This window comes from Panthera uncia, chromosome F2 (genome assembly GCF_023721935.1).
Source record: "Panthera uncia isolate 11264 chromosome F2, Puncia_PCG_1.0, whole genome shotgun sequence".
Taxonomy (NCBI): Eukaryota; Metazoa; Chordata; class Mammalia; order Carnivora; family Felidae; genus Panthera; species Panthera uncia.
In genome coordinates this window covers 22,140,805-22,212,893 of record NC_064812.1, presented here as the reverse complement: position 1 = coordinate 22,212,893, position 72,089 = coordinate 22,140,805, and the positions used below count along the sequence as shown (strand labels likewise).

The 72,089-nt window shown below is 37.3% G+C and overlaps 1 protein-coding gene across 3 annotated transcripts; it reads right to left on the bottom strand.

Moving 5' to 3' along the window:
* Window positions 1–22,840: 22,840 nt before the first annotated feature.
* On the bottom strand, window positions 22,841–52,717 carry RAD21 (RAD21 cohesin complex component). 3 transcript variants are annotated; one of them, XM_049632990.1, is made up of 15 exons: window positions 52,542–52,556; window positions 46,005–46,131; window positions 44,699–44,873; window positions 39,799–39,928; window positions 38,532–38,631; window positions 36,072–36,178; window positions 35,187–35,393; window positions 34,583–34,708; window positions 34,124–34,246; window positions 31,924–32,147; window positions 30,399–30,558; window positions 29,813–29,961; window positions 26,953–27,102; window positions 25,590–25,673; window positions 22,841–24,568 (listed from the first exon to the last, which is right to left on the bottom strand). In XM_049632990.1, the coding sequence occupies exons 3-15, from the start codon at window positions 44,840–44,842 to the stop codon at window positions 24,377–24,379; spliced, it is 1,896 nt and encodes a 631-aa protein (XP_049488947.1). In that variant the 5' UTR covers window positions 44,843–44,873; window positions 46,005–46,131; window positions 52,542–52,556; the 3' UTR covers window positions 22,841–24,376. The 3 variants fall into 3 exon arrangements, with proteins under 3 accessions (XP_049488947.1, XP_049488946.1, XP_049488945.1); XM_049632989.1 differs by lacking the exon at window positions 46,005–46,131 and having other exon boundaries at window positions 52,542–52,717; XM_049632988.1 differs by lacking the exon at window positions 52,542–52,556 and having other exon boundaries at window positions 46,005–47,976.
* Between the last annotated feature and the right edge of the window lie 19,372 nt (window positions 52,718–72,089).

Below are 72,089 nucleotides of genomic sequence, written 5' to 3'. Positions count from 1 at the left end.
AAATTTTTTCTTGAGATGAGAACTTTTAAGATCTAATATCTCTTAGCAACTTTCAAATATTTAATATAGTTTTCTTAACTCAAGTCATCATGTTTTACATTACTTTCCATGATATATTTATTATATAACTGGAAGCTTGTACATTTTGATCCCTTCATCTATTTTGCCTACCCCTCAACCCCCACCTCCAGCAACCACCAATTTGTTCTCTGATTCCACTTACAAGTGAGCTCATGCAATATTTGTCTTTCTGGGGCCTGACCTTTTCATTTAGCATACTACCCTCAAGGTCCATTCATGTTGCCATAAGTGGCAATATTTCATTTTTTACGGCTGCATAATATTCCATTATATACACACACCACATTTTCTTTATCCATATATCATCCATGGATGGGCACATAGGTTGTTTCCTTATCTTAGCTATTGTAAATAAGGGTGCAATGAACATATATCTTTTCAAGTTAGTATTTTTATTTCCTTTGGATATATACCCAGAAGTGGATTTGCTGGATCACATGGTAGTTCTATTTTTAATTTTTTGAGGAATCTCCATGCTGTTTTTGATAGTGGCTGCACCAATTTATATATTTCACCAATATATATTTCACCAATTTATATGTGCAACAGTGCACAGTGTTCCCTTTTTCCACATCTTCACCAACACCTGTTATTTCTTATGTATTTTTTTAATTTTTATTTTGTAATAGCCAACCTAACAGGTGTGAAGTAATATTTCATGGTGGTTTTGATTTTTACTTCCTTGATTAGAGATGTTGAGCACGTTTTCATATACTTGTTAGCTATTTGTAGTTCTTTGGAAAAGTTTATTCAGTCCCTCTGTCCATTTATGAATCAGACTGGTTTAATGCTATTGACTTTTGTGAGTTATTTTATATTAACTCACAAACATGATTTGTCAAACATATGATTTACAAATATTTTCTCCCTTTTGATAGGTTGCCTTTTCATTTTGTTGATGGTTTCCTTTTCTGTTTAAAAGCTTTTTAGTTTTTATTTTTGCTTTAGTTGCCTTTGCTTTTGGTGTTAGATCCCCCAAATCAGTACCTTGGCACCTGGGTGCCTCAGTCAGTTAAGCACCGACTTTGGCTCAGGTCGTGATCTCACGGTTTGTGGGTTTGCCCCGCCCCCCCCCCACCCCCGTCGGGCTCATTGCTGACAGCTCGGAGCCTGGAACCTGCTTGGTTTTGTGTCTCCCTTTCTCTCTGTCCCTCCCCTGCTCATGAGCTGTCTCTCTCTTTCTCTCAAAAATAAACATTAAAAAAAAATCAGTATAAATACTGATGTCAGGAATTCACCACCTATGTTTTCTTCCAGGAGTTTTATGGTTTCATGCCATACATTCATCTTTAATCTACTTTGTGTTAATTTTTGTGTGGTATAAAATAGTGGTCTAGTTTTATTCTTTTGCATGTAGATTTCTAGTTTTCCCAACACTATCTATTAGAGTGACTGCCCTTTCTACACAGTATTTTTTGCTCCTTTGTCATAGATTAATTGATCATAAAAACGTGGGTTTATTTCTAGGCTCTCTGTTCTGTTCCATTGATCTACACATCTGTTTTTATATTGTTTTGTTTACTATAGCTTTGTAGTATAGCTTGAAATCAGGTAGCATGATACTTCCAGTTTTGTTCTTTGCCCAGGTTCCTTTGGCTTTTTAGGGTCTTTGTGGTTCCATACAAATTCAGGATTATTCCTTCTATTTTCATGAAAAATACTATTAGGATTTTGATAAGAATTGCACTGAATGTGTCAATTGCTTTGGGTAACATGGACATTTTAACAATATTGACTCTTTTAACCCATGAGCATGGAATATATTTCCATTTATTTTTGTCTTCAATTTCTTTAATCTATGTAGTATAGTTTTCATTGCACAGGTCTTTTAATTCCTTGGTTAAATTCATTCTTCAGGTATTCTTTTTGATGTGATTATAAATAAAATTGTTTTCTTAATTTCTCTGGTAATTTGCTATTAGTGTATAGAAATGTCACATATTTTGTACATTGATTTTTTATCCATAATACTTATTTACTTATTAGTTCAAGTAGTGTTTTGGTAAAGTTTTTAGGGTATTCTATATATAATAGCATATCATCTGCAAATAGTGACAGTCTTATTTCTGCCTTTCCAATTGGCTACCTTTTATTTCTTGCCTACTTGCACTGGATAAGTCTTCTGATACTAGATTGAACAAAAGTGGCAAGAGTGGGCTTTCTTGTTCCTGATCTTAGAGGAAAAGCTTTTATTTTTTTACCATTGAGTAGGATGTTAGCTGTGGGTTTGTCATATATGATCTATATTATGTTGAGGTACATTTGCTCTGTACTCACTTTGTTGAGAGTTTTTTGTCATGAACAGATTTTGAATTTTGTCAAATACTTTTTCTACATCTATTTAGATAATCATATGATTTTTATCCCTCATTTTGTTAATAAAGGGTATCACACTAATCGATTTGTGGATATTTAACTGTCCTTGAATCCCTGGAATAAATCCCACTTGATTATGGTGAATGATTCTTTTCATGTATCGTTGAATTTGGCTTGCTAATATTTTGTTGAGGATTTTTGCACCTCTGTTCATCAGGGATATTGGCCTGTAACTTCTTGTGGCATCCTTGTCTGGTTTTCATATCATGATGATGCTGGCCTGGTAAATGAATTTCCAAGTGTTCCCTCCTCTTCTCTTTTTTGGAAGAGTTTGAGAATTAATGGTATTAATTCTTTTTAAATGTTTGGTAGAATTCACCAAGGAAGCTGTCTGTTCCTGGACTTTTGTCTGTTGGGATGCTTTTGATTACCTATTCAATGTCTTCACTAGTAATTGGCCTGTTTAGATTTTCTATTCATGGTTCAGTTTTGGTAAGTTGTATCTTTCTAGGAATTTATCCACTTCTTCCAGGTTGTCAAATTGTTGATATATAATTGTTCATAGTATTTTCTTGTGATCCTTTGTATATCTGGTATCAGTTCTAACATCTCCTCTTACATTTCTAATTATATTTATTTGAACCCTCTCTCTTTTTTTCTTGGTGAGTGTAACTGAAGGTTTGTCAATTTTGTTTATCTGTTCAAACAATCAGATATTAATGACATCAATCTTTTCCAATCTGTTATTTCCTCCCTTCTAGTAACTTTGGGCTTTATTTGTTCTTCTCTTTGTTTTTGCTTCTATTTGTTCCTTAAGAATGGTTATTTGTTTGATATTTTTTCTGTTTCTTGATACAGGTATTTGTTGCTGTGAACTCTCTTAAAATGGCTTTTGCTGCATCCTATAATTTTTGTATGTTTTATTTCAATGTTCATTTGTCTCAAGATATTTTTTATTTCCTTTTTGATATCTTCTTTGACCCACTGGTTGTTTGGTAGCATGTTGTTTAATCTCCACCTATCCGTGAATTTTCCAGTTTTATTCTTATAATCAGCTTTAGTTCCATACCATTGTATACTTGATACAATTTCAGTCTTCTTAAAAGTATTGAGACTTGTTTTGTGACCTAGCATATGACGTATCCCAGAGAATGTTTCATGGGCACATTAGAAAAATGTGTAGTACTGCTTTTTGATAGAATGTTCAGTACATACCTAAATCCAAGTGGTCTAACATTCCCTTTAAAGCAGATGTTTCCTTGTTGATTTTCTTTCTTTCTTTCTTTCTTTCTTTCTTTCTTTCTTTCTTTCTTTTTCTTTCTTTCAGTTCACTTATTTATTTTGAGAGAGAGAGAAGGCGAGGGGCAGAGGCAGAGAGAGAGAATCCCACACTGTCAGTGCAGAGCCTGATGCAGGGCTCAATCTCACAAACCGTGAGATCATGACCTGAGCCAAAATCAAGAGTTGGATGCTTAATGGACTGAGCCACCCAGGTGCCCCTCCTTGTTGATTTTCTGTCTGAATAATTTATTCATTGATGAAAGTAGGGCATTAAAGTCCCCTGGATTTACTTTTTTTGCTATTTAGTCCACCCTTTAGGTCTATTAATATTTGCTGTATATACTTAGGGCTTTCTGTCTTGGGTACATAAATATTTACAAATATTATATCCACTTGTTGGATTGACCTGTTTATCAGTATTTAATGCCCTTCTTTGTCTCTAATTATAATGTCTGTTACCCCAGCTTTCTTTTAATTTCCATTTACATGGAATAGCTTTTTCCATTCCTTCACTTTTAGTCTGTGTGTGTCCTCATGTTGGTGTTTTAAAAAACTTATTTCTAGGGGTGCCTAAGTGGCTCAGTTGGTTGGGCATCCAACTTCAGCTCAGGTCATGATCTCACGGTTCATGAGTTCGAGCCCCGCCTCGGGCTCTGTGCTGACAGCTCAGAGCCTGGAGCCTACTTCGGATTCTGTGTCTCCCTCTCTCTGTGCCCCTCCCCCTCCCTCTCTCTCTCTCCCCCCCCCCCTCTCTCAAAAATAAAGATTAAAAAAATTTTTTTAAACTTATTTCTAAATTCATATCATTGTGTTCAGTTTTGATGCTTGCTATGATTCCAATCTTATTAATTTATTGAGATTTATTTTGTGGCCTAAGATGTGATCTGTTCTGGAGAATGTTCCATGTGTGCTTGAAAAAAAATGTGTATTCTGCTATTTTTGTATGTAATGTTTTATATTTATCTATTAAATCCATCTGGTCTAATGTGTTGTTCAAAGTTGCTGTTTCCTTATTTTCTGTCTGGATGACCTATCCATTGATGGAAGTAAGTAAAGTACCATTATTGTAATACTGACGTTTCCCTTTATGTCTGTTAATATATACTTTTTATATATTATCTAAATATATTTAGATATTTGGTACACAGATAATTATGATTGTTAGATCCTCTTGTTGGACTGACTCCTTTATCATTATTTAATGCCTTTCTTTGTCTCTTGTTGCAGTCTTTGTTTTGAAGTCTATTTTGTCTTATTTTTCTTCTATTTGTATGAAATATCTTTCTATCCCATCATTTTCAGTCAGTATGTGTCTTTAGGTCTGAAGTGAGCCTTTTGTAGATAGCATATAGATGGGTCTTGTTTTTCATTTTTCATTGTTAAAACTTTTTAAAAAGTTTATTTATTTTGAGAAATAGAGAGTGAGTGCAAGTGGGGTAGGGGCAGAGAGAAAGCAGAAAGAGAATCCCATGCAGGCTCCATGCTGACACTGCACAGAGCCTGATGTGGGGCACAAACTCACAAACTGTGAGATCATGACCTGAGCTGAAGTCGAGAGTCAGATGCTCAACTGACTGAGCCACCCAGTCACCCAGGTCTTATTTTTTTTAACCATTCCATCCCCCTATGTTTTTGATGGAAGGATTTAGGCCATTTACATTGAAAATTAATTATTAGTATGTACTTTTTGCCATTTTGTTAATTGTTTTCTGATTGGTTAGGCAGTTCTCTGTTCCTTTCTTCTGGCTCTCTTGCCTTGTGATTGATGACTTCCTTTAGTGTTATTCTTGGATTTCTTTCTCTTTATTTTTTGTGTATCTATTACAGCTTTTTGGTTTGTGGTTACCATAAGGTTCATATATAACATCCTAAGTATATAGCAGTCTATAATAAGTCAATGGCCTATTAAATTAAAACACATTCTAGGGGTGCCTGTGTGGGTCAGGTGGTCGAGCTTCTGACTCTTGATTTTGGCTCAGGTCAAGCCAAAATCCCAGGGTCGGGTGATCAAGTCCCATGCCTGGGATCCTCTCTCTCTCTCTCTCTCTCCTCATCCCCTTCTCCCCCTCTCACACCTTCTCTCTCTCTCTAAAATAAAACAAAAAAATGACCACATTCTAAAAGCGCAGTACAGTTTTACTCTCCTTTCCATGTTTTATTATGTATATGATGTCATATTTTACATCTTTTTTGTTTTGTTGATCCCTTAACTAAAATTTTAGATGTAATTGAATTGACTACTTTTGCCTTTTAACCTTATAGAAGTGATTGATCTACTACCTTACTATATGTTTACTTACTTATTTTTAAAGTTTTATTTATGTTTTTTACACCCAATGTAGGGCTCAAACCCATGGCCTCAAGATTAAGAGTCACATGCTCTTCCAACTGAGCCAACCGGGCATTCCTACTATATGTTTATTTTCATTTGTGAAAATTTTTCCTTTCATAATTTTATTCTGTTACAGCCTTTTCTTTTCCTCTTAAAAAGGTCATCTCTTTAACTTTTCTTGTAAGGCTAGTTGAGTGGTAATGAACTCCTTTAACTTTTGTTTGTCTAGGAAATTTTTATCTTTCCTTTAATTCGGAAAGGTAACTTTGCCAGGTAGAATATTCTTGGTTGTAGGTTTGTTTTTGTTTTTTGTTTTTTTTTTCTTTCAGCTCTTTGAATATATAGTGTCATTCCCTTCTGGCCTACACAGTTCCTGCTGAAAAATCAACTGATAGCCTTATGAAGTTTCTTTTCCATGTATATGTTTTTTCCTTTTGTTGGTCAGCTTGTGTGATTTCCATTATTCTGTCTTCCCAATCAGTGATCCATTCTTCTGTATCTAATTAGTTGTTGATACACTCTCTTATATTCTTTATTTCAGTTATTGTATTCTTCAGCTCTGATTTTTTTAAAATATATTTTCTGTCTCTGTTGAAGTTCCCACTGTATTCATCCATTTTTCTCCCAAGTGTGCTGAGCATATTTACAACATTATTTTGAACTCTTTGTCACATAAATTGCTTATTTCCATTTCACTTAGCTCTTTTTGTGAGGTTTTATCCTGTTCTTTCATTTTGAACATATTTGTCTGTCTCCTCATTTGCCTGACTCTCTGTGTTTGTTTTACTGTATTAGGTAGATCAGCCATGTCTCCTGGTCTTGAAGTTGTGGCCTTATGTAGAAGGTATCTTTTGGGGCTCAGAAGCACAATCCCTCCTAATCACCAGAGCCAGATACTCCAGGGGTGTTTTCTGTGGGGGCTACATGTGCCCTATTGTGGCTGGGCCATGATTGCTGCATGACTGACTGCAAGTCCTGGCTCTATTATGGAGATGCTAGTGATTATGTGGCTTGCCCTGCTGCCCACCCCCCAACAGGTGAGACCCGCTTTGGGAGAATGTGGGGGTGCCTGACCTAACTGAGGCTGCTCACTAGGTATGGCAGCCATGGTGCTCCTTTGTGGGGGCACCAGAACCAGCCAGTTCTGCTCACTGACTGTGGCAATACGAGAACCATTTTGGGGAGGTACTGGACCTACTGATGTGTATACAAGCCCTTTTCAAGAAGACACTGGCTTACAGGGGTGCCTGGGTGGCTCAGTCAATTAAGCATCTTAATCTTGGTTTTGGCTCAGGTTATGATCTCATGGTGTGTGAGTTTGAGCCCTGCATAGGGCTCTGCACTGACAGTGAGGGGCCTCCTTGGGATTATCTTTTTCTGCCTCTCTCTCTCAAAGTAAATAAATAAACATTTAAAAAAATGATACTGACTTACAGTGAGCTAGAGGGAGAAGGTAAAGAGAGGTATTTGCTGATTTCCCTGGCTTCTGGGCAGGATCACAGTAACCCCCATATGTGTGCTAAATTAAAAGCCTGACCCTTAGCAGTGGCTTTTAAAAGTATGAAAGTAGACACCTTTCAGAGAAAGACTGGGGAGATGGGTGATTTTTCCTGCTTTCTTTGTGCTGAACCCTGGGGGATAACTGTGGTTGAGTACTCATGCAGTTGTTAAGATTTTCTTCTTTGTTTGACATAGTCTTGTTGGTATCATGGATGTGAGCTCCATTAACTTTCAGAGTTAGGCACTTTGGGGCCTGTTTCTCAGGTGAGAGTCTTAAAAATTTTGGCGGTAGGTGTGGAGTCCAAGCCCTTTTCTCTTCAGAAAGAAGCTAGGAGTTGAGTTCCTTCATGATTGTATGTAGCCATGCTGGGAGTGGGGCTTGTGGAGAGGCTTGACTCCGACTTTCCTGCCCATTTTGATGTGGGTTTTTTGGTTTTTGTTCACCCAATGTGTAGGAGTTGCTTGGCTGGTTCTGGATTTCTTTTAAAGGAAATTTCTCCATGTGTAGCTGTATTTTTTGTGTATCTTTAGGATGAAGGGAACTCAGGAAACTCCTGTATCACCATCTTTGCAGGATTTTGAGGATTGCTCTTCATCAAGTGCACTGCAGGCAGAGAAAATGATGTGCTGATAAAGAGGGATGGTCAGAGGGCAACCGTCCTTCAGATTCCTCTGGCATCTAACTCAGATCCCCTAGTGTTGACAGTGATGTTTAGTCTCTTCATTCTCCTATTTTACATTCCACTCTGTCACATTTGTATTCTGAAAACTCCATTTTCTAATATGAATACTTTGCTTGAAACATTTTTACAGTAGCCACTACTTATTGAGTGCCCACTGTTTTAGGCACGTTTTATTTCACATAATCCTCACAAGACGTTTCAAGTTCTGCACCAATGGCCCAAATTTGTAGTTGAATAAGTGGAGTCTCATGGCAACCCTTGTCCATTTAACTTCAAATACCAGTTTACTTCTCATTTAACCCATTGTTCTCAAATTTGGGTACTAGTGGCAGAATGTCAGGGCTACTCTAATCCATGCAGTAAATAAGATTTACCTTACAGAAGCATCAATGTTACTCAAAGAGTATGTGGGAGATCCATTACATTATAAATCCATTCCATCCATGCATCCATTTAACTATTTTGTGTTCAGTGGGAAATAAGAACCTGGAGACACATTTATGTGGGGACTAAGACCCAGGCATCAGTACTTTTTAAAGTTCCCTGTTTGATTGCCAAGGGCAGCAAGATGGAGAACCTCGGCTGTACATGCTCTGGTCCCTCTTATGTCTCCCACCTTATTTACTATTACTTTCCTCCACTCACTTTGTTCCAATCACTGTCTGGTCTTGCTTCATCTTAAACACGTCAGGCATACTTACACGTCAGAGTCTTTGCTGTAGCTGTTGGCTCTTTCTGAAACATTTTTTGGTACATCCCCTCATCTCTCTTCCCTCCTTCAACTTTCTCTTTGCTCAGAACTTCACATTTTAAATGAGGTCTCCTCTGACCACTCTATCTTTACAACCTGTATCTGTCCTAACATATTAGATTTTAAGTTTAAGTTTATTCATTATTTGTCTATATGCCAGAATGTAAGCTCTATGAAGGCAGAGAAATTTGTTTTGTGCATTCTTGAACTGTAAACATCCTGAATAAATTTAGGGATATTATCTTAAGACTTTGTAAACTTTTAATGTCATGTTGAACCATGCTAATATGGTAGCTGTTAGTCACATATGGCTATTGAACATTTGAACTGTGGCTAGTATGAATTCATAAATGTAGAACGCATGTTAGATTTTTAAGATTTAGTAAAAAAAAAAGTGGAATATAAATCTTAAGGACTAATTACATTCTGAAGTATTGGAGATATATTGGATTCAATGGGTTATTAATTTCATCAATGTGACTACTAGAAAAATTAAAATTACATAAAGGGGCTTACATTCGACAGCACTGATTCATAACTGATTAGGGCTCAGATATATCACAAGTGTTTATTGCTTTAACTTGACAATATTAGCTAGCTTTGTATTCAAATCAGTTATTTCATAAAAATCTCATTTTAAAAATTCTTATTTTAGTTACTATCCTATTTACCTTATTAATGGGTTAACTAGAGCTTTCACATGTGCTATTCATATGAGCATTTTAACATTTTGAGAATTGTTCATAGTATTCATTGCATATCTTGTGAATGAATGAGGCTGTCATAGACTTAAGTAGTGGTAACAAGGGAATGTACTGAAATTATAGAATCACCGGGTATTGGAAATGCCCAAGGTGAACTGACATGAATGAAGAGATCAATTGATGGAAGAGATCAAGTGAAGATGTTCATCTCACAAGGTGACCCCGGAAAGAAAAAAATAAGAGTTTTGCTCAAGCACGGACACCTGAGTTGCCTGAATCAAAGGGTTATCTCCTTCATAATAAAGATTAGGGGTTTTTCTAATGCTTTTAACTAGTTCACAGGATTTTCACAACTCTTAGAGACAGTGAGACTTGATTTTCATTTTATCTTAGAAGTAGAGAATAAAGCTTCTTGAGTTTTAGGCTCCATAATCAAATGAATTTTAGAAGTTGGTTTTCCAGACCCTTGAGCCATTGGTCTTTCTGCTGCACCCTTTTGGTAGCTCTAAGCTTGAGGACAGAAGCCAAGACAGGATTCTACTCTCAAAGTTTCCATCGAGGCATTTTAGTTCCATGTATTTAGTCCTATACTCATGGTTCTGCTACACCTAAAACAAACCATTTCACTTACTTACTATGCTGAGCCATCTTTTAAGTGTTTATTATTATTTAAAAATTTTTATTTCCCATTGGACTGGAGTTGACACATTAGTTTCAGGTGTACCACATAACGATTTGACAAGTTTATTGTTATGCTATGGTCACCATAAGTGTAGCTACCATATGTCACCATGCAATGCAACTACAATACCATTGACCATATTTATGCTGTATATTTTATCCCCATGACTTATTTATTGTATAACTGGAAGCTTGTATCCCCTACTCTCTTTCACCCATTTTGCTCACGTCCCTACATACTCCCCTCTGGCAACCACCAGTTCTCTGTATTTACGGAGCTGTTTCTGCTTTTAGGTTGGTTGTTTATTCATTTGTTTTTTAGATTCTACATATAAGTAAAATCATATGGTATTTGTCTTTCTCCGACTTACTTCACTTTGCATAATACTAATTCCACCCACGTTGTCACAAATAGCAAGGCCTCATTCTTTTTTATGGCTAATACTGTGTGTGTGTCTGTGTGTGTGTGTATACACACCACACCTTCCTTATTCCTCTACCATTTAACACTTGGGTTGCTTCCATATCTTGGCTATTACAAAGCTGCAACAAACATAGGGGTGCATATATCTTTTTGAATTGTGTTTCCATTTTTTGGGCAAAAACCCAGTAATGGAGTTACTGTTTCATATGGTAGCTCTATTTTTTAATTTTTTGAGGAAATTCCAAATGTTTTTTTCACAGTGGCTACACATATTTACATTCCAACCAATAGTGAAGGAGAGTTCTCCTTTCTGTACATCCTTGCCAACACTTGTTATTTCTTTTTTTTTTTTAATTTTTTTTAATGTTTATTTATTTTTGAGACAGAGACAGAGCATGAAGGGGGGAGGATCAGAGAGAGGGAGACACAGAATCCGAAATAGGCTCCAGGCTCTGAGCTGTCAGCACAGAGCCCAAAGCGGGGCTTGAACTCACGGACCACGAGATCATGACCTGAGCCGAAGTCGGCCGCTCAACCGACTGAGCCACCCAGGCGCCCCGCTTGTCTTTTTGATTCAAGCCATTCTGACAGGTGTGAGGTAATATCTCTTTGTGGTTTTGATGTTGAGCATCTGAGTGATTTGTCTGTTGGCCATCTGTATGTTTTGGAAAATGTATATTCAGGTCCTCTACACATTAAAAAAAATGTTTGAGAGAGAGAGAACAGGGGAAGGGCAGAAAGAGAGGCAGAGAGAGAATCGTAAGTAGGCTCCACCCTGTCAGCACAGAGCCTGATGTGGGGCTCCATACCAGGAACTGTGAGATCATGACCTAGCTGAAATCAAGAGTTGGATGCTTAACTGACAGAACCACCTAGGTACCCCTCATGCCCATTTTTTAATTGGATTGTTTTTTTTTGGTGTTGAGTTGTGTAAGTTCTTTATATATTTTATTTATTTTATTTTAAAATTTTAATTAACTTTTAAATTTCTATCCAAGTTAGCACATAGCACAAAAGTGATTTCAGGAGTAGATTCCTTAAAGCCCCTTACCCATTTAGCCAATTCCCCCTCACACAACCCCTCCAGCAACCCCCTGTTTGTTCTCTATATTTAAGAGTTTCTTATATTTTGTCCCCCTCCATGTTTTTATATTATTTTTTTGTTCATCTGTTTTGTATCTTAAATTCCTCATATGAGTGAAGTCATGTGATATTTGTCTTTCTCTGACTGACTAGTTTCGCTTAGCACAATACCCTCCATTTCCATCCACATAGTTGCAAATGGCAAGATTTCATTCTTTTTGATTGACAAATAATACTCCATTGTGTGTGTGTGTGTGTGTGTGTATACACACACACACACCACATCTTTATATCTTTATCCATTCATCCATTGATGGACATTTGGGCTCTTTCCATACTTTGGCTATTGTTGATAGTGCTGCTATAAACATTGGGGTGCATGTGCCCCTTCAAAACAGCATATCTGTATCACTTGGATAAATACCTAGGAGTGCAATTGCTGGGTCATAGGGTAGATGTATTTTTAATTTTTTGAGGAACCTCCATACTGTTTTTTCAGAGTGGCTGCACCAGTTTGCATTCCCACGAGCAATGCAAAAGAGTTCCTCTTTCTCCGCATCCTTGCCAACATCTGTTGTTGCCTGAGTTGTTAATGTTAGCCATTCTGACAGGTGTGAGGTGGTATCTCATTGTGGTTTTGATCTGTATTTCCCTGATGATGAGTGATGTTGAGCATTTTGCATGTGTCAGCCATCTGGATGTCTTCCTTGGAGAAGTGTCTATTCATGTCTTTTGTCCATTCACTGGATTATTTGTTTTCTGGGTGTTGAGTTTGCTAAGCTCTTTATAGATTTTGTACACTAACCTTTTATCTGATATGTCAATTGCAAATATCTTCTCCCATTCTGTCAGTTGCCTTTTAGTTTTGCTGATTGTTTCCTTCGCTGTGCAGAAGCTTTTTATTCTGATGAGGTCCCAATAGTTCATTTTTGCTTTTGTTTCCCTTGCCTCTGGAGACGTGTTGAGTAAGAAGTTGTTGTGGCAAAGATCAAAGAGGTTTCTGCCTGCTTTCTCCTTGAGGATTTTGATGGCTTCCTGTCTTACATTGAGGTCTTTCATCCATTTTGAGTTCATTTTTGTGTATAGTGTAAGAAAGTGGTCCAAGTTCATTTTTCTGCATGTTGCTGTCCAGTTTTCCCAGCACCACTTGCTGAAGAGACTGTCTTTATTCCATTGGGTATTCTTTCCTGCTTTGTGAAAGATTAGTTGGCCATACGTTTGTGGGTCCATTTCAAGGTTCTGTATTCTCTTCCATTGATCTATGTGTCTGTTTTTGTGCCAGTACCATACTGTCTTGATGATTACAGCTTTGTAATACATCTTTTTTTTTTTTTAATTTTTTTTTTAATGTTTATTTTTTTTATTTTTGAGACAGAGAGAGACAGAGCATGAATGGGGGAGGGTCAGAGAGAGGGAGACACAGAATTGAAACAGGCTCCGGGCTCTGAGCTGTCAGCACAGGGGCCCGATGTGGGGCTCGAACTCACGGACCGGGAGATCGTGACCTGAGCGAAGTCGGCGCTCAACCGACTGAGCCACCCAGGCGCCCCATCTTTGTAATACATCTTGAAGTCCGGGATTGTGATGCCTCCATCTTTGGTTTTCTTTTTCAAGATTGCTTTGGCTATTTAGGGTCTTTTGTGGTTCCATACAAATTTTAGGATTGTTTGTTCTAGCTCTGTGAAGAATCCTGGTATTATTTTGACGGGGATTGCATTGAATATGTAGATTGCTTTGGGTAGTATCGGACATTTTAACAATGTTCTTCCAATCCAGGAGCATGGAATCTTTTTCCATTTTTTTGTGTCTTCTTCAATTTCCTTCATAAGCTTTCTATAGTTTTCAGTGTCCAGATTTTTCACCTCTTTGGTTAGGTTTATTCCTAGGTATTTCATTTTTGGTGCAATTGTAAATGGGATCAATTCCTGGATTTCTTTTTCTGTTGCTTCATTATTGGTGTATAGGAATGAAACGGATTTCTGTGCATTGATTTTATATCCTGCAACTTTGCTGAATTCATGGATCAGTTCTAGCAGTTTTTTGGTGGGATCTTTTGGGTTTTCCATGTAGAGTATCATGTCTTCTGCAAAGAGTGAAAGTCTGACTTCCTCCTAGCTGTTTTTGATGCTTTTATTCTTTTGTGTTTTCTGATTGGTGAGGCTAAGACTTCCAATACTATGTTGAACAACAGTGGTGAGAGTGGACATCCCTGTCGTGTTTCTGACCTTACAGAGAAAGTTCTCAGTTTTTCCCCATTGAGGATATTATTGGTGGGTCTTTCATATATGGATGCTGTATTTTGTCGAATGCTTTCTCTGAATTTATTGAGAGGATCATGTGGTTCTTGTCCTTTCTTTTATACATTGATTGCTTTCTGAATATTGAACCAGCCATCCATCCCAGGTATAAATCCCAATTGGTTGTGGTGAATAATTCCTTTAATATATTGTTGGATCCAGTTGGCTAGTATCTTCCTGAGGATTTTTGCATCCATGTTCATCAGGGAAATTGGTCTGTAGTTCTCCTTTTTAGTGGGGTCTTTGGTTTCGGAATCAAGGTAATGCTGGCTTCAGAGAATGCATTTGGAAGTTGTCCTTCCATTTCTGTTTTTTGGAACAGCTTCAAAAGAATAGGTGTTAATTTTTCTTTAAATGCTTGGTAGAATTCCCCTGGAAAGCCATCTGGCCCTGGACTCTTGTTTCTGGGAGATTTTTGATTACTAATTTGATTTCTTTGCTGGTTATGGGTCTGTTCAAATTTTCTATTTCTTCCTGTTTCAGTTTTGGTAGTTTATATGTTTCTAGGAATTTGACCATTTCTTCCAGATTGCCCATTTTATTGGCATATAATTTCTCATAATATTCTCTTATTATTGTTTGTATTTCTGCTATGTTGGTTGTGATCTCTCTTCTTTCCTTCTTGATTTTATTTGTTTGGGTCCTTTCCTTTTTCTTTTTGATCAGACTGGCTAAGAGTTTATCAATTTTGTTAATTCTTTCAAAGAACCAGCTCCTGGTTTCATTGATGTGTTCTACTGTTTTTTGTTTGTTTGTTTGTTTTCTTTTGATAGCATTGATTCCTGCTCTAATCTTTATTATTTCCTGTTTTCTGCTGGTTTTCAGTTTTATGTGCTGTTCTTTTTCCAGGTCTGTAAGGTATAAGGTTAGGTTGTATACCTGAGACCTTTCTTCCTTCTTTAGGAAGGTCTAGATTGTTATATACTTCCCTCTTATGACTACCTTTGCTGTGTCCCAGAGGTTGGACTGTGGTGTTATTATTTTCATTGGCTTCCATGTACTTTTAAAATTCCTTTTTAACTTCTTGGTTAGCCCATTCATTCTTTAGTAGGATGTTCTTTAGTCTCCAAGTATTTGTTATCTTTCCAAATTTTTTCTTGTGGTTGATTTCAGCTTTCATAGTGTTGTGGTCTGAAAATATGCACAGTATGATCTCAATCTTTTTGTACTTGTTGAAGGCTGACTTGTGTCCCAGTATGTGATCTATTCTGGAGAATCTTCCATATGCACTTGAGAAAAATGTGTATTCTGCTGATTTAGGATGAACTGTTCTGAATATATCTGTTAAGTCCATCTGGTCCAGTGTATCATTCAAAGTCATTGTTTCCTTGTTGATCTTCTGTTTAGATGATCTGTCCATTGTTGTAAGTGGGATGCTGAAGCTCCCTATTATTATGGTATTATTATCAATGAGTTTCTTTATGTGTGTAATTAATTGATTTATATATTTGGGTGTACCACGTTTGGAGCATAAATGCTTATAATTGTTAGATTTTTTTTAAGGGGGTAGATCCCTTAATTATGATATAATGCCCTTCATCATCTCTTGTTACAGTCTTTATTTTAAAATCTTGATTGTCTCATATCACTCTGGCTACTCTGGCTTTCTTTTGGTGACCATTAGCATGATAGATGGTTCTTCATCCCCTTACTTTCAATCTGAAGGTGTCTTTAGGTCTAAAATGGATCTCTTGAAAAAACAACATATAGATGGATCTTGTTTTCTTATTCATTCTGTTACTCTATGTATTTTTCTTGGAGCACTTAGTCCATTGATGGTTACAGTGAGTACTGAGAGATTTGAATTTACTGCCATTATGTTGCTTGTAGAGTGGAGTTTCTGGTGGTGTTCTCTGGTCCTTTCTAGTCTTTGTTGCTTTTGGTCTTTTTTTTTTTTTCCCCCCCGTCTTTTCTCCCCTCAGAGAATCTCCCTTAAAATTTCTTGCAGGGCTGGTTTATTAGTCACCAACTCCTTTAATTTTTGTCTCAGAAACCTTTTATCTCTCTTATTTTGAATGACAGCCTTGCTGGCCTGCCAAGTTTCTGTGGATAGGTCTGCTGTGAACCTGATCTGTCTTCCCTTGTAGGTTCAGTCCCTTGTAGACTTTTTTTCCCTTGCTGCTTTCATGATTCTTTCCTGGCCTGAGTATTTTGTGAATTTGACTATGATATGCCTTGTTGATGGTCAGTTTTTGTTGAATCTAATGGGAGTTCTCTGTGCTTCCTGGGTTTTGATGTCTGTGTCTTACCCCAGGTTATGGAAGTTTTCTGCCATGATTTGCTCACATAAGCCTTCTACCCCTTTTTCTCTCTTCATCTTCTGGGACTCCTATGATTCTGATGTTATTCCTTTTCAATAAGTCACTGAGTTCGCTAATTCTTATGTTGTGCTCTTTTGCCTTAGTCTCCCTCTTTTTTTCTGTTTCATTATTCTCCATAAGTTTGCTCTCTATTTGGCTGATTCGCTGTTCTGCTTCATCCATCCTTACTGCTGTGGCATACATTTGAAATTGCAACTCAGTTATAGCATTTTTTATTTCATCCTGACTAGTTTTTACTTCCTTTATCTCTGCAGAAAGGGATTCTAATCTATTTTCAACCCCAGCTAGTAGTAGTATTATCGTGATTCTAAATTCTGGTTCAGACATCTGGCTTGTATCTGTGTTAAGTCCCTGGCTGTCATTTCTTCCTGTTCTTTTTTCTGGGGTGAATTCCTTCACTTAGTCATTTTGAAGGAAGTAATAAAGTAAAAGATAAAAATAAAAATAAAATTAAAAAGTGAAAAAAAACATAAAAAAAATCAAATAAAGGATGCTAGATCCTAGGTGTATTTGGTTCCTTATCTGGGGAAAGATCAAGAAAAAAAAGGGAAAAAAATTCATTTGAAAAAATGAATACAATAAATAGAATAAAATGAAATGATGAAAGTAAATTAGAATTTAAAAAATTTACAAAAAAGTAAAAAATATAGAAAAAAATTAAGGAAAAATCTTTTTAATAAAAATGGGAAGTAAAAATATTTTTTCTTTCTGTATTCAAGAATAGAAAAAGAAAAAAATTGAATAGATGGATCAGCAAACAGAATGAAATACGATTGAACTTACATCCAGTTTCCCCTAGAAGTCAAAATATGAAGCACTTTATAGTCTGTAAACTAAGCAGAGGGAGAGACTTGTGGGGTTCCTCAAGAGTGAGGTTGGCCTAGCTGGGCACAGCTTAGTGTAACGGCTCTATTCTCCACTAGAGGGTGCTGCTCAGCTTACTGGGGTGGATTGTTGTGGCATGTGTAGGCATGTATGCACATGTGCAAGAGGGGTGAAAATGGCACCACCCAGCTACCCAGTCTCTAGTTCAGAACTCTGTTCTCTCCCTAACTGGCAATCAAGCACCCCTCCTTTTTCTCCAGCTTCCGTCCACTCACCACTACTTCTACATTGTCTGTGACCAAGCCATCAGCCTGCCAGGCGGCACCTCCCTCCCTCTGGGGGAGGGTCTTGCTGAGCAATGACCAGGTGCTCGCCTGCCCCCAGCAACATTCCCCAGACCATGCTGCTGGCAATCCATGCCCAGAGACTGCGGCTGGATGCCAGCCACTCCAGAAAAAGTTTGCATGATCATGTAGCAGCAGCATTTCAGGGATTATGGTAAATCTCAACACACATCTGGCACCAGCCTTCCCCCTTAACATCCTTGTTCCAATACCAGCAAATGTGGTTGTCTCTGGGGTCCACTGGGACCTTTGTTTGAGGAGAGGCCACACACAGCGTCTACCAAATGTCTTCCCAGAAGGGGAACTGCCACTCTCATTGTGGCCCTAGGACTCCTTGGACCTCCCTCTCCATACCTGGAGTTTTGCCCTTCCCACCAGGGCACTGCCAGGTGTCCAGCTGTGGAGTTTCAGACTCTGCACTTCCCCGGTTTATAGAATCTTAATGGAATTTAAACCCTCTCCTTTCTCCTTTCTCCCTTCTCCCATTTTAGTTCAATCCCTGTGACTGTTGCCACTCTTCCACTTTTCTCCAGCTGCTTTCGGGGTGGAGGGTGCTTTTCCCATACTCTCCCCCAGTGTCTGTCCTCTCTCCACAAGCAAAAACAGCTCCCTGTCCTCTATGGTTTCTCTCTCCCCCATTCATCTCTCTGCACCACATACCTGATGAGTTCTGTGGTTCAGGTTGTACAGATTGTTGTGTTAATCCTCAAATCAGTTTTCTCAGTGTGCAAGATGGTTTAGTGTTGATATGGCTGGATTTCAGGGACTAGAGATGCAAAAAAAACCTTCCATGCTGTTCTACCATCTTGGCCCCTCCTCTCATTCTTTATGTATTTTAGATGTTAACACTTTTTTGGATATGTCATTTGGAAATATCTTCTCCCATTCAGCAGGTTGCCTTTTTGTTTTGTTGATGGTTTCCTTTGCTATGCAAAGTCTTTTTAGTGTGGTGGAGTCCAATAGTTTATTTTTAATTTTGTTTTCCCTTGCCTAAGGAGACATATCTAGAAAAATGTTGCTAAAGCTGATGTCAAAGAGATTACCACCTATGTTTTCTTCTAGTTTTATAGTTTCAGATTTTACATTTAGGACTTTATCCATTTTGAGTTTATTTTTGTGTATGATGTTAAAAAATCGGTCCAGTTTGAATTTATTTCATATAGCTGTCCAGTTTTCCCATCACCATTTATTGAAGAGACTATCTTTTTCCCATTGTATATTCTTGCCTCTTTTGCCATAGACAAATTGATCATAAAATGGTGGGTTTATTTCTGGGCTTGCTATTCTGTTCTGTAGATATATGTGTCTATATATTTGTGCCAGTACCATACTATCTTGATTACTATAGCTTTGTTATATATCTCAGAATCTGGAATTATGATATCTCTAGTTTTGGTCTTCTTTCTCAAGATTGCTTTGGCTATTTAGGTGTTTCATGCTTCCATATAACTTTGAAGATTGTTTTAGTTCTGTGAAAAATACTGTTGGTATTTTGATAGGGATTGCATTGAATCTGTAGATTGCTTGGGTAATATAGACATTGTAATGATATTATTTTTCTAATCCATTGTAACAGTATTCTTCCAATCCATTATCACAGAGTATCTTCCCATTTGTGTCATTCTCAATTTCTCTCATCAGTGTTCTACAGTTTTCAGAATATAGGTCTTTCTCCTCCATAGTTGAATCTATTCCTGTGTGTTTCATTTTTCTTGATGCAACTGTAAATGGGATTGTTTTCTTAATTTCTCTTTCTGTTACATCAATATTAGTGTATAGAAATGCAACAGATTTCTCTATATTGTTTCCTGCAGCTTTACTGAAGTCATTTGTCCATCCTAATAATTTCTGGTGGATACTGTGGGATTTAGTAAGTCCTATCTCCGAAATAGATCAAGAACATTATGCCCTGAGTGTGTACTTAAGGGTGTGGTAAAGCAAAAGAAAGGAATCAGGGTGGGAGGAGCTGTACTTGAGAATATTTTTGGTCAAAAGGTCCTCATGGTAGATTTGTCCAACATGGCATTAGTCTGGATCACATATAAATTTGTTGAGACTTGTTTTGTGGCTTAACATGATCTATCCAGGAGAATGTTCCATACGCAACAGAAAAAAATGTATATTCTGTTTTGGGATGGAATATTCTATATATATGTTAGGTCCGTCTGGTCTAATGTGTCACTCAAAGACAGTTTCCTTATTTTCTGACTGAAAAATCTGTCCATGGACATGTGGAGTATCAAAATCCCCTACTCGTGTTATTACTGGTAATTTCTCTGTATGTCTGTTAACATTTGCTTTATGTATTTAGGTGTTCCAATGTTGGGTGGATATTTTTTGTTATATCCTCTTATTGGATTGGCTCCTTTATCATTATGTAATGGCTTTAGTCTCTTGTTACAATCTTTGTCTTAATGTGTATTTTGCCTGATATAAGTATTGCTGACCTGCTACCCCCCCCTTTTTTTTTTTTTTTTTTGCTTTCACCTGTATGAAATATCTTTTCATACCTTCACATTCAGTCTGTATGTCTTTGGGTCTGAAGTGGGTCTTTCTGTAGGTAGCACATAGATGGGTCCTGTGTTTTTAAGCCATTCCACTCTGTGTCTTTAGAATGGAGCACTTAGACCACTTACATTTAAAGTAATCACTATTAGGTATGTACTTATTGGCATTTTGTTAAATGTTTTCAGGTTGTTTTTGTAGTTGTCTCTTCTCTTGCCTTTTTAAAAAAATGACTTTCTGTAGCATTATGTTTGGCTTTATTTTTTTGTGCATCTGTTATTGGTTTTGGGTTTGTGGTTACCATGAGTTTCATAAATAACATCTTAAGTACGTAGCAATCTCTATTAAGTTATTGTCATTTTGCTTCAAACATATTCTAAAATAATTTTTTGCTCACTTCTCCACATTTTTATGTGTATGTCATGTTTTTATATCTTTTTTATTCATATTTTGATTATGTCTAATTGTGGATTTTCCTCTTAGAGAAGTCCCTTTAACATTTGTTATAAGGCCAATTTAGTGGTGATGTGCTTTTAACTTTTATTTACCTGGGAAAGTCTTTGTCTTTCAATTCTGAATCTTGCTAGGTCAAACATTCTTGGTTGTAGGTTTTTTCCTCCCAGCACTTTGAATATATCATTCCACTCCCTTTCGGCATGAAAATTTTCTGCTGAAAATTTAGCTGTTTTATGGGGTTTCTCTTGCATATAATCTTTTGCTTCTCTCTTACTGTTTAAAGAATTCTCTTTATCTTTAACCATTGACATTTTAATTATTACATGTTGTGGTGTGGATCTCCTTGGGTTCATCTTGTTTGGAACTCTCTGCTTCCTGAACCAGATATCTGTTTCCTAGGTTAGTGAAATTTTCAGCTGTATATTTTAGTTTTCCTCCTTTTTCTCTCTCTTCTCCTTCTGGGATTTCTATAATGTGAATGTTCTGTTGATGTTGTCCAAGAAATCACTTAACATATCTTTATTTTTAAAAACTCTTTATGCTGTTCAGCTTGGGTGCTGACTTCCATTACCCCGTTTTCTAGATTGCTAATCTGTTCTTCTGCATCTGCTAATCTGTTGATTCCCTCTAGTGTACTTTTAACTGTTATTGTATTCAAATCTAGTTGGCTCTTTTTTCATATTTTCTACCTCTTTGTTGCAACTCTGAGTTCTTCCACTCTTTTCTCCAGTCCAGAAAGCATTTTTATGATTACTTAACTCTTTATCAGGCATATTGCTTATCTGTTTCATTTAGTTCTTGGGACTACTCTAGGTTAGGGGCCTGGGGCTCATCGAAGTGGTAAGCTGGCTGGGGCACCCAGGCCTTCCCTTCTGACCAAAGTGTAGGGGGGAACGTAAACCATGGTGCTTTGAGAACCTCTCTGACTTGGGAGAGTTCCAGCAGCTTCCTTGCTGTTCAGTGGAGTTCTGGGGCTGCATCTTTTATTTTCTGGTGTTTCAAACTTTATTTTTTCTGTGCCCCAGGATATCCAGGAGAGGTGTGCGGGCATTTCCTTATAAGAAATGTCCCAGGGTCCATTGAGGGAACTGGCTGGCTATGGTGCAGGGGCTGTGCCCCTAATCAAGGTAGAGTGGGAATGTAAACCCCTCATACCTAGAGAGAGTTCCAGCAGTTCTCCCACCATTTGGCAGGGTTCTAGGGCTGGATCTTTTATATACTGGTTGCTCTTTTCCACCATGGCTCCTTTTCTGTGCCCCAGGGCAGATGAATCTGCAGTCAGTCCCTCAGTACTATCCCTCCCATCACCATTCATAGCATCTGATTCCCTTGTTGTCCTGTCTGCCTCTTGCTTCTGTATGTGGTCTCTCTTGTGAAGGTGTCGTCCAACCCTCTTCTTCAGAAACAATGGTCCTATAAATAGGCATAGATTTGGTGTGTTCCTGGAGGAGGTGAGTTGATCTTTCTACGATGCCATCTTGGACCCTAAATCTAAGTTATTTTCCATCTTTTAAATGTTGGCCAAAAGATTTTTATTTTCTGGGACGTTTTCTGGACCATCCCCAGATATTTTGGCATGCTGTATTCTAGACTCCATCACTTTCACATTAGGTTATAATTTTCCCCTAGTCTGTTTTACCATAGGTGGTGAGCCTCAAATTGAAGAATGTTTGGGTTTGAGTACAATAGGTGCTTAGTAAACACTGGTTTTCCTATTACAAACAGCAGTAAACTATTTAATGCTTAAGATTTAGCAAGGCTTAAACCATCTTAGTTTCTTAAAGCTCACAGTTGGGAACAGGGTAAGGCTGAATGTGCACAGGTAGGGACATGTCAAATTACTGAATGCCCAGGCTCTCAGTAGCCTTCTCAGATGGGCTCAGGAAACCTCCAGTTCATCGGCTAACTTTGTTTAGGGCTGCAAGGGCATATACCAATAGGCATGTCATAATTTGCAGGTACTTAGCAGTTACAGGGATATATCTGTGCCCCAAAGATTCCTCAGTACTAGCCATTGGTTACTTTCATTTTAATTTCATTACATGCTAATATATATCATCACTGTATATCTACCCAAGTTTCAGATCATATGGCCCTTCTGTTGACAAAGACACTATTCTTTCATTTTTTTTAACCCAAGACTTCTTGAAAAATTCACTATCTGTATGAGCAATTATTCTAGAGAAGGCAAACAAAAGATGAGGCATAATTAACATTTTTCCTGGGGAATACCATCAACAAAACAATACTCCAAAATTTACAGCTTATAACACAACTTTTATTAGAAAAGTTATACATAACATAGCATCAACTATTTTCAAGAACAATATTAAACCCGATAAGCAACAAAACCAGACTAACAAAATGTGTTAACAAGAAACTAATGACCTTTCTATAATCAAACATTCAATTATCTACAATGACTTTTTACAAAGGGAGAAAAATCCATGGTTTACAGGCACATATTGAAAATAAAGCTGCAATAGCAATTTTATACAATTACCATTCTCAAGAAACTGAATCATCAAAACAGTAATTACGAGTTCACTAATTTAAAACATTTCACATAATTTAAAATTATTGGGTATACACTGAAGTCTGAGTTTGAAAAGTGATTTTTTTCCACAAAAGTGCCAACATTTAAGCTAGAACTTTCAGTGTAATTTTGCCCTAAAAAGTTAAGACATATTTTGAGAATCATAATAGTCACATAATTTCTGGTGCTATCTGGTCTGTTAATAATAAAGCCTTTATTTGGATGTTTTTCTTAAATTACAGGAAACCGGATATAGGATTTCTGTTGCAAAGCCATTAAAAATAAAGTTCCAAACATAGGAGTGTGCAGCATTGGGAAAAGATCAGTACTAAAACTTGTAATAAATATCAGAGAAGCCATTAGTTATTAACAGCATTGTCTGCTTAAGGGCTAAGTCAACCAGGTGTACAATTTCCCATCAGTCTGTCCTTTCAGTTGGCATAGCAATTTCTATTTTCATGATCTGAATACTCAAATATATCCAAACATCTTTTTAAAACTTTGATTTATAGCTTCTGGAAAGTTATAAAATGTTTTTATATTTATTCTACTCTAAAAAGTCTACTTTGGCTCATTTTAGAGCCTCACTAAAACAACAGATTTCAGGATAGTCAGGTTCATTAAAAAGTTTCAAATGGAATGACTTACAAAATAGAACACTTTAAACCAAGTTCTATCATTTTGTAGCTGAAAGGTTTTACTTATATATAGCACAATTTCACACGCCCTCTTGGTCATTATGGAATTACACTTTAAAATGTATCTCAAGAGGACAATTTGTTTTGGGCACCATCCCTAAAAATAGGTGTTAAGATTGCCAGTGTTACTAGTGGGAAAAGACAACTTCTTTCTGTCAAAGACTCACACCATAGTTCTTAATTAACTGTCCAGCGTTTTTTTCCTGACATGTTTTCCTTTCCACTGCAATAATGGAGAACTAAGATAAAAATCCCGACTTTCAACTGCTACTCATCATCACATGCGCCAATATTGCACACAACTGTTCTGAACTGTTAAAATGATCTTCTGGGTCCTCGGGTGTGCTTGTTTCTCCATCAGAACACAAACACATCCATATGAGCAGTTTCCCTTAAAGATGAAACTGATAAATTTAAAATACTGGAAAATGAAGAAAAAGGCAGAGACTTTGTACAGACAAAAATCTAAATTTTCTCAAAGGGTTTTGTGTGCCCTACACATGGGGGCAATTTGTATACACTAGTGAAATGAACACTAGCTATAATGCTTCTAGCTGCTCAAATAATGTGGAACCTTGGTCCAGGTGTTGCAATGATGTCACTGTATGGTTCTTCCTGTGTCAGCTCGATAGCTTGTTGCTTTTTAAGAACCAAAAAACTGTAGAATTTTGCTGCAGCTTGCTTTCTGTTTGTGTTTCGACATAACTCAAGCAAACTGATAGATTCAGCTCCAGTTTTAGCAAGAGCTCGCTGAAATAAAACAAAGGAAGAATTAAAGTAATCTCACAGGAAAGTGCTATTTTTTTTTTTTTTTTTTTTTAATGTTTGAGAGCCAGAGCATGAGCATGGGAGGGGCAGAGAGAGACAGGGAGACACAGAATTGGAAGCAGGCTCCAGGCCCTGAGCTGTCAGCACAGCCTGATGTGGGGCTCGGAACTTATGAGCTGTGAGATCATGACTTGAGCTGAAGTTGGACACTGAACCGACAGCCCCAGTAAAGTGCTAATATGAAAAAGATGCTAATTTTGGATACTAGGAAGAGTATACTATGTATTCTGGTGGGAGTGGACTTTTTTCAATAGTGAGTGAAGGTAAAGGGGAAAAGCAAATGTGATACGATAGTAAAACTGAGCACTAACTCTTCCTAAGATTTCAACTTATTTTTTTAATGTCTTTGAGAGAGAGAATGAGTGGGGGAGGGGCAGAGGGAGACACAGAATCTGAAGCAGGCTCTGAGCCAAAGACAGGTGTTTGACTGAGCCACCCAGGCGCCCCTCAGCTTATTTTTAAAAATCTCTCGATCCTTTGACTCTATTTTGGGAAACCTTAAGCAACATGCCTGGTATTTCATAGATGCTCAAATAATGATCCAACAAATACATTCAATGATCCCTAAAAAGTAGCAGACACACAGAGGAATTCCATAAGCCACCACCACAGTTTACCTTCGCAGCATAACCACTGCAAATTGTTCACCTGGATGCTTTCCAGGCTTACTCTTTCTTTTTTAAGGCCTTATTTGTTTGGAGGGGGAGAGGCAGCGTGGAGCATGACACAGGCAAACTGTGTGATTATGACCTGAGCAGATATCAAGAGCTGGACACTTAATGGACTGAGGCAGCCCAGGCTTACTCTTGGCATATGTATTGGAATACGTAGTGCTGGAAAAAGTGTCACAAATGTAGACTTTCTGGTTATAGCATGTTGCTTTTTGAGGGAGCAATGTCAAGTTTTCACTCAAGTCTTTCTAAGTCTGGATTGGCACACGTACCTGAAGACCATGAAGCATCTGCTGAGTCCTTTTATTCCATCTTCTTTCTTCTTGATCCTGATCACCTCCAGAAGCATCTTCATCCTGAATGAAAATGACCCCACCCGACACATAAAAAAGCTGACAAAAGTGTTCTGCAAAATGTTATCCTTAAAGGTCTAATTTAAATTGTGTATTGAGTAACAAAGTATCTGTGTCTAGTATGAACTTGCCTAACTTACAGAAGAAAGTCTTCTGTAAGCAAACACTTAACTGAATATATAGCTCATCTCCTTGCGGACTAGTACCAAAGAGCATACAGATTAGCAGATGAGGAAGTACTACTGGTCTGGATAGTGTTTTAAAAGAAATGGGCTAATACTTGATTTTACTTGAGCTGCCTGGCTCCCAGTCACCTGCAGACCTGTCTTCTGTGAAGCTGGCATGGGGCGACTGCTGAGACCTGCTATGCCGGAACTACATACCCCATTTCCAAGAACCGGGAGTTTACAGCTTCATACATAATAAAATGCACAAGAATTTTAAATACTGACTCAACACTGAGTCCGAGATAATGTGGCATACATTAGTGCATAGAAGAGTAGCAGCTCTGGGGCTAAATCCTGACTGTAAAAAAAGGTGGTACTCAAGCACTAAATGGTTATAAAATCTATGGTTGGCATGATGATGATAAATTATAAATACAGATACTCATGAAAATATATACCCAATCCATAACCTTTAGTCTTTAGAAGAAATTTAAACTTCCTGGAAGATATTTTATTAACATTTTTATTGTAAATTTAAAATAGCTGACAGCATCAAAATAATAAATCCTAAGTTAACTAGAACAGCCTCAAAGGTCCAGAAAGACCCCAAACAGCCAAGAAAAGCCATTCTCAAAGCACCTCTTCTTTTAAAAAAATAAAGCCATTCAAATCTTTCTTTTAGCCAAGTCACATCTCACTCCAATCTAATGAAAACAAAACTCATGGAAAATGGTTATGTGCTTTCCAGGCCACAGAGAGCGAGGTCATACCAGAGGCAGACACTAATAGTAAGAATTGGCCACAAGATAATAAAAGCAGGTACAAACCACCTAGACTTTAAGAAATCCGTGAGAGGGCAGTCGTGTGTCCTTCAAAAGCCCACAAGGGAGCCAATGAGGTATAGCAGAGCATAAAACTTGATGTTCTTAATGATGATCCAGATCATTAAGAATTTGGTTAAATTTTGTTTATGTGTGAACATTTTTCATCACTGTGATGCTCAACATCAATTACCTTAGCTCTAATATGAGAAGTAAAAGAGAGCTGTTTTAAGATTTTTGCTAAATCTGGGATGGGAATTTATTCATCAGATCTCTTTTCCAGTATTTCCTTACCTCCTCCTCCTCATCATCTTCCTTCTCCTTCTCTTTCTCCTTCTCTTTCTCTGGTAGAAGTTCTAACTCTGGAATTAACTGACAGATATTTGGAGGCTCTTCTGGGGGCAGCTCTACAGGGGGGATTTCCACCTGCTCTACCTGCTGGGGCTGAAACAGTAGAAAGAAATACTGGGTCATATTGCCATACTTCCTTAAAACCAAAACTTGATCTGTTCTTCTTAAAGAGCTTTAACATTAGGGTACAGAAAAAATTAACCCATTATAACAAAAGTGTTGTGTTCTTATACTTACTTTTTAGGCATCAAATACCTATAAAGTCCATGTGAGAAAGTTGTAAATCACAAGAAAAACTAGGGAACAGAAAACCCCCCGAACTTTGTCTAGTAGCATTTTAGGAAAAACCATACAAAACAGACCCACCCACTAACTCTAAGGCAACGCAAAAAGGCTTTCACGTTAAATAGCCTGTACTATCAACCATTACTACATACAACTGTCTTAAGATTATTACAACTAATAATGGGCTTGCCTTGGAGCTCTTACTGGCAGCAAATTACAGGAATGAGGAGACTATCTTTCTGAGTCCATCTCTTGAATATCCTTCCTCTCACAGGCTTAATGTAAACAGTGAAGAACATTACAAAACAAGTTCCTCCAGGATAGTAGTACTAGAGTAACTCTCTTGATACCTGTTTCCACCCTCATTCCTGAGCTCATACAGGAAGATGCTCTCCTTGACAACTCTACCATCAGAGGGCACAGGAAACTAGTTCTTAAAATTGGCATTAAAATTGGCAGAGGAATCTTCTGCCAAAACCTCCTGATGGAGGCTGAACCAAGAGCCTAAGGTTATAAAAAATCATCCTTTTGCCCAGATTCATTTATTCTATAAACTTAGGATTAGGGAGCCTCACGCTACACCTTACTCCCTTTATACTTTAGTTTTCCTATCCTACATGAACTTGAGGGTAGCCAGATGTTACTTCATGACCAGTATATTCTGATTATTTAATAAGATAGCCTAAAATGGTCTCATACTACAGGAACCTGGAACAGAATAGAGAGCCCAAGAATCAACCTGTGTATATATAGCCTACAATGCAGAAATCTTATTTCAATAATGGTTCTGGAAAAATTGGACCCCTATCTTATACCACACACACAAATCAACTCAAAATGTATTAAAGACTTGAATGTAAGATCTGAAACCACAAAACTACTAGGAGAAAACACAGGATGGGTAAGCTCCTCAAAATAGGTCTTGGCAAAGCATAAGAGACTGTTAAAAACTGAGAACAAACTGAGGGTTGATGGAGGGTGGGGGATGGGTATTGAGGAGGGCACCTTTTGGGATGAGCACTGGGTGTTGTATGGAAACCAATTTGACAATAAATTTCATATACTGAAGAAAAAAAAATAGGTCTTGGCAATAAAGAACAAATAGACCTACATCAAACTAAAAAGCTCTGCAAAGGATGCTATGGATAAAAGGAAAAGGCAGTCTATAGAATGGAAAAAAATCTTTGCAGATCATTTATCTGCTAAGGGGTTAATATCCCTAATAAAGAATTCACACAATTCAAGAGCAAAAATAAAACCAGTTTGATTCAAAAATGGACACAGGAGGTGAATAAACATTTTCCAAAGACCCTAGAGATGGTCAAAAGGTCCATGAAATGGTGCTCAACATCTTTGAAGCAAGGAAATGCAAATCAAAACCACAATGAAGGATCCCCTCACACTGTTAGAATGACTAGCATCAAAAGAGAAACCCTTGTGCACTGTTGGTGCAGCCACTATGGAAAACTGTATGAAGGTTCCTTAAAAGATTAGAACAGCACTTCCACTTCTGGGTATTTATCCAACAGAAATGAAATCACCACCTTCAACAGTTATCTGCACCCTCATGTTCACTGCAGCATTATTTATAACAGCCAAGATATGAAAACAACGTGTCCATTAATGGATAAAGAAGATATGATACATATACTATGGAATATTTACCACGAGAAAGAAAATCCTGCCTTTTGTAACAACATGGATGAACTATAAAGGCATTATGCTACTTGAAGTAAGTCAGAGAAAGATACTGTATGCTCTCACAGGTAGAATAAAAAAAGGTTAATTCATAAAAGAGTACAACAGTAGTTACTAGAGGTTAAGAAGATGGTCCAACAGTATAAACTTACAGTTGTAAGTTCTGGAGATCTAATACACAGTATGGTGATCTTACAAGTTCTCAGGACAAGAAAAAAAAATCACGTAAGACAATATATATATGTATGTGTGTTGGGAAAGGATTCCATAGTATCAAATCATTATGTTGTATACTGTAAAGTAATACGTATGTCATTTGTATCTGTCAAACTGGAAAAAACTGTTCAATCTTGCTTACAAGGAGAAGAAAACCTATTAAAAAACTGGTCAGACACCTGGAACTAGGTGTTAATTACAAAAGTGACAACCTGTGTTCACTTTACTCATGACATATTTGATACTTAAAGAATTTAACAGGTTCTATATAATGATTTTCATCTTTAATCTAGAATTGTCAGATTCACCTGGACTATTGTCTGAGAAAGAAAAATAATAAACTGGACCCAAGTTCAGAATCAAGGATTTCACATTAACCAAGGATGGTCATGTTAGGCCCCTCTGAAACAAAACTATCCAAGAAGAGTCAGAAAGGCTCAAACTCCCAGATATCTTCTCCCACTTAGGACACACTGTGTTCACATCTTCGGTTGCCATTCTTTCTCTCTAGACCCATTCCCTGCCATTAATACTTCATAAGAGCTCCTTAGATAACCTTATTACTAGGGATCTAAAATTCTTAATGACTGATATGCTTACTTACAGGGATCACAGGCTCTGGGTCAATTTGTCCTGCTTTTCGCTTCACTCCCTGGGGAGGTGGTGGGGGCATGGCTGAGTCATCCAAGTTTGTCCTGCTGGTCTCCATCACGGACTCCTGGAGGCGGCTTGGTTCTTCCAAAATGGGCTCATCTGCAATTGGTCATATGAAGAGGAGATGTGGATCATACACTCATTAATAATATTTTAGAGAATTTACTTTTTAATATTAATATATTAAGAGTACTTTTTCTCTAATGAAGAAGGCCAAATAAATTTTTACCACCCCCCCCCCCCCCCAATATTACTCAAGTTGTCAATACATTTAAAGGTGGAAAAGGGCCTCAAAAGGACAAGTTTCACCACCTCCAACCCAATGCAGGATAATCCTTTTAGCAGAAGATTACTCAGCCAGTCCTACTTTAAACCTTTCCAAAACCAGAAAGCTTATATTTAACAAAGAAATCGAACGCTATAGTAAGGAATGGATTTCCAGGTCCAAAAATTTGAGTATACCCCTTTGTTCCTGATTTCTTCTACTCTGCCAATATACAGGTAAGTCATCAAGGAACTATTCTAACAGAACATACCGATAACATCACGCTGCTGGTGCTGCTGCTGCTGGTCCTCTCTGGGAACCTCTGGATTTTCAAATTCTTTGAGGAATTCATCCAAATTATCAGCCTCTCCTCCTTTCCTCCTTTTTCTAAGATCTTCTGGTACTAGTGGTGTAAGACAGCGTGTAAAGAGCTAGGAAAAAAAAAAAATCTCAATTATAAAATAAAAATCATATTAAAATCCACCACTGACATTTCTATTTTCCATTAAGTACATTTTAATATAGTTGTATGATTTCTACTTCATGTTAAATCCACACTTCATTCCGTCTTAATTTTTAAATACAGGTTAACAAATTATAAGTACAGCAATTTCAGAAAAATCAATAAAGAAAAATTATCCACTATCCTGTAACCTGGAGAGAACACTAAAATTTTAAATTTGTTTGCCTGCAGTTTATTTTCATATTCATACACTTACTCTAACTGGAAACATACCAAGTGGTTTTACATACTGTTTTTTTTTCACTTAGTTAATAAGATTTCCATATAATACTATCATTTTTAATTTTAATAACTATTTAATATTCCACAGAGTGGAGATATATATGTACATGTGTACATACCACATTTGAACCATTTTTTTGCTATTTTGTTGTTGCTCTATTGCAAACACTGTAATGGACCATACTCACAGAAACGGCTTTTTTTCCATATTTTGAATTACTTCCTTAGGAATTTTCCTAATAATGAGATCACTAAGTCAAAGAGTAGAAATACCTTAAAGACTTTCTTCCAAATAATTCCATCACTCAGATTCCAGTAAATAAATTTTACAATAGCATTGCTGCTCTGAAATACTTTCTAGTAACATCTATCGTAAAATCAATTCTATCATATTTCAACTTTAGAATAACAGTCTAATAGTACTGTTTCACTCAGCATTCTCCACTTTTGGACCTTGTTTTGGAATAGTATGGAACCTAAAATGAGGAGAAAAGAGCCTAGAGATGTAAGTAATTTTTATTAAATAAATTTAAAGCCAGAGAGATTTGTTTTGTTTTTTTTGAGAGTGAGCAAGTGCACAAGCAGGGGAAGGGCAAAGAGAGAGAATCCCAAGCAGGCCTCAAACCCACAAACCATGAAATTGTGACCAGAGTGGAAACCAAGTGTTGGACGCTCAGTGGACTGAGCCACCCAGGTGCCCCATCAGAGAATTCTTTATTCCAGGAAAAGGAGAACCACGCCATGGTTTGGCTTGAAAGCGGTATCTAAGGATTGTAGGCTTGAAGCACAGTGTATGCTAAGGTAATAGAATTAGTAATTTATCAGAGGTTGAGGAGAGAGAATTATTAAAAACCACAGCAGCTTTTTCATACAGAAAAAATTCCTTCTGCATCTTTTAGAAATACAGGTGTCAACACAATCTTTCAGATAGGTTATGTTCAGTATATTGTGATTTAAGTAAAAAAAAGTGCCATATAGTTGAAAATACTTGATCAAAAATGATTCAAAAGTTTTAAAAATTAACTTAAAAAAATTCTGCAAACTCTATTACCTTCAGTAGTCTGTTATTCCATAAAGGCTGAGCAGGTAAGGAGAAGAGTTTTTCCACTCCCCCTGTTTCTTTCCACATCATCAATTTCTTGGTGGGTGGTGCCAGATCCAAAGTAGTGACAATATCAGAATAATCACTGAGCTGGGCTCTAATGGTCTTACTATCCAACTCTTTGACACTATCAACAATCAGCTTCCTCTTCCTCTTGGCTTTTGTTTCTTTGACTGGAATGATAGAAGAAAATAAGGTCATTTTCCTGTGAGGCCATCATGAAATAAAGAGCCACCAGAGTTGGTCTCATTGTATCCCTACTTTTCTATACACCTGGTAGAAAAACATCAAGAGGGCAGAATCCGTTTTAACTGATGTTTCTGGAGTACCATGTAGAATAGAGACTGGCATACACAATAGGTGCTTGATAAAAATTTGCTGAATTATTTATAGACTTTAGGCACAAAATGAGTAAAATAATTCAAGTGCCAATATATTTTTCCCATGTAGGTTTACAGTGTAAAAAGGAACCTATCATACTTGATTCAGATCTGGGCTCAAGAACTGGGTTTTGTAATTTATTATTACCCAAGTGACCACTTAGAAAAGTTAACTTCACCTTGCTTATCCCTTTATTTTCTCACTTGAAATAATGCCAACCACTTATAGGAGTTGTAAAATACTTAGTCTTCTGTAAATGGTTGCAATTATTATGATTTTTAGTGGAGAAGTTACAATTCACATATGGCACTTGTACAAGCAGACTGATGAAGTAAAACAAAAGCCCACACCCAGATGGACCTGGAGCTCTACTCTCCATCCTGCCTGTACTCGTAATCCTTACCAAAAACTCAGCAAAGTAGGCAGCATTCTCTCAATTTCTTAAGCTACAAATTCCTCAACATCACATCCTGTCAGAAATGTTATACCTCCACTGATTTTTATGTATAAAACATTCAGGGAGTTCAAAATTCAAGATTCAAAGAGATGTTATACAGTGACAGCCCCTGTACAACACTTATTCTCCAGCTACTGAGTTCCCGTCTCTGAAAGTTGAAGTTCTTAAAACAGACTGCAAATCCTGATTATTTTTTTTTTTTTTACTATTTTTTTAGAGAGTGCAAGTCAGGGGGGAGGGGCAGAGTGAGGGGGACAGAGGATCCCAAGTGGGTTCTGTGCTGACAGGCTGACGGTAACGAGCCCGATGTGGGCTCAAACTCACCAACTGCGAGATTACGACCTGAGCCGAAGTTGGACGCTCAACCGAACCACTCAAGCGCCCTCTGATTATCCTATTTTAACCAGTGCGGTGTACCTATTTTGCCTTATTTATAGCTCTCTACAAAATCGGTCACTAATACAGTACATATTGTACTTACTCATGCTCCCCTAACTAGTACTTAAGTTCCATGGGATAAAGACTTGTTTTTTGTTCTATTTTCAGTTTCTAAATAGATGTCTACCAAGCACTCTTTATATACCAGAAGCCCAAGGCAATTTTTGGTGATCAAATTCTAGTTTTAGGTAGAAAAAAAGTTTACCTTGTTCTATTTAATTCAGGATACAGCTATCACTTTTATAGTGTAACTAATTTCAAGTATTCACCCCAAAGTACCCATAAACCATCTAGAAATTTTAGTTTCACATCTAATTTACCTATCTTAAATTGCCCTTTTTATTGAGAAACAGCACCCCAGTATGTTTGGCTTTGTTTCTTAATAAGCACTAAAAGTGCTTATTTTAGAATCACATTTCCAGTTAAAAAAATAAAAATAAAAAAATAAAAAATATTTATAAAATATAAAAATAAAAAATATAAAAATAAAAAATATAAAAATAAAAAAAAAAAAGAACATGCTTAGCTTTTCCCAGATGGTAGCCCAACTCTACAGAACCTAGAAGAACTTTGGAAGGTAATCAATCTTGTAAAATGCCTTGTAATGTTTTCTAATTGTTACCTGTGATCTTTTTTGGGAACCCCCAAAGACTAAGATACACGTTAGCAAAAAACGTGTTCTCTATATTTCAGAGCGACCTGTACAGATATTCCGTAAGATATCTGGATTATAACTGAAGATTCTATAATAGATACCTGACAAAAAGAAAGAAGCTTAGTTATCTAAAACAAGAATAGCAGATTAGAGAAGAGCAGCCAGAACTAGGACCTTATATTCTAAATTTTATATGTCGAAAAAGTCTATTTGCTCACCAGTGATATCAATAGGTTCCAAAGCAAAGGCTTCTTCCTCATTTGGAACAAGTGTTGTCTGATCAGTCATAGTTGGCATTGGTTCAACAGGATCCACCGAATCAGGACTATCAGGCCCACCCACTATAAAAACAGAAATTTGGTTACAAAAGCCTTGGGTATGTAATACAACTCCTACAAATGGCAGGACAAAATCCCCTTGAGAAACTGAAAGAAACCCACTGGTAACAATAACCAACACTTTTCTAGTTATGAAGGAGTTGCTCCAGACGTGAACCCTACTGGCCACAAAAGGGGAGGGACAGAGTTAAACATGAAAGAGAATAAGAACTAAGCACTGTTTTTAAGAAGATTTACAATTCATTAAAAGCTGGAACTTTTAGTTTACGGTCGTCTACATTAAATGCCTTTCTAACTACCATATAATCATGTCCAGGTCACTGAACAGGAAATGCTTACTTGATACGTTATCATCCTCATCCATATCATCATGTGCAGGCTGTTCTGGCAACATCACACCTGCCTCAGACAGGGCAGGGGGATCGTCAAAGATACCACCATCATTATTACTTATAAGTTTGTCATCTGAAATAGGGAATGTAATTTAGTTATAACTTGAAAAAGAAATGCTAAAAGAATAGCTAATCACTAGGAAATACAATTACATGAAAATCAACCAAATTAAAAAACTTCAACTTCCATCTGTTTCTCTTCAAGGTAGCATACAAAAGTATAAAACCATATACAAAAAAATTTCTCATTCTTAATTTAGATTTTCTGGTTCATATCTCTATTTAAAACATATTTACTTAATATAGATATCAAACACAAATAGAGAAGTTTTAAGAACTAGTAAACCTTAACACTCTGAGACAAGCACCTTTAAGAAACTCAGGTACATCATATTTTTAGGCTAGTTTCAGAGAACTTCAATGAAATCAAATGGTCACAATACACACATCTGTACCAAAAGAGCTACTTAAGGCATAAAATTAGTGACTGCTCTAAAACACCACAACTGAACAAAGAAATGTTATAAAATAACCACCTTGTTGTGACCTACCTAATATACCACCATCATTTCCTTCTCCAAAATTGTCATCCTTATATTGGTCTTCATATTCTAAATGGTTAATTTTCTCATTCAGATTGCTGGTGCTCTGTTCAGGCTCTAACAGGAGGTTAGAGGCGCTAGTGCTCACTAACATGTCGTCATCCTCAAAAGCGCTGCCTTCTCTCATTATCTCACGATCATCCATTCCAAAGTCGCCTGAACAAATTTTAGTGATAAGGTAAACAAAGTTACAAACATCACTGTTATAAAAGAAAGCACCTAACGATTTATGATAATTGTGATGCCACATCTACTTATGGAAGTCTTACTTGAGTATTAAAACATCTAGTTTAAACTTTAAACCTTTAGCATTTATATTTCATAAACTGATTCTGGGGCATGACTAGCAAATTCAAAAGTAGGATCCATATTTACATCATCTTAAATATATCAGGTAAATTTAAGTATGTATGTAGGTTAGGTCTCATAAATACTCAGATTTTGTTACAATGTGTTTTCATCAAGAAAATACTTCCGCTAACTTGTTTTAAACACTATTCAAAAAGAATAGTAGGTACATAATGAAATTGTTCCAAAGTGATTAAATGTATTACTTCAATATTCAAACTTTTCACACAGATCCATACATAGGTTCTATCACTGTGTATGGGGGACAGGAGTAGACAAAATCAAGTTTGGTGCATAAATGGAAATGACGGTTCATACACTGGTAGGAAGGCAAATTCTTTTTTTGATGAAAATACAGGAGATAAAATTTTGTTTTTCTGTCATCATAAATGTAACATATGTCTGGGTTTTCTTTTTCAAATTGCTAGTAGTGCAACAACATAATTCTAACATTAGCTAGTGTCTAGTGATCTGTTTCTCTATTACCAAAATCATTTTCTTGTAGAATACTGATGTTCCCAACTTCTTCTCTCATGGTTATTTCTTCCACTCTACTCTGGTTCAGGCTGAACTGCTGGGCCACATCTATGTCACTTTAAAAGAATTTCAAATACGTTTTAGTCTCAAGACTTACTGTAACACGTATACATACATATATATATATATATAAAATCCTAATTCTCTCTATAAGGAAAAAACATGCACACAAGTTATCATGGTTTATAAGTCTTAATATAGAATACTAAATACAATTAAAGAATCTTTTTCAGTTTTTTTTTTTTTTAACGTTTATTCATTTTTGAGAGATGGAGAGAGACAGAGCATGAGTGGGGGAGGGGCAGAGAGAGAGGGAGACACGGAATCCGAAGCAGGCTCCAGGCTCTGAGCTGTCAGCACAAAGCCCGATGCGGGGCTCGAATCCATGAACTGTGAAATCGTGAATGACCTGAGCTAAAGTTGGGATGCTTAACTGACTGAGCCACCCAGGCACCCCTACAATTTAAGAATTTTAACAGTGATTTGGAATTTATTTTGTATGCTTATTTAAAAACCGTAAGTGACCGGCAGGCAAAATAGAATATGCTGAAATCACTACATAAGGTAATAGAGTATACAGAGGAAAAACTTAGAAGTGCATGGTCTAGACAGGCATGAGTTTTCATCAGGGTTGTGAAACTTACAGGTGTTATGAACACTGAAGCTACCCAGCTTTTCTGAGACTTTCTTCTTCTAACAAATAATCTCTATTATTTAAAAAATATTAAATAAAAAACATGTAACATTAAACAATATAGAATATCAGGAAAATTCAGAATGTAAATGCTTCAAAACAAAACATCCGTTTTTTTTTTTTTTTTTTTTAGCAAATGCCAATAAAAACACGAGAGACTTCCGAAACATACCAACCAAATGCAGTTTACAGAATGTGTACAGACCCTAACTTAAACTGAGGGGAAAAAGGCCTATGTGTCAACGAGAGACATTTGAATGCTGACTGGATATCACATTAAAGAAATATTGTATTTTTAAGATGGGATGTTGTTATGGATATATTTAGAAAATTCCTGGGGCGCCAGGGTGGCTCAGTCGGTTAAGTGTCTGACTTCGGCTCAGGTCACGATCTCATGGCTTGTGGGTTCGAGCCCTGCGTTGGGCTCTGTGCTGACAGCTCAGAGCCTGGAGCCTGCTTCAGATTCTGTGTCTCCCTCCCTCTCTGCCTCTTCCCAATTTGTGCTTGCTCTCTCTTTCTCTCAAAATTAAATGTTAAAAAAAAATTAAAAAAAAAAAAAAAAAAAGAAAATTCCTTACCTCAAAAGAGATACATACTGAAGTATTTACAGAGAAAGGAAGATCTATATTCTTTAAAATAATCCAGTGTGGGTTGGAGGCTGAATTGGGGAAATACATATGAAATAAAACTGGCAATATATTCAAATTAAACAACAGTGCATGGGGTTCATTATACTAATCTAATTTTTGGCTGTTAAATTTCTAGGATAAAAATTTTTTAAAAATGGAAGTTTAAGAGGAAAAAGAAAACAGGAAAGGAGCTAGATAGCACCTAGCATTATTTCACACACACACAAAAATAAATCAGAATTAGGAGTCATAGATCATTTTACAAAGCAGAAAAATTTGTCAAAAAAAAAATGGGGCGTAGTGTAAGAGTTTTCTGGTTGTCACTTGTGCTACTAAATCACATGGAAAGTTATAGGCACATTCCCTGTCATGGTAACAGCTGGATTTTGGGGACTTGAGAAAAGAGAAATATACTACAATATTATGCTAGAATGGTCATCTCTGTACGACTTTCTCAATTGGATGTTGTGACAATGACCCTTTCTTGCTCTTTAAGTTAGCTTGGCAAAGAGGATAACTATAGATGACTTTAATATATACCTCCAGAGAAAAGTCATGAACCAATAGTTCATGTTTACTAATATCCTTATGTAAAGCACAAACCTGGGAAACTGTTTACACAAGCTTTGGCCTAAGCACATGTGAATTCTATCTTAGCTTTGTTAAAGTTGACATCTGTATGGTTTTCTTACAGAAGAAACAATTCTAGGTTATATGTTTCATATTTATACGTTATCCTAATTGAAAGCTTATACATTTGAGCCTCATGTTAATTTGGTGTCAAAACATTCCAAGGAAGGGGCGCCTGGGTGGCTCAGTCGGTTGAGCGTCCAACTTCAGCTCAGGTCATGATCTCACTGTTGGTGGGTTCGAGCCCCGCGTTGGGCTCTGCACTGACAGCTCAGAGCCTGGAGCCTGCTTCCGATTCTGTAACCCCCTTTCTCTGCACCTCCCCCCTTGCACTGTGTGTGTCTGTCTCTTGAGAATAAATGTTAAAAAAAAAACATTCCATGGAAAACTATACATTTGGAAACCAATAATGTTATTCGTAGACCAAGTCAACAATTAAAAGAGGGAGAGACATACTCTAAGTCAGGCAGTGGCTGATCAAAGTCATGAAATTCTTCAGGTAAGGTAATAGCATTGTAAGCAGCTTCTCGATTTTCTTCAGGTAGGTCAACAACACCTGGAAAGGAAATGGTAAGCTTGAAGGCCTGGTTATATCACAGGTTATCTAGGGATCAGAGGAAGGTAAAGTCAGTATAATCTCCTAAGGTTATAGTCCCGAAAGATTGATAATGTATGCAAAGTACCACCAAAGCTCAAGTACTTTTGTTTTTCTATACTCATAAGCCAAATTACTTGCTTTCCAAAAAAAGTCAAAGCACTAATAATGCATTAAGGTGGTAAGTCTTGAAAAGGACATGACAAATAAACATTAATAACAGTTTTCTTCATAAACATGACATTTATGAAGAAGGGGAATGACTGGAAAGGAACACCCTAAATATCAAGAGGAGTTGGTTATTTTAGGGTAAGTGGGATTACATTATTTTGGTTTTCCTTATATTCTTCAGTGTATGCTAAAAACGCATTGCTTTAAATAAGAAAAAATAAAAAAGCATGGTTACTTAAGCAAAATGCAATTATCTACATGTTAGAGATCATTTAAGTACCATAGCCTCTACCTAAACATTTTGCTTTTAAATAAAATCTTAGATCTCAAAAATTTCAGTTCATATGTTAAAATAAATTGAAGTAGTAAAACATAATCAGTAAAAACTACCATATAAGGCATCTCTTCATTATTTTAATTAGAATAAAATTCCATCATTGTTTTAAAAATTATAAAATGACATATGAAGTCAGATAAATATCATAATTATTATCTATGCAGATGGAAATCTGGTTGCTAGAATCCAGTTTTAGAGCCAATCACTACCTAAAACAACATAACACTATAAAGAATGTTTAATAAAAGTCTCAAGTTAAAAGTGAATTTTAAGAATATGCTAAACTTATTTGGGAAAAAAATTTTAAATCCTAAGATTTTCTTAAGTTACATTTAAAAGATTCATGTAACAATCAGCTTTCAAGGTTTCAATTCTGACTCAGTTCTATGTAAGATAATGAAAAGGCATTTAAAAAGGGGTGACTGCCATAATTCCATATGTACGACTGAAGTGGGTTTCTTCCCTTGAACCACTGCCTCTCCAAGCCTAGCCCTGTTTTTGAAAGGTTCCCCTGTATTAATATTAGAACAAAACAAATGGAACTAGAATATAGGTTTTGCAATTTTTCATACTGCATGAGAAAATCCAAGGTTAAAAAAAAAAAAAAAAGTCAACAATACCTGGCCGAAAAGCCATCTTTATCTTAATGAATGCTTCATTACAGTCTGCAAGGAGATATTTGGCTTTTCTGTGATAGATTCGAACTACTCCCAGTAAGAGATGTCCTGATGTTCGGAGCGCCATCTTCACCTAGGAATAAAACATTAATCTAATTTACAAAGTTATTTTTTTTGGTTTTAGAGGTAATCATACTTCAAAGCTTGTATTCTGTGCAATTGATGGGCAGTTTTCACTTTCTCTCTTCATACTTTTAATCATTAATTATTTGAAGTTACCTTATAAATCACCTATAATTATTTTACTTGTGCCTTACCTATAAATTTCGAGTATCTGTATTGACCAGGACTAGACTAGCAGTAATTCATGAGTGAACACAGACACAAAGGAAGCTATGCAGCAGGTACCAAGGCATCCCACAGACTGCCATCATAAGCACATTAAGGAATGTGTGGCGCTTTTGTTTGCCAATCCAGAGCGATTGCTTCTTGCTAGCTAGCTGAACTCTATTTTGTCCGGGGAGTGAATGTTCTCAGCCTTGAAGAACTCTTTCCTCTTTGCTAATGCTTTTTGAGTGGGCACATAACCCAGTTTAACCAACAAGAAAAAGTATAAAGTATGTCAGCTTCTGAGAGAGATTTTCCCAATAAGAAGAACGCCTCTCTCTTTTTTCCCTCCTGTGTTGTGAGCAGTGGGGTTTGGAGCTGCTTGTAGTCATGAGGCTGTAAGTACAAGAACAAGAAGCCAACAGGAGACTGGTGAGTCCTTAGATGAATGACATCATTGAAAGAACTCAACTAAACCTGAATCTTCCTATCTCTAAACTTCTAATTAAGTGACTGTTAATTTCTTCGCTGTTTAAGACCTTTTTCACTGAGTTTATCGGTTGACTGGAAGGCATAATAACAGTTGAAAGGTAATGGTAACCCATCTTTTTTTTTTTTTTTGTTTACAAGAAAATACACTCCTCAGCCTGTTTTTGTTTTTTTTTTTCCCTTTCAAGGTAGATCTCAATCAATGCTTGTGTGGAATGAGATGCAGTAGTTGGGAAAAGAAAGCACAGTAAACACCGAACTAAACAGCATGATTCACAATTCCTCTAGCTAGAATATGGAAAAGTTTTTGAGAACAAGACAACATGAACTCAAACTTTCCGAGATTATTTTCCAAATCATACCACAGATCTCAAATTCTAAGGCAGCAAAGAAAGCTGTTAATCATTTGCTTCAAATATAATTAGTATGTTACTTATAAAATGTTACTTATAAAATGTTATGTTACTTATAAAATGAAACACTGTATTTCTCGGTTATATATGTACTGTCTATAGCAGCCTAGGATTCCATTTACAAGGACTCTCAGGCTCTGTCTTTATGGCAATTTCACATGACTTACAACATAAATTATAAAAGTTACTGCTATTCTTAGTATATCTAAAATTAAAAATTTGTCATCAAATCCAGGACTTATCATCCTTGATATGAAAAGACCCAATTAAAACACTGTTCCTAATGGAAAGAATCTACTTTTATGATGTGGTCTTAGAAAATTTAATATTGACTGCACCTTTACCTAAGAAAGGAGGAAGGATTTAAAATTAAAACCCACTGCATGCCATTATCTTGTAAAGAATTGGAAACTTTTTAAAAAGGTGGTGTTTGGGCAAAAGATTTCTTTCTGGATGAGTTTGGTTCAGAGTTTAGCAAAGAAGTAGGTAATATGAAGTATGGCCATTTTTGCTGTTGAGCTAGCTCACGTTAAGAGTATAGGTGTAATACGGAACACAGGCTATGTACCCAGGGAAAGCTCTACAGAGGTTAGTTACCAGTGGCTGTTCAAACAGAGGAGTGTCGGGAGGGGGCAGAAGCCACAAGGTTACAACTGAGCTGTATGTCTGACGCTTGTTCTAAAATCCCTCACAAGAACTGCACAAGAGCAAACAGACATTTTTGAGTTAGTACACCTGTGGAAATATATATTCTTATCAAAATAAAACAAGATCAATCATAAAAACCCACTTAGACGGGTGCCTAAGTGGCTCAACTGGTTGAGCATCCAACTCTTGATTTTGACTCGGGTCATGATCTCACAGTTTGGTTCCTGAGGTTCATGAATCAGAGGCCCACATCAGGCTCTGGGCTGACAGGGCTGAGCCTGCCTGGAATTCTCTCTCCTTTGCTCTGCCCCTCCCCCACTCACACATGCTCTCTCAAAATAAACATTGAAAAAAACCCACTTAGAAATGGTTTTTAAAGTAAGTTGTTCTTTCTCACACCCTCCACAGTTTTTTACATTATTCTTGAACTGTATGCCTTACTTTGTGGCAACTGCTACATACCTTCACGTATCAGATTATCTTGTATTCTTTTGTAGTGTCCCTAAAGGTGTACAAAGTACTCTGCACATACTATGAAAAAATGTTATCCTTTTAAGCCAAATCACCCTTAATATTTGCTTATGGGTGTTAAAGATTAGTCACACATATCAATTTCAAGAAAAGAGCTCAACTTCTCCTTTTTCCATTCACTTCTCTCAGTAAGCATACCTATAAAAAGTAGAAAACCTCATATTCTCATACAATTTGACCAGCAGTGCAAACTGGTACTATCTCCCCACAGAGCAAACTATTAATGCATATCAGAAATATACCACCTGGCCCATCATTTATCTTCCTAAACATCAACACTAAGGAAAAATTTACAGATGGGAACCAAAGATCAATGAAAATCCAAGACTGGTTTTGATGTATCCTAACCTCACATAGTAAACAATCTTGAGGCAAAAAAAAAAGAGGGGGGGCATCTGGGTGGCTCAGTTGGTTAAGCATCCAACTTCGGCTCAGGTCATGATCTCATGGTTTGTGAGTTCAAGTACCTTGCCTGGCTCTGTGCTAACAGCTCAGAGCCTGGAGCCGGCTTCAGATTCTGTGTCTCCCTGTCTCTCTCTGCCCCTTCCAGGTTCGTGTTTTCTCAAAAATGAATAACAACAACAAAAAGTCCACAGATGTGACCAAAAGATTTTGCAAGCAATGTTTATTCAATGGTTATTTTTTAAAAAGAGGAAAATAAACCTGTAGTCCTACCAAGTAGAAAAATCTTTGTAATTTTAATGGTTGCACAGTACAGGACCAGTGGAAGTAAAATTCAAAAAATTAGGAAAAATTATAGATTATTTAAAAAAGACACTGGTAAAATAAATCATGTATAATCGAAACAATGAATTACAGGTCTATAATCTTTTATGTTAAATCCTTGGGGCCAAAAGTGTTTTAGAATTAAGGTAATTACGACGTATATTAAGACATTCCCAGGATCATCTAGTTCAAGCTGTTTCCAATAATCATTTACATTAGTAGTTCTACAGTGAACATACGAATACACAAATGACCTGTTTCTATGTTTTGTATTTAAATTCTGTGGGTAAGAGACCATGACACTATACAATGCAACCATGAAAAATGATGGTAAAGTTATGAACAGAGCTTTTCCTGAATGTAGTCTTGTTATAAAACATATAATGCAGTTTGTGTATACATGCTTATGTGTAAAATATATGCACACATTTTAAATGCATACCAAAATACTAAAACTTTCTCTAGGTGGTAGGACTAGAGGTCACCTATTTCCCTGTTAGTAAACTTTTCATTTTATAATTTTTCACTTTACATCTTAGAAATAATATGATAGAAATTTCCTTAAAACCAATAAATGCCACCAAATTTAACTCTAAAACCAGCCAAAATCCTGTAGACAAGTGGAAACTCTGTAATTTAGCTCTCATTACACATATAAACTTTCACTTTTCTCTCCTAAAACATATCCTCTCCCACACGACTTTTCTGAACAAGTCTTTTCTAGATCCCAGCTTTATTCATCTGAGATCCCCTTGCTTCTTCAGCAATAAAGAACTACCCTTATTTATTTAACACATCATGGCAGCCAGCATCATCCAAACTGCCAATTCTAAGAGTAGCTCTCAATGCGGTCCAGACAGCTGTATCTGGACTATTTTCTCGACAGGACAACTAGAGCGCATATGGGTTAATACAAGGTCCACAAAAGGACCTTTAAAACACAGACGTAACGTGTGTGTGTGTGTTATATCATATTTAAGGACTTTTCCTTTGAGATTAGTCCTTATACATTTTGAAGTCAATGTTATCTCAACAAAGTGTTAATGATGTTAATACATGTAATTGTGTATGTTGTAAAGGTCCTTTCTTGGCAACACAAAAAAACATGGATTATTTCTAGTTACACTGTTTGTGAAATCCAAGGGTGAAAACCACTGCCTCAGAACAGTTTCACAGGATGTTAATAAAAGCTCCTCTAGGAACAGAGCCGTAAACAAGGCAGATAAGGTAAGGACATTCATGAGGCTTCCATACTAGTGGGAGACACACAATAATTAAATATTTAGGGGAAGAGCACAGCAAGTATAAAAGTTCTGAGACAGGGAAAAAGCTTGATATCTTTAAGAAACAGCAAGTAGGCCTGTGGAGCTGAGGAGGTACAAGAGTTATGGATACTATTTACTAGATGGCTACAATAATTAGATCTGATCCCTATAACAGTTTCTAATTAAAGGGTCCTTATTTTGAATATTTTATAAATTCCCAAATTAGAAACACCTATACACATGTTTAAGTACAAAAACATCTAGAAATATATTTGGGTAGTGCCTGATCTCACGCTGATCTACCATGAAAACAGGCAAATGAAAAGATCTGTGCACTTACAGAATTTTTAAAGGGAATAGCATACCAAACTGGAACTCTGGGTAATCTAGAAATTTTTCTTTGCCTCCAAAGAAGACGTAAACCTAAAAAGCTGTTTTACAGAATTGTTTCACATATCAATAAACAATCTACAAAGTGAATAAAAATATCAACAACAAACATACCTTTGGTGAGATGATACTCTCCACACTGCTCTCTAAATTACACTCAAACACATGGGCTTTGGTTAGCTTCTTATCCCAATGGGCCGCTAGCCAAATTTTGGCCAGAGGCCCTCTCTTACTGAGAACAAAATGTGCGTAGAACATTGTTCCGGCTGATTATGAAACAGGAGGAAATCTGAAAGGGAAAAAAAGTTAATATAACTACCATATGAAAACAAACATTTATCAAGACATAGAAGAAATATGAAAATAAAAGTTTCCTATTCTTTTAAATATGGAATCATGAAAGGTGGAACAAAGTACAGTATATACATTTATGAAAACAATCTACTGTGTTAGTTTTGAGAGGGCAAGAAAAAGACCCCAAAATAGCAGCTGAAGAGAAAAGGGACAAAAGAGTCAAATCATTTTCATACCCAAAATAAAAGGGCCATTTTTTTTTAAAGTAAAAATTGTCACCAGAAAACTCTTTTCCATTTTGAAGTTCCATCAAGTGTTCATTCCATTCCTACCCTGATCACTAACTTGTGGAAAAGAGTCTGCCTCTGGCCCCCCCCAAAAAAAAAAAAAAATTCTTTATTGCAAGAAAAGTATGTCCAAGAATACTCAGGAACAGATATTAAACAGTGTGTAAATTTACATTTTTAGAACCCCATTAACAATGGATTCTCAGCTAGATGCTTTATAGGATAATTGCTACCTCATGACAAGTACTGTGCTAACAAGTATTTCATATTGTACCAGATAAAATAGGTGGGTTGGTCCACCTTTACAGGTGAGTAGTTTAGAAAAGCTGAGGCTTAAACAAGCATTATATATATAGTTTTTCCAACTCAAGAACTTGAAAAGCACTTGTCCAATTATAATTTAAACACTAACAGGACATTGTATCAGGACAATGATACAGCGTAACATTTATCTTATGACTGAAATAGTCTTAGTGGAAATACAAGTACACATTTTTCTTTTAGCAAGCTATGTGTTGATATAGAAGGAAAAAAAAAGGCACCCTAAAAAATCCAGTTTATAGAGTACATTAACTGTGTATGTTTCCTTCATTTCCTGTGTTGATATTTCCTTTATTTATTTACCCTTACATAGAAGATTAAAAAAATCTATTTCACCAGATGAATTTCTTTAAAATGTCTACGACTACAATATGATATACAAGTCATGTTTTTGCAGAAATAAACTCAAGCACACCCATAGCACATGAAAAGTACATAAACATTTTTATAACATTTTTTCTCTTGAAATAATTATAGGTTCACAGGAGTCCCAGAAATAGTAGAGAGGTCCCACTTACCCTTTAACCAGTTTCCCCCAATGGTGACATCTCACATACAGTATCAAAACCAGGACACTGACATTGGTGCAAGTGTATGTATAGTTCTATGCCATTTTATCACATGTGCAGATTTGTGTAACCACCACTGCAAGTGAATAAGATACAAAACTAGTTCATCAACACAAAGCTCTTCCTCTCTATCCTTTTTAATTGTCACACCCATTCCTTCCTCTCTACCATTCCTAAGTCCCAGCAACCACCACTCTGTTCTTCATCTCTAATTTGGTCATTTTGAGAAGGTCATATAAGTAGAATCATATAGTATGTGACTTTTTGGATTCAGCAGTCTAACACTCTTTTTGAGATCCACCCAAGTTGTTGCCAGTTATCAATAGTATGTTCCTTTTGATCACTGAGTAGCATTCCATGGGATAGAGAGGTACACCACTATTTGCTTTGTCAATCACCTATCGAAGGACATTTGGTTGTTTCCAGTTTGAGGCTGTTTCAAATAAAGCTGCTATAAACACCTGTGTATATAGACTTTTGGTGAACAGAGTTTTCATTTCTCTGGGGCAAAAGTCCTGAAGTATGATTGCTGGGTAGCACGACAAGTGTATGTTTATTTTTTTCATGTTTATTTTGAGAGAGCACATGCATGTGCATGCAAGCAGGACATGGGCAGAGAGAGAAGGAGAGAGACAATCCCAAGCAGGCTCCAGGATGTCAGCACAGAGCCCAATGTGGGGCTTGATCCCCGGAACTATGAGATCAATGACCTGAGCTGAAATCAAGAGCGGGATGCTGAACTGAGCCACCCAGGTGCCCCTGTATGTTTAGTTTCAAAAGAAACTTTAACATCATGCCTACTGAAATTCTTTTGAGTTTTTTTTTATAGCCATTGACAAGATTTTTGTAACATTTCTTTGGAAAAGGCAAAGGAACGAGAATAGCTAAAACTACTTTTTTAAAAAAGAATACAGTGGGATGAATTTGTCTAACCAATTTCGAGATTTACCTAACAGCTACAATAGTCAACATTGTGTGGCAGAAAACACACACACACACACACACACACACCAATGAAACAAGACAGAAACCCAGAAATAAATCCACATAAATAACTCCAACTGATTTTTCACAAAGATGAGGAAGCTTGACAAAGGGGAAAGGACAGTCTTTTCAGCAAATGGTGATTGGATATCATCCACAAAATATGAATCTTGATCCAAACCTCATGCATTATATAAACAGTAATTCAGGGGTGCCTGGGTGGCTCAGTTGGCTGAGGTCCAATGCTCGATTTTGGCTCAGGTCATGATCTCATGGTTTCATGGGTCCGACCCCCGCACTGGGCTCTGCATGTGACTGCAAGCTGGCTATGCAGAGACTGCTTGGGATTCTCTAGACTCTCTCTCTGCCCCTGCTGTCCCTCTCAAAATAAGTAAGCTTAAAAAAAAAAGTAATTTAAAATAAATCACAGACTTAAATGTAAAACTATAAAATTTTTAGAAAAAACCAGAGGGGAAAACCTTTAGTACCTAAACCTTGGGAAGAATTTTTAGACAGGACACCAAAAACATGTCCCATAAAGGAAAAAAAGGTAATAAATTGGCCTTTATCAAATTAAGAAATTTTGTTATATAAAAGAGTTCACTGAGAATGCAAAGATACAAAATGGGGAAAAAATTGAAAATGACATATCTGACAGGAACCTAGATCCAGAATAAAGAATTCTAAAAACACAAGTAAAAAAATCTAATTAGATAGGTGCCTGGGTGGCTCAGTCAGTTAAGCGTCTGACTCTTGGTTTCGGCTCAGGTCATGATCTCAGAGTTTCCGGAGTTGGAGCCCTGCATAGGCTCTGCACTGACACCCTGGAGCCTGCTTGAGATTCTCTCCCCCTCTCTTTGCCCCTCCCCCACTTGCACATGTGCACTCAAGGACTCTCTCTCAAAATAAACTTTAAAAAATCTAATTTGAAAATGGGCAAAAGAAATGAAGAGAAATTTCACAGAAAAGGATATACCAAAGGTAAATAAGAACCAGAAAAGATGTTCAACATCACTAGTCATTAAGAAAATGCAAATTTAGACCCACGAGATATTACTGCACATTATTAAAATGTAAAATAAAAAATAATAGCAACATCAAAGGTGGGTGAGGATACAGAGAAGCTTCACCTCTTATACACTGCCAGTGGGAATGTAAAATTTAGAATTAGCTTAAAAAAAATATCCAGAGTAAGTTAACTCCAAATTTTCAAGTTTTTGCAGAGACTGTAAATTTTAAAATGAGAATCTGTAAATTTTATAATGAGAATTTTGCTTATTGTATTTTGAATTAACAACTGTATCCATTCTTTCCAGTGTTGTACAGGAAATATATATTAGTTAAACATATTATAGGCAAGAGATTTCATGCCTGTCAAAAAAGTTTGAAAGGGTAGAGGGTGGTGGTGCAAGAGTAATTCAGTCAGGTTTGCCTCCTTTCCATTTTTCTATTACTTAATGGCAAAGGGTCCTGAAATTTTCAATCGCTGAACCAGATGTGTCCAGAGGATCATTATTAATTCACACTAGGAAAACTGTTTCAAAAGAAAACAAAAAACAAAAAACAAAAACAGGCTTCATCAACTGCCCAATGTTGTGAACTCTCTTAAATGTGACTAAGGAATGTGAAAAGTAGGAAGAATTCAGATTAAACACTCTACGACAGAATTAAACACTAACTCCTCAAGTGTATCTTATATCCTGCTCAGCAGTATTTTATATTTCCAAATAGGCTTCTCATAATCAAAGAGAGCCTATGTTGCAAAGCAATGCTTTTACTTTAAGCCTTAATGTTTGTTAGCCTGAAAATTAAGCTGCCTCTACAGCGCTATAAATAAAGTCTACAGGATTTTGTAGAAATCCAATATGGCAATGTGTTCTTAGAAATACAGTTGCTGTCATACACAAGAAGTCCCAATTTTCACTATAGAAGATAGCTGTATTCCAAACAAATATCTCCTTAATATTTAGATTTTAGAATACTGCCTGCTGCATAACAACTACTAAATACGTGCTTAATGAATAAGGAAATGAGATACACCAAGTGATCTCATAATTGACATATGTAAAAAATTCTGGAAATTTTAGAAATTAAAACTACTGGCACTTTTCAACAGGTGTCAGTAACTCATGGCCAGGACTTAAGCTGCTAGTCAGAGTACCATGCCTAAAATATCCCAGTTATGTGGAGGCAAAGATTCCTAAATAGATGCTTTCTTGGCATGGGATGGGGTAACTAAAGCAAAGTGGTGCGAAAGTTATTCTGGGAAACAATTAGCAAGAGGAAATCACCCTAATAACTATAGGACGTCTGAAGCACAGTGGTAGATCAACAACTGGCTTATATCTAAATAAAGTACAATCTTTTGAACAATCTTTTTTCTTAGTATTAGCATACTTTAATTAAAAAAAAAGTTGATTAATCTCTGTAAATGTTGAAAATTCTAAGTCTGTTAATCCTTTGTAAAAGATCTTAGCATAAAGCCTGTATTTAGTCTGAGAGGATAGCTTACGCAATTTCAGGATTTCTCATTTTTTTCTAAAGCAGCAAACTTTTTTCAATATAGCCTAAAAAGTAATTTAAGTCTAAAGTGAAATGACAAATCAGTATTTTTGAACATATTTAGAAATGGAAAAAATGACAATTTATGATCTTACAAAAAAAGGCAAATTACAGCCTTGTTTCTACAATGTAGATACAATGTTTCTACCATGATATTAGTCATTATGATATTTCACTCATCTGTTAGAAAGCAGGGCAGGACAATGGTTGTATAAATTGGGATAACCTCTTTTAAGGGCAATTTGCCAACATCTTATGAAAATCTCAAACACTCGAAATAGAAACTGCACTTCCAGTAATAATGCCAATGGCATACCTTGAGATATATAATAACAACAAAAAATGTTAAAAACTGATGTGTCCATCCTTTTAACGACAGTCATGAGGTAAGTACCAGCCCATTTTACAGATGAGGAAACAGAGAAAATGGACAATGTACCAAGGTCATTAGCATTTAATGCAAGTGAAACTTGAATTTCAGAGCTCACACCTCTAACGCAACACTGTGTTGCCTTGCCAGCATGTCTTTTAACAGCAAAACATTAGAAATAATTTACCTGGCTGCTAATTAGTGACTTTTAACAAATTAATACAGCCATATAACAGAATTCCATGCAGACTTAAACAATGGTATACATATATGTATTCTTTAAAGGAAGGCTCTCTCTGTAAGATATATTTAATGCACTTACATAAATTATCTGTGGTGTACAAATGAAACTGATGACACTGGTTACCTTTGGAAAGCGGGTCTGCTGGGAAAGTGACACCTATTTTTTTGTACTGTTCGACTTTAACTTGGAACATACACAAATATCACCCAAAGTAAAAACTATTATATTGCAAGTCAAGACACAATCCTGCTTTGCCATTAACTAACAAGTTAAGCTGCTTAGTCTGTGTGGTTCATTTTCACAAACTATAAAAACCTGGAAGGTTGAAATTCAGTGATTTACTAACCTTGGAAAACATCTATACCTAAAACTCAGATAAGAATGTGATGATCTCTGGAGGTTTGGGGGCTGCCTCAGGAACAGAAGTTATTTCCAACCCTGCACACTAGAGCTCCCCACCCTTCTGCTACTAACATTCTTTGAACAACAATTTTACAATCAAAAGGTCCTAGATTCAAATTCAGCTCCCTCCTGAGTTGTTCTGTAATGGTTAAAAGTTATTTAACTGAGTCTTAGCTTTCACATCTATAAAATGAGGATGTTAACCAAAAAGGATGAGAATGAAACAGAACAGCAAACTAGCACAATCCTACCGGGATGTAAATAAACAGTAAATTTGAAAAAAATGTCACAGCAGAAAATAAAAAGCATGATCATGCCTAACAATCTGACATCACAACATTTAAACAAAATACACAAAACCTTTATTTCTTAAACATTAGAAATTTCCCTTCTGCACCAAACTATGAAAGATAAAATTTTTTCAGAATACTTTAAACCTACCACTCTAAGTGAAAAACAAGTGTAGAGTGTACTAATGTGTCGTCTTTATAAACAAAAAAGTTATTAAGGTTACTCTTTACCAATGTAATTCTGACTTGTTTATGAAAAGCACCATGTCCATTAGTTATGCACTGCTGTCACCTCAACAATTTACGAACTGTTAAATAATTTAATCACTGGTTACGGTATATGTCATCAGTGTCTTTCTAAAAATAATTGTAAATTGCCTCCAACATTAAAAACAAAAATAAATTTAAAGACTCTACAACTTAGGAAAGCTTCTCCAGCCCGTCTCTAAAATTCTGCCGATTCACACAGCTCATTGGCATTTGCATTCATTTTTAAAAAGAATTTTTTTCTGGATTTCAGTGATGATTCTAAACAGCATTATGAGAGCAAATATTAAACTTCGCTTGCAAAGAAAGCTGACAGACATAAGCCTTTACCAGAAATCATTAAAAGCACTAGCGCGGTTTTGCACTCTTAAGACAGCGTTACAATCATAGGGTGGGCAGACAAACCCTCCAGCGTTTCCTTCTTCCAAATTTGAAAGAATGCCGCTAGGTCTGGCACCACAAGTAGATAGTGTCACCCCACTCTATCACAGCAGATCAATCGCAAAGACTTTCTCAGAAAGGAGAAAGACTTCAAGCATTTGTCAGAAACCACCTTCCCAAAGCGTCTCTACATCAATTATCAAAACACTCAATATCCCTAATCATTAGAAAAGTAGGGTGGGGGGGGACCAATTATGCTAATTTCCTAAGAATCAGAAGCAACTTCCCTTGGTCTCGTTTTCTATTGGTCTGTCCAGTGTGTAATATTCCCAACGTAAAATATTTCCTTAAAAAAAGGGGAGGGGGAGCAGCAGCAATCCCTGGCGAGGGGCCCGTCGCCGTGCGATGAGTCCACAGCGCCCGCGAGGGCAGTGCCCGCACGTCTCCGACCCCCCGCACCCAAGCTCGGCGGACGGTTGCTGCCCCACCGAGCTGCCACCGCGGGCGCCGACCCGCCACCGCCGCCCGCCCCGCGTCCCGCGTCTTCCTAGACAGCCATTTTTGCCCGAGTAGGCGGCCCAGTCCCAGAGCGGGCTCGTTCAAACCTCCTCCTTTCCCTCCAGGACCCAAGGTTTCCTTTGCCTCCTCCGGGAGATGTGGCTCCCGAGGGACTGGAGGAGTAACGGCTTTTTCGGCCTTGGAACGGACCAGAACCATTTGTTACCAGACAAGCGATAATGCGGGCCCAGGTGGCGCGGGTCCTGGCCGAGGGCGGGCCCGGGGAAAGCGGCCTGGGCAGGCGGCGCTGCCGTTCCAGGGCTCGGAGGGTGGCAGCACGGCCACCGTCCCGGGATACGGCGAGTGCTTTCCTCCCTCGCTCCCCCCCCCACCCCCCCTCCCCGAGCCCGGCTCCTAGGCGGCAGGACGGCAGGGAAGGGGTAGGGGGAGGGAGCCGGAGGATAAGAGGGGCCGGCCGAGTATCTTACCTTGTACTCCGCCGGGAGCTGGGCGGGCTGGGTGGCCTGGGGAGGGGAAAAGGGTCGGGGGAGGGGGCGGGGAAAGGGGGGGGGAGCCCCTGTGAGGTGTAGCTTCGGAGCAGCTCCCGCCGCCGCCACAGCCACCGCCTCCTTTCCGATTCACTCAAACAAACAAGATGGCTGCCGTTACGCCGCGGCTCTTCCTGCCGCCCAAATCCTCGGTTCAAATCGGCAGGATGTTTACGGTCAAAATGGTACATATGCGCCTGCGCAGCCAGCCTAGGACCCAGAAGGAGCGGACGCAGGCGCAGTGACCATTTCCTCCTCTTTGGACCCCGCCCTCTGGTTGTGCAGCCCCGAACTAAGCAGGCGCTAAGGTGATTTTCTGGCCAGAGCGTCTTCAAGAGTTGAGAACCTGGCAGATAGCGCACGCGCAGTGCTTGCCAGGGAAGTGAATCCCTCCCTGGCTTTTACCTTTATTCTTGCACTTGTTTTAGAGGGAAGAGCTATCGTTGTTTGCCACGACACAAAAACTCATTTTAATGGCTCTGTAGCGACGAAAGTAACATAAAACCCTTAAGCTCCATAAAATCTAAGGGTTCAGTCAACCTAGATTTATAGATAGTTGGGGTACAACAGAGATAGAACCTGCCTCCATGAAGCTTTCAGTATAGCTAGGGAGGGATTTTTAAATTTTTAGACATGCCTGTGGCACAAAAAAAGTCAAATATACAAGGAGACCCAAAAGTAGGGCAGTTGGGAGTGGAAGAGAGGTCTTTCTTGAGGAATTTTGCAGCTGGGATGTGGAGGTTGAGTCCCAGGAAGAGAGAACAGCATGTACAAAAGTCCTGTGGTGGTAGAGAACAAACTAAGGACAGAAGAGAAAAAAAACGAAAGTCATGTATATGTAACACTGATTGTTGTAACACTATATACTTTGTTCCTTTCATTTAGCAAAACTGCTTACTAAAAATAATAGGGCAAACTGGAAGAAAATTAAGCTGGGTAGGTCTCTTAAATCCTATACAACTATCAAAAATGTTAACATCTTAATGAAAAATCCTTGCAAACTTAAAAAAGACATACTAAGTTACCATTCATCAAAGACGTAACATAGTAAATAGAGTACTTTTCCTAAAAAGAAGGGGAAGGTGGCTTGATGGAAGGGGTGAAAGGGAAGGTGGGAGCTGCTAAGTTAAGAGGCAAGGACAAAATGCACAGAGATAAAGGAAACTCCAGCAGTAAGCACTTTAGAGACACAGCATGTGGCTAAACTGAGCCAAGTACTGACTTGAAGTGATTGGGAGTGATGTACAGTCTTGTGCTTTCTGTGGCTAGGTGCTCAACTGTATTAATTGCTTTGCATTAACTTGATGGGGGCAAAAAGTTAATGTGCTGGGGAAAGGAATCATATTTGAACTAATGTAATTTCCATGTTATTTGGAAATTATTCCCCTATCTGCTAATCCTATGTGAGGAATTAACATTATTATATAAACTCACACTAAAATATAACTGACTGAAATTCTTTCCCTAAAGAATAAAGGCGAACTTTATTATCAGTGAGGTCTGATATATTTATGGCAGAATGGCAGGGAATGATGCTTGTCCAACTTTAATAGATTTACAGTTCAGGAACTTGTTAAATTGCAGACCTGCATTTGGCAGTTTAGGGTGGGGTCCAAAAATTCTATTTTTTGTTTGTTTGCTTTTTTTTTTTTTTTTTTTTTTGCGGGGGGCGGGGGGCAAGATTCCAGGTAATTCCGAGGCTGCTGGTACACGAACCATATCAAGGAGCAAAGATTTTTACAGAACAGACTTTGGAACCAGGTAGACCTTGGTTTATATCATGGCTTTTCCATAGCTGTGTGACCTTCAGCACGTTGCTCAACTTCTCTGAAACTCAGTTTTCTTATCTGTAAAATTAGGCTAAATAGTATCTATAGCCTCATGGCTGTGGTGTTCGTTGCCCAAGATGAACTAAAGCATCTAGCTCAGTAAATCATAGTTACTATTTTAATATTATTGTAGTTGGATCTGATAATTTTCTCTTTCCTATTGATATAGAATAAAGGTCTGTATTGAGTTCCATGCTAAACTGAGAACTACTTCCCACTATCTTTCCCTTTTCCTTTAGTTTGGCACATGGCCCCAGGTAAAACATTACATTTCCCAAACTCCCATGCATGTAGGTGTGGCCAAGTGAATATGTTCTACTCAGTGATATGTGAGTGTTCCTAAAAGATTTCTTTAAAAGCAGCAACCCGGGGCACTTGAGTGGCTCAGTTGGTTAAGTGTCTGACTTCTGCTCAGGTCATGATCTCATGGTCTGTGAGTTCGAGCCCCACATAGGGCTCTGTGCTGATATCTCAGAGCCTGAAGCCTGCTTCGGATTCTGTGTTTCCCTCTCTCTATGCCTCTCCCCCACTCATGCTCTGTTTCTCTCTCTGTCAAAAATAAATAAACATTAAAAAAAAAAAAAAAAGGAGTCCAGACTTCTTTTTCCTCCATTTTGCTGCTTGGAATGTAGATATGATAGCTGGTGCTCCGGCAGTAATCTTGGACCATGAGCACAAGGGTTATGCTAAGGATAGTAGAGCAGTGAGATGGACAAGTTTGGACCCATGATAACTTTACAGAGCTCTCATGTGACCTCTCAAGTGTCCATCTTCAGGCTTCTTTCTTATAACTTAGAAATAAAGTCATGTCTTGATATTTTTGTTTTTTCTGTTATTTGCAGTGGTATCTAATCCTCACTGATACAAACACACCTGGTTCAAGTGCTTTATAAGATACAAGGGATATAAAAATGAATGTCTGGTCTTTAACTTCAAGTAGCTCAGTCTTATATGTTACATCATTTAGTTGTCTTTCATAGAGTACTGTTTTATAATTTCATTGAAAGAATTTTGTCACCTATAAACTTCACTTTCAAGCATCCTGTCCCCTCATTATTTTTTTGGCCATGCAAATAATAAATCTTCCACCAAGTATGTTCTTCCAAGTCTTTGTCATATATTCCATTTTTCTTTAAAAAACCCATTTTAGGGGTGCCTGAGTGGCTCAGTTGGATTAGTGTCTGACTTCGGCTCAGGTCATGATCTCACAGTTCGTAAGTCTGAGCTCCATGTCAGGCTCTGTGCTGACAGCTCAGAGCCTGGAGCCTGCTTTGGATTCTGTGTCTCCCTCTCTCTCTTCCCCTCCCCTGCTCATGCTCTGTCTCTGAAAAATAAACATTAAAAATTTAAAAACCAAAACCAAAACAAAACAAAACAAAACAACCCATTTTAAATCATGAGGGAGAAAATCAGGACCCATCAATCAAAAGTCATGGTCAGTTTCTCCAGCATCTTCCTTTAGCTTTCCCAGTAACCACCTCCATGGTGAAGAAATAAATTTACATGTTTCATCCCAAGACTTGGCAATTCCCTATTTTAGACTTTAAGTTCACTGGCAATACTTCATGGTTTTCCTTGGAAGGCAGCATTTCATGTTATCTGAAATTGTTAGTACATGATGAATTTGTTGAGCCCCAGAAAGCTCTCTATTACATTTCTCTCCAAGATACTATCTCCCAAACCAAGCAGCATTTTTCTTTCGCATGTCAAGTCCATATGGGAAATCTCTGCACATACTGTAGAATTATGAAGGTGTAGCAGTCATGGATTATTCCTGGGAGATGTTTTCTCACTAGCACCTTTTCCTCCTTAGCATTATACGAGTATAGGTAACAATAACTGCTTCTTTTGATGGTCCACAATTGATCACCGTTTATTGGCAAAGGTGCATCTGATATAAAACTCTTTTCTTATGCACTGTACTTCTTGTCTGGAATCAGTTGGATTTAATTTAAGTTTTACTTCAACCACTGATAGGATTTTAAGTTGCAGAATAAAACTGGGCAATCTCAGGGCATCTGGGTGGCTCAGTCGTCTGAGAGTCCGACTTCAGCTCAGGTCATGATTTCACAGTTCAAGAGTTTGGGCCCCACATTGAGCTCTCTGCTGTCGGTAGAGTCAGCTTCAGATACTCTGTCTCCCTCCGTCTCTGTACCTCCCCAGCTCATGCTCTGTCTTAAAAAAAAAAAAAAAACATTAAAAAAATACATTTAAAACTGGACAAACTCTTTGTCCACTAGCTCATGGAAGGTCAGGTTCAAAAGGATGATAGTAAAGAATTATTTATTTTAGATATGGAATGGTATTGTGGTTATATTTTTATTTTATCATTTTTTAAATGTTCTGATGCTTTATGTCTTTACTGATTTTTTTTTTTTTGTCTAGTTGTTCTATCAATAAGGCATGTTAAAATCTCAAGCTATAATTATGGAATTGAATATCTCTCCCTTTATTTCTATCAATTTTTAATTAATATATTTTAAAACTCTGTTATAAGACTTAACTTCCTAACAACAAATTCCTTTATCATTATAAAATGTCTTTATCATTGATAATGATCTTTGTCTTGAATTCTGTTTTATCTGCAAGTAATTCCACTCCACTCTTCTTATGGTTACTATTTGTATGGTATATATTTTTTCTGTCCATTTACTTTTTTAAAAATTAAAAACACTTTTTTATTAAGTTTTTTATTTTAATTTCAGTATAGTTAACATACAGTGTTATGTAAGTTTCAGGCATACAATATAGTGATTCAATAATTCTATACATCATTATTCAGTGATCATCATGATGAGTGTACTCTTAATCTCCTTCACTTATTTCACTTATCCCCCTACCCACCTCCCCTCGGATATGTTTTGAGTGAGTACCCTCAGTTAAAGTAATTTTTTTCAACAAGAACATTTTTTACTTGAGGCATACTTCAGAATAGATGGTTCTAAAAGATAAGTATAAAACATTCTATCCAAGAAAAATAGAAAGAATATGCATTTTCTTCATGTACACAAAGAAGAATCCTCTGGTTAAATCACATACAAAGAGAAATAACAGATATTACAAATTTAAGAAGACTGAAACCATACCAATTGTATTTTCCAACCACAATCGTACAAAACTAAAGATCAACAAAAACATACTGAACAATCAACAATGTAAATAAATATTAAATATTTAATTTGTAAATATTAAACAGTACACTACTGCACCAGCAATGAGCCGGATAAGAAATAAAATGGCAAATCAAAAAATGCCTCAAAATAAGAGAAAAAGAAAACACATTATTCTCAAATCTATGGGATGCAGCAGAAGCAAATGTTAGAAATTTATGCTATAAATGCTTATATTAAGATAAAAATTTAATATAAACAACATTACATCATAAGGACCTAGAAAAAGAAGGAACTTAGCTGAAATTTATCAGGGAAAAAGAATAACAAAGAAGAATCAGAAATAAATAGGGACCAGAATAAACAATAACATAATATTGAAAGTAATCACCAGTTTAAAAAAAAATAAAATTGGTAATGCTTTACCTACATTAACTAAGAAAAAAAGAGAAAAGATTCAAAAACCAAAATGAGAAATGGAAGAGAAAACAATACAACAGATAACCACAGAAATAACATAGTATGATAACATTACTGTAAATAATTATATAATAACAAATCAGATACTTAGGAAAAAACCCAGATAATTCCTAAAAATACATAATTTATCAAGATTGAATCATGAATCTTGAATCCAAGATGTGGGAAATTATCTTAGATCAATAACAAGAACAAATGTTGTATTAGGAATCAAAAATCTCCCAGCAAAGAACAGCCCAAGACTACATGGGTTCATTGGTGAATTCTAATAAACATTTAATTAATGGTAATCTTTATCAAAATCTTACATATAATGGAATAGAGAACACATTCAAAATAATTCCATGAGGCCAGTACTACCCTGATACCAAAGAAGGATAAAAACAAGAACAAAAAACCTGGTTTGTCCAATTTTTACATCTTTCTTTTTACATCCATTTGCATGATAAATGTTTCTCTACCCCCTCACTTTCAATCTGCAGGTGTCTTTAGGTCTAAAGTGAGTCTCTTATAGGCAGCATATGGATGGGTTTATTTTATTTTATTTATTTAATTTTAATTTTATTTTTTTTAACCCATTCTGACACCCTATGTCTTTTGATTGGAGTGTTTAGTCCATTTACATTCAACGTAATTATTGATAGATACGTTTTTGTGTGCCATTTTATTACTTGATTTGTTATTGTTTCTGGAGATTTTCACTGATTCTTTCTTGTCTTTATTACTTTTGGTCTCTCCTTTGCACTCAAAGAGTCCCCTTTCATATTTCTTACATGGCTGGTTCACGAAATCCTTTAATTTTTGTTTGTCTGGTAAACTCTTTATCTCTTCTTCTATTCTGAATGATGGCCTTGCTGGATAGAGTATTGTTGCCTGCAGATTTTCCCCATTCAGCACATTGAATATATCATGCCACTACCTTCTGGCTTGCCAAGTTTCTGTCGAGAAATCTCCAGCTAGTCTTATGGGTTTTCCCTTATAAGTTAAGCCCTTCTTTTGTCTTCCTGCTTTTAAGGTTTTCCTTTATCACTGCATTTTGTAAATTTAATTCATGTTGGCCTGCTTTTGTTGATCTTAATTGGAGTTCTCTGTGCCTCAAGGATCTGGATAGCTATTTCTTCCCCCAGATTTGAGATGTTTTCTGCTGTTATTTCTTGAGATAAATTTTCTGCCCCATTTTCTCTCTTCTTTTTCTGGGTCTCCTATAATACAAATGTTATTATATTCTAATGGAGTCACTGAGTTCGTCAAGTCTATTCTTATGTTGCATAATTTTTCTTTCTCTCTTTTGTTCAGCTTCATTATTTTCCATTACTTTGTCTTCTAGGTCATTAATTCATTCCTCTATTTTTTCCAGCCTGCTGTTCATTGCATCAAGCTGTTTCCAATCTTGTTTATTGCATTCTTTATCTTTGATTGATTCTTTTTTAAAATTTCTTTGAGAGAGACAGAGAAAGCATGAGTGGGGGAGGGGCAGAGAGAGAGGGAGACAGATAATCCCAAGCAGGCTCAGCTAGTTTAGCACACAGAGCCTGATGTGGGGCTAGAACTCATGAAACTGTGAGATCATGACCTGAGCCAAAATCAAGAGTTGGATGCTTGTCTTTCATTCTTTTCTCAAGCCCAATGAATATCCGTATGATTTTTGCTTTAAAGTCTTCATCACGCATGTTACTTATATCTGTTTCACTTATATATCTGACTGTGACCTTATCTTGTTCTCTCATGTGGGACACATTCCCCCATCTTGGCATTTTGCTAAGTCTCTGCCTTCTTCTGTGTGTTTTCTAGAAAAGCCTTTTTTGCCTCCTGCTCCTAAAAGTAATGGCTTTATGAAGAAGAGGTCACGTAGCACCCACGGTCTGTGCTTCATGGAGTGTCTCCAGTGTGTACTGTATGTGCTCTGCTGTTGCGTTTTGGCTGCTCTATATCCTTTAGGCCATTCATTTGCAGAGGCTCTTCTTGCCTGCAGTGGGCATTGTTTGGTCCTTGGCCTAAATGTGGCAACTTTAACTAGGTGTGCTCTGGTCTGCTTGTAAAATGAGATCCAACACCAACTCCACCAGAACTGAGGCCCTGTAGAACTCTCTGGTCAGGAGACATGGTGTGGATAGGGGTTTGTGCTGGCGATGAGGTTTGGGGTGATGGTGGGGACAGCCAAGAAAGAATTCTTGAAGACATCTTTGGTGCAAAAAGGTGATTTTGTTAAAGCATGGGAAAGGACCCATAGGCAGAAAGAGCTGCACTGGGGTTGTGAAGAGTGACAGGTTATATACTATGGAGTTGGAGAAGGTAAAGTCAAGGGAAAGTTTTCAAAGAGATTTTCATATGCTAAAGAAGATTCACAGGATATTAGAGGTCTAGCTATTGTCAAAGTAAGGTTGTTTTTCCCTCTAGCAGAGCATTAACATTAAGAGAGTAGGGAGTTCCTGGAGAAATGTTCTGCTCTGCCAGTCCCAAGTATTTGTCAATGGGCTGCAGGTTATAAGGAAATTTAATTTTACCTGCTATTTTCCTTCTTGCCTTTGTTCCCCATATCACTATGGAGGGGCGATGTTGGGGCTCCAGGAAACTGAGTCTACAGGTTTCTGGAGATTAGGCTATTGATAAGATTGCCTTTTTGTTGTAATTTACTAAGATATTTGTAAACTGATGGAGACCCATGTATTGTATGACTATGATCTCTATCAGCTAACCATTTGTTTTCTTTCCTTTCCTTTGTTCTTGGGCAGCCAGGAGTGCCTGAGGAATATCACACATATCCCACCTGGGGTGGTGGTGGTGGTCATGTGCTAGCTTGTGCTTTGCCCTTAGCCTGTGTTAGGTTTCCACATCACTAGTGTTCTTGGGAAAGGGTCTGCCATGCTGGTACTGAGGCAAGGTTGACTGAGAAGAGCCATCCCTCCAGACCGCAGTGGGGTGGGACTTGGTGTAAGCAAGTTAGGTAGCCTGTGTTGGAGCTGCGCTGCTTCCTGCGGGTGGCTCTGTGTTTATGCTGAGGGGTAGGAGAGTGAAATGGCACCAGACGGTCTTTTGTTCCTGGAGAGGAATCACTGTGAAAACTGCCTCACAGGGAAGCTCCTAGACTAGTGAATAATATCTGTACTGTGTGCCCCAGGCATTCTTCAGATTGCTGTTTTCACACTGTCTGTCCCAGCCCCTCCCCCTGTTGTTTGCCTGCCTTCTCTCCTGGAGCAGGACAGTGCCCTCAGGGGTCTATCCCAGCCAAGCTCACTGACTTTTAACACTCCAGGCTTTAAGCCCTGATGGTTTCATGAACTCACAAAATTCAGCCCCTCTTGTTTTCCAAGCCAATGGCTTTGGGGAAGCATCCTCCTTGTGTGTTCTCCTGTGTGCTCCTCTCTCTCTCTCACCCTTTTCTGTGACCATGGCTCCCTTCCCTTTGCAGCACCTATGATCCATTTCTCCCTAAACCACATCCTGCCTTCCTGCCATCTTCGATGTGGCCTCTTCTCTCCCTTTAGTTGTGGAATTTGTTCTGTATTAAGGTCAATTTCCAGGGTATTTAGGATAATTTGATAGTCATCTAATTGTGTTCATGACACGAGATGAGCCTAGTGTCCTCCTACTCTGTTGCCATCTTGTTCCACTTGTAGTTATATTTTTAAAGAACATTCTTATCCTTTAGAGATTCATACTAAAATATTTATATGTTAAATGATAGGATGTTTGGCATGTATTACAAAATAATCCCCAAGAAGGAGGAAGAGGAGTGGGTAAGGCTATAAATAAAACAGGATTGGCTCTGAGCTGACAGTTGTCAAATTTGGGTGAAGTGCATATAAAGGATCACTTTAAATTCTTTATCTTTGCATATGTTTAGAATACTGAACATTTTAAAAAAATAAAAAAAAATGAGATTGAGAAGTGAATAATTTTAACCTTAAATAAGCAAATTTCCAAAGATTCACAGAATGGTTTTCAACTGGCATTTGCTGTTGACCACTTGGAATTTATTAAAGTACACTTATGTATAAACACTCAGTTCAACAAAATTTTTCACCATCAATTGGAAACCGAAAAGATTTCTCATTTACATACCTTGTTGTTAAGCAGAGAGCCTTTATCCACTGTCTCACTATAGGAAGATCAACTGGGGTGAAATCTACTTGATATTTTAAGCAATGCATTAGTTAGGCTCTATGGTTTTCCATGCCTTATGTTGCTTCTCTCCTGCCATGATTCATTTCTTTAGCAAAGTGAGGCTATGAGTATCAGAGGCAAAGGTGGATCATGATGTCATCTGTCAAGGATCTGGAAGATCAATGGCAGTCTTCATCTTTTCATTCCCAGGTAAGCTCTGCCTACATCTAATCATCCATTCAATAAGCATCTATTTGATAACTGTTACATAGCAGCAAGATTTCCAATGTTTAAAAAACTTACTCGTCCCTCCACATCCCCTTTCAACTACTGTACCATCTCTCATTTTCCCTTTAGAACAAAACTTCTTGAAAGAATTGTTTATGTTTTCCACCTCCAATTCCTCTCCTTTCATAATTTATCTTTTTACTGTGGCAAAATACATACAAAATTCACCATTTAACCATTTTGTAGTGTACAATTCAGTGGCATTTAGTGTAGTGCATTCACAATGTTGTATAGCCATCACTACTATCTAGAATATTCTCATCACCCCAAAAGGGAACCCCATACCCATTCAGCAGTTATTTCCTATTTCCTCTTCTCTCCAGCCCCTGGAAACCACTAATCTATGGATTTTCCTATTCTGGATATTTCATATACATGGAATTACACAATATGTGACTTTTTTTGCCTGATTCTTTAACTTAGCATAATGTTTTCTAGGCTCATTCACATTGTTGTCTGTACTTCACTCATTTTTATGGCTGAACAATGTTCCAGATATACCAGATTTTGTTTATCCATTCATAAGTTGATGAACATTTGTACTGGTTCTATCTTTTGTCTATTGTGAATAGTGTTGCTATGATCATTTGTGTACATTTGTTTGAATGCTTGTTTTCAATTCTTTTGGGTATATGCCTAGGAGTGGAATTGCTAAGTCACATGGTAATTACTGAACAGCATAACTCTTTTCCAGTGTCTGTACTATTTTAGATTCCTACCAGCAATGTATCAGAGTTCCAGTTTCTCAATATCCTTACCAACACTAGTTATTTTATGTTGCATTTAAAAAATTCTGAGTCGATATGAAATGGTATCTCCTTATGATTTTAATTGACATTTTTCTGACTAATGACATTAGGTATTTTTTCATGTCCTTGTTGGCCATTTATATATCTTCTCTGAAGGATGTCTATTCTAATACTTTGTCCATTTTTAATTGGTTATTTTGTCTCTTTGTTGAGTTGTATGAATTCTTAACATATTCTGAATAATAGATTCTTATTAGATATGTGATTTGTAAATATTTTCTCTATAATTGGTCATTTTTGACAAAGGATAGTGAAGAGCCTAAGGATCTCAAATGTTCTGATATTCAGTAGGATGGATTGCAAGTGTAGATTAAAAAATGTAGTTTGCCTATAGTCTCACTATTAGCAGGAATAAAAAATATTTCAAATTCTTGAGTTGTAGGCAATAGTAGTCCATTTCTGATACCCAAACACACCCCCAAACTTGAAATATGTAGATGTGCAATTTTTAAAAAATTTATTTTGGGAGTGGGAGGGGCAGAGATAAAGGGAGAGGGAGAGAACTCCAAGCAGGCTCCACACTGGCAGTGTGGAACCAGGCACAGGGCTTATCCTATGAATCTTGCAATCATGACTTGAGCTGGAAACAAAGAGCCAGACGCTTAACCAATTGAGCTACCCAGGTGCCCCGAGATGTGCAATTTAATTCTCAGACTGATATTTGAAATGTTGTCTTGGACCACAATTAAAATGAATCTTAATGAGTTTAAGGAAGATCACCACAACTGAAATTCAATGTTTTTGAGTCTTTCCTTTTCCTGGACCTTTGCAAAATAATATATATTGATTAAATTTAATGTATTGGATTTCCAGGTTTGGAAATTTGGCCTGACATTACAACTGATATTTGGAAGTTAGTAGACTCCTGACCTTTGTGTGAAATAAAGATACGCCATGCAGAATTCCTATGAGTGACCTAGAGATGATGTGTCAGTCAGGATCTATCCAGGAGATAGAAATCGCTCAGTAGTTTGAGTGGAACATTTTAACATAAAGTGTTACTATTTAATAATGAACTAATAAACTTATCCCATGGAATTAACTACTAAGGGATTAAATAGTTAACTAATGACAGAGGATTAACAACTAAGCAATAAAGAGAGCTCAGATTACAAGAATAGTAGGTAGAGGGAATAACTTCTACAGCTCAGGATCAGTACCTATGAAAGGAAAAAACTTGAAAGGAAGCAAACACTGACATCCAGACCCTGATGGAGAGGGTGTGGCTGTGCCCTACTTAATGGCAGAGAAATCTGCTGCAGTGCCACCAGTCAGGGCCAGCTGAAAACCACCTGCCACCACCTGCTGGGGCCCCAATGAAACTAGGTGGTAATCAGTGTTCTGGAATGTTGGGGAAACTCACTGGGAAGCCACCCTCTGCGGTGCTAGACACTTTGCAGTGGTTCTGGCATTACTTGCTGGAGTGTGAACTCCCCTGGACGTCCCCTAGGTTTCTTGCTTTTAGGGGGTGGGGGAGCAAAAACTGCACAGAGGAACCGGGAATGCAGCCCCTTCCTCCAGTAATGTCTCTTCCACGCCCCCTACTGACAAAGCCTAACATTGCACCAGCTGCCAACCGGGAAAAGTTCACTTAGTCCAGCCCCTGTATCACAAAGCAAGACAAAGAAAGGTGGATTTGGAGCTGACAGACAATAAATTGATAACTGGCACAAAGGGTGTTTTGTGACTATTTGAGGGAAGAATGCAGAAAAAATATGGTTGATGAGGAAAAATCCTCAGAGGTGTTATGTGTGCAATGCATGGTAGCAGTGCGATTAATTTGAGTACGAAAGCTTAGCAATAGCTGAACCAGGAAACCTGTAATAATTAAAAAATAGATATGTTGAGGATTATCTGAATTTGTGAGCCAAAAGTTCCCAAAACAGGAAGTTCTCTTTTGGAGCAGACCCAAAGATAATGCCCAAAGCAGGTGCTATACAATCAATTATGAGTCAATATCACATGTTCTAGATAAAGTATTCCATTAAATGAAGAATTGCAGATATCAACAAGCAGATGACTTTTTTGTTTGTTTCTTTGTCTGGGAGTGTTGTGGTAAAGGGGTCTTGAAATCAGACCAGGCCTATTTTTGAGGATAAAAGATAAAATTTTCCTTTTAGGTGTGTATCAATTAGGAATGCATTTTTTTTTCTGAAAGTAGTAAATGACCCCCTCCCCCACAAGGAATAAAAAACAGTGGTTTCAGGAATAAAGAATAAGACATTTAATTATCTCACTTGACAAAACATCTGGTGGAAGAAGTTCTGATAGCCTCACAGTTCTGCTCTTTCATCCTTAAAATATTGTGGCTTCATGGTTGGAACATGGTATCTGTTGCTCTAGGTATCACTTCACCATTTAAGACAAGAAGAAGGAAGAAAGGAGTTGTCATATGCACCAATGCTCAGCAGACATCATTGGTATCAAACTGCGTTTGACAAATATTTTAATGAGCTATCATGTGCGTGGCAATGTGTCAGGCTGTGAAATTTAATGCTTTATATTCTGGGTCTTTCCTACATATCCAAATATGAAACTTGTCCTTCCTAGGGATTCCTTTTCCACTCTACGCATGCCTGACCTTGCGTAGCAGGGTCTTTCTCCAATCCCTATATACTTAAGGTAATTCCTCTGCTTTGAGCCTTCCTGGTACATTTTAAGAATTATCCTATTATTTATTTTTGCTATAAAATGTTTTTAGGATAACTTTTTCTAATTTTTTTGTGATAGAATTAATATAAAATCATTTTAAAAAATATAATTTATACTGATGGTATGAAAGATTAAAAAAAATTTTTTTCTTAACGTTTATTTTTGACAGGAGAGTGAGAGACAGAGCATGAGCAGGGGGAGGGGCAGAGAGAGAAGGGGACACAGAATCCAAAGCAGGCTCCAGGCTCTGAGCTGTCAGCACAGAGCCCGACATGGGGCTTGAACCCACAAACACGAGATTGTGACCTGAGCCAAAGTCGGATGCTTATCCAATTGAGCCATCCAGGTGCCCCTGATGGTAGCAAAAAATTTATTCTTTCTCTCTCCCCTCTCTATCTCTTCTCTTTTAAACCTAATAAACTATTATGCTAAATAATATGAAAGTGCCATCTTTCAGGCACATTCTTTGTTATGAGAGTCTGATTTCTATTTAAGCAGGGGGTGATTTATGGTTGATTTTGATGGCAGAAAGAATATTTCTTTTCTTTTAATAACTTTTACTAATAATGACAATTTCTTATTATCTTACAACTTTAGGAAGACTGTTCATTCCTTCTGTAATTTCTTGGACTAATTCTTAACACTCATGGAATAATTCTTTAAGTGAACAGAAAAAAACAATTTATTAAAAATTCAATATAGGTGGGCACCTGGGTGATTCAGTTGGTTAAATGTTCAACTTTTGATTTTGGCTCAGGTCATGCTCTCACAGTGGTAAGATTGAGCCCTGTGTCAGTCTCCGTGCTGGGTATGGAGACTGCTTAAGATTCTCTCTCTCCTTCTCCTTTCTCCCACCCCCCCTCCCCCACCAAAAACCCCCATAACATAGTTAACACATGTTATTTGACAACCTTGTATTACTAAGTTTCAAGTATCTATGAAAAAATTCATCCTCTGATATCTTCTCCTTCATTTGCTTCCTATATTATGGAATCCTCTCTTACCAAGTTTGTCTCTTCGGAGAAGTAGCCTGTCCTTGGCTTGTTTGTATAAACATTATATAAATAATGGAGAGGATTTCCCCCCATGATATTTTTCTGAGATGGTTTTTTTCTCCAAAAACGTTTTCAGTTTCAAAAGCAGACTCCACAGATCCACGAAAGATAAGTAGACACAAAAACAGTTTAGCTGGTTCAACAGAATGTGCAAAAGACAGGAAGCAACAGCTAGATTCTCAGTCTTTCATTGTCCCAAATCACAGAAGTCATCAACTGAGTAATCACAGAAGGAAAACAAGCCACTTTTAGTTGCAAGAAGATTTGAATCCGTAATATGCACTGTAAACCCACAACGGATGTTTCATAACCATACCAAATGATTTTTGTGACTTAATTGGAGTTTCCCAGTACAACATACACTGAAAATTCCACAAAAATACCATACAGGATCATTGTGTAAAAACACTCAAATACTGAGATACAAGATTTTCTTGCCTCTTGGGAGCAGTCTTAACAGGCATCAATAGCAGGTGCAAACTATTCCAGGCAAAGGGCGGCTGGAAAGAATATATGTATTCCTCAGTTCCAGAAATCGATGTTTCTGAGGGATTAGGAGGAGGAATATCTGGTACCAAGTAAATCTTAACTATTCTGAGTCACTGAAAGAGGAATCTAGAAGTGTTCATTTCGTTTGTGTGATCATATAAACTTAAGCTTGACTTATTGTTCTTTAGTGTTCCTGATGTTCAGCTTCCTAGTTGTAAAATGGGGATATACTGTTGTGTCTAATAGGCAGCATCTGGATAATCTAAGGTGAATGAGGTAGATTGTGGAGAAGGGCTGGCTCTAGCTGTGTCTCCAAGAGTGACTCTCAGAATATCAACTGAGGAAGAGTAACTTCTACCACTGTCAGGAAGCTGAAAAATCAGGAAGGCATTGTTGGGACACTTGGTTCCATGATCACACCACCTTGGCTTTGGATTGGAGTTCAAACTGCCACTAGAAATAGCGCTCCAGAGCCAGACCATGCCTACTAAATCCACTCCAGCAGGACGGATGTTGCTGGCATCCCCATCTTTCCTTCCTTTTTATTTACTAAACGAACGCAGCACACATTTATTGAATACTTACTATAACAAACAAGTAAAATATTTGGCATGTTAGACAGCGATGAGCGCAGTGGAGAAAAGTAGTGCAGGAAATGTGGAGAGTATCGAGGGGGTGAGGGAAGGCCCCCCAAGAAAGTGACATGTGAAGACGTGAAGGGAGTAAGAGGATGAGACGTGTGAGTTTTGGGGAGAGCGAACAAGGTGAAAATCTCTGAGACAGAAGCTTCCCTGCAAGTTTCAAGGAACAGTATGGAGACCAGAGTGGCTGGATGAAGTGAAGACATGAGATCTCAAAGTAGAAATTTCTTCAGAGATTTCTAAAGTAATTAATCTCTTGGTTTGCTATATTATTTGTATTTTGAACTAGGATATTCAAGATTCAAATAGGATTCAAACTAACATATGCTTCTTGAAATGAAAGAACTGATACCAATCTATTGGAAGCCATTGTGCTTTTAGATAACATTCTGTGCTATTAAAGATGCTATGTGTAGTTTGGTGTTTTTTTAAAATTTATTTGTTTTAGATATTATCAATGAAAAATTTAAAAATACATGCATCTTTGATGTAACATTTTTGTGTGAAGAATTGATGGGTTACATGATTAAATCAACCATTTAGGGGATTTTTACGATAGGCTTCAGGTTTATTATAGTACAGTCATTATATCTGAAGAAAATCTAAGTTGTCAGATGCATCATGGAAACATGTCTTAAGGATGGAGAATAATAAGCAGGCTGTCTTTGACATACTACCTATTTCCAATGGAAGGCTAAGAGTGAGAAAATAAACTCATTTCTGTAGGAGACAGCAACTTACACTTATCTTTCTATGACAAATACTCCACCCTCACAAATAATATACATATTCTATGAATATTAGTTTCTGTCTGAGGCAAAAGAGATCTTATTGTAAAAACCATTGTGTGGTCATGTATAACTCTAGAGATTAAGAAAAACACATGGAAGGTGGGCTGAGAAGAAAACTACTCAGAAGACATCTGAGAGAGAAAGCATTTGAGCAGAGGTTCTCAGCCTTGGCATTATTGTTATTTTGGGCTGTACAATTATTTGTCATGGCAGCTGTCTAGTGCCTAGGATTTTTAGAAGTATCTCTGGCTTCCACCTACCAGATGCCAGTAACATCTCCCTCTCCCTCCCTAAATTACAACCAAATATGTCTCTAGGCATTGCCAAAATGTCTCCTGGGGGCAAAATCACCCAGGTTTGAGAACCACAGAGTAAGAGTCAGAGGAGTGAAACAATTTTAAAAATAAATCTGAGCTTGAAATTTGGAAGAGACAGCTCCCTTCATGAATGTGGGAGCAGAAAGACTCAGTGAAGAGAGACGTAGTGATTTAAAATTGGATCTTAGAGACAATTTTAGTATTAATTGCAGCTCTAGTTACATAATTATTGGTAATAATTGCTATTTTAATGTCTAGTTTTCAGACTAGATTGTAAGCTACATGAAGGAAGGGACTGTATCTCTTACTGTCAGAGTCATATCATAATACTAAGTCAATCACCAGTTATTTACTGCATTGCTATTAGAGGTTTAGCAATGGGCTATTGTGCTTTGGAAATAAAACTGAGGATTTAGGCTTGAGTCCTTAGAATAGTTTCTTATCTAGTTGCACAGAAAAGAACTATTGTATATAAAACAACGAAAGAATAAGCCATGAACTCAATAGTACTCAGGACCCTTGCTGGAAGAAGGGTGAAAAGAATATGAAATAGACTTTCAGGGAGGGAGAAGGACTGGACTGGAGCTGCCTCTTGTTAGATGCACAAGTGGGTGGAAGAAAAAGTAAATGAGTGTCCAGATATGGCGACCAGCATAAGCAAACTCCCTTTGATGGAATATTTAGTTGGGAAGGTGGCCAATGTTTATTGGTAATAGGAGTTTGTGTTATCATAATAGGACTTTGTTTGGGGTATTTTAAGGCTACAACAGGTCTTTGATGGCAGATATGAGTCTAACAACCAGACAACCAAAAGGACATATCTTGTCTGACACCAGAATCTTCATGGGAAGATACAGGCAAAGGCATATTTTTGGATATCATCTTCTAAGGGAGTAGATTAGACTATTATTAAAGGAATTAACCAAAAGAAGAATTGCTTGCTGAAGCCAGAGCCTTAAAGACACCAGGTGTTGAAGCACAGAACAATGACTAAAAGGCAGCAAAATGGGTAAGAGAGAAAGAAATCAAAAAGGAAGGAGAAGAACCAGGAAAATACAAGGTCAAAACATGTTTAGAAAGCAAATGATGTATAATCTTTAATATTTTCTACTATTCTGTGAAATACAAGGGAGACAAAGCCAGTTTGGGGAGCCCCTGAAGTCATCAGACCTGAGTAATTAAAAAAAAGTTTTAATGTTTATTTATTTTTGAGAGAGAGAGAGAGAGAGAGAGAGAGAGAACGAGCGAGTGAGCGCAGGGGAGGGGCAGAGAAAGAGGGAAACACAGAATCTGCAACAGGCTCCAGGCTCTGAGCTGTCAGCGTAGAGCCTGAACCCACGAACCGCAAGATCATGACCTGAGCTGAAGTCGGACACTTAACCGACAGAGCCACCCAGGCACCCCTGACCTGAGCAATTTTATCAAGAAGATGAAGAGCTCCATTTGACCCTTCAGTTCTCATGGCTACAAAACATCATGAGAGGATGATTCAGTTACCCTGTAGTTTGTATTTCTATCTGTGGTTACAAATTGGATGGTTTACACTTGGTAACAATTTTTATAGAAAAACAATTAAATTTTAAAAAAAGGAATTACTGTAAAAGGGTGAGTGTGGAAGGACAAGTGTCACATGTACAATTGACAATGAGATCTAACACAGATCATAACAAAGTTCTCTAAACATGCTCAGTGTTACAATGAGCTAGAGCAACATGTCTTCTCTCATGTATCCACCATTATAGTAACATACAGGTTTATTTTCACAGCCTTAAAAATCCTCTGTGCTCTGCCTATTCATCCCTCCTCTCTCAACTCTTGGCAACCGCTGATCTTTTTGCTGTCTCCATAGTTTTGCCTTTTCTAGAATGTCATACAGTTGGGATCATACAGTATGTAGCCTTTTCAGATTGGCTTCTTTCACTTGGTAATATATATTTAAAGTTCTTCCATGTCTTTTCATGGCTTGATAGCTCTTTTTCGAAAAGTGTTGAGGGGCATCTGGGTGGTTCAGTTAAGCATCTGACTCTTGATTTCAGCTCAGGTCATGATCTCACATTTCCTGAGACCCAGCCCCACATCAGGCTCTGTGCTGACAGCACAGGAAACTGCTTGGTATTTTCTTTCCCTTCTCTCTCTCTCTCTCTCTCTCTCTCTCTCTCTCTCTCTCTCTCTCCCCTGCTCATGCTCCCTCTTTCTCTCTCTCAAAACAAACATTAAAAAAAGTGTTGTATAATAGTCTACTGTCTGGAGATACCAGAGTTTATTTATCCATTCATCTACTGAAGCAAATTTTGGCTGCTTCCAAGTTTTGGCAATTGCAAATAAAGCTGCTGTAAACATCTGTGTACAGATTTTTGTGTGGACATAAGTTTTTAACTCCTTTGGGTAAATGCCAAGGAGCATGATTGCTGGATTTTATGGTCAGAATATGTTTAGTTTTGTAAGAAGCCACAGCTATCTTTCAAAATGCCTGTACCACCTTGCATTCCTATCAGCAATGAAAGTTGATCCACATCCTCATCAGCATTTGGTGTTGTCAATGGATTTGACCATTTTAATATGTGCATAGTAGTATCTCATTGTTTTACTTTGCATTTTCCTGATGACATATGATATGGAGTATCTCTCTGTATGCTTATTTGCCATCATGCATTTTCTTTGGTAAGGTGTGTGTTAAGGTAGTTTGCTTATTGTTGAGTTTAAAAGGTCTTTGTATAATTTGGATAACATTCCTTTAATAGATATGTATTTTGAGAATATTTTCTACTATGTGGTTTGTCTTTTTATTTTCTTGATATCTGGAAGATCAGAAAACTTTAACTTTTTAAAAAGTTTATTTATTTTGAGATAGAGAGAGAGCATGCACGAGACAGGAGGGGCAGAGAGAGACAGGGAGAGGGAGAGAGAATCCCAAGCAGGCCCT

Coding starts and splice junctions, on each gene's coding strand:
- RAD21 (XM_049632989.1), bottom strand. CDS start 44,842: ATGTTCTACGCACATTTTGTTCTCAGTAAGAGAGGGCCTCTGGCCAAA. Junction 34,247..34,582: donor TGAGGATGATAACGTATCAA/GTAAGCATTTCC, acceptor CTGTTTTTATAG/TGGGTGGGCCTGATAGTCCT. Junction 30,559..31,923: donor GGAATAACAGACTACTGAAG/GTAATAGAGTTT, acceptor TTTTTTTCCTAG/CTCTTTACACGCTGTCTTAC.